The sequence below is a fragment of the Dreissena polymorpha genome, chromosome 13 (assembly GCF_020536995.1).
Source record: "Dreissena polymorpha isolate Duluth1 chromosome 13, UMN_Dpol_1.0, whole genome shotgun sequence".
Taxonomy (NCBI): domain Eukaryota; kingdom Metazoa; phylum Mollusca; class Bivalvia; order Myida; family Dreissenidae; genus Dreissena; species Dreissena polymorpha.
This window is the reverse complement of record NC_068367.1, coordinates 38,181,832-38,244,061: the sequence shown is the minus strand read 5'-3', so window position 1 is coordinate 38,244,061 and position 62,230 is coordinate 38,181,832. Positions and strand designations below refer to the sequence as shown.

The following is a 62,230-nucleotide window of genomic DNA, read 5'->3' as shown; positions in this document are numbered from 1 at the left end:
TATACATAACCGCCTTTCACAAAAATCATACTAGTTAAACATGTTGTGCGTCAGTTTAATTTTTACTACTTTAATCGTTTATCGAAATAAAAAGCTGAAATTGATATTTGAGTGGTAATAAATCCGTTAATATACATTTAAATGGATATTCTTACTAAACGATTAGATTTAGAAACTTTACTGTGCATGCTTTTTAGAACATTCAATTTACTAAGGAGGTCTTTGGAACACAAAAACATACAAATGTAACTTATACCTAACGTAATTCGTCCTTTTATTTAAAAAAAAATCACCTACTGTTATGTTGGAAACTGATTCTCCGCCCTGTCCTTTACTTATTATGTTCAACTGACTCGCTGGATTCAAACTTTTGGGAGGTTTATTAGTAAATATATATATATATATATAAATGGTATTTATGTTAATGTTGATGATGCCGAAGACGACGACGACGACGACGACGACGACGATGATGATGATGATGACGATGATGATGATGATGATGATGATGATGATGATGATGATGATGATGATGATGATGACGACGATGATGATGATGATGATGATGATGATGATGATGATGATGATGATGATGATGATGATGATGATGATGATGATGATGATGATGATGATGATGATGATGATGATGATGATGATGTGATGATGATGTGTAATATAAACCATCGTCGGAGTTGTATAACCTGTACTAGAAAATGGTAGCAGTCGTGCGAGCCTAATTGGTGTTCGTCGTTCGAAGCCCGAAGAAAAGATACGCTTTGAAACAGTTAAATGCCACCAACATGAGTACAACGTGGTTAGGCACTACGATGCGAAGGTTAGACATTTACTCGGCCAAATGTATTGTATCAAATTATTTCTCCATCAAGACCACACACATCTAATGCTGTGAAATTTATACACGGCATTCAGACCTAGATTAGGTCAACGTTGTTTCGTCAACGTATACATCGGGTATATGGGCAAGCCAGAGAGACTTGCATGAGCACCGACAAATTTATTGAACATTATGAACCAACTCATAATGATGTTAAATGATCGACGAGGTGGATTATTTTGTGAAATCTATTATAAACATTTCATCGTACCTCCGAGAGGAGTTTATTGTAAACGTAAATAAGACAATTACAGTATGTAAAAATGATGCAAACGATGCTATGCTTATTTCAGCGAGTATGTAACATGACATTGACATTGGCAAACTAATATATATATATATCATTATAAAAAGCGCATTAACGCAACTTTAAGGTTTAATTTACACAGAATAAAACTATATAGAACATTTAGAAAGGATTATATACATACTATTTCATTCGTGTCAATATTTATCTTTGCCATATGTATTTAAATATCGATAGTGATCTGATATCGGATTTGGGTAAAAAACACATTTCAAAACGTATCCTAAATCAGAGCGCATTTAAAAAAGAAATTCAATACTTGCTGAAATAATAAACGTTTGTATATTGAAAATTTAAACCAAAACCAAGAACAGCAAAATGTAATACTGGATAAATAATATTGTATCATAAAATGCCTTTTTATTTTGAACTTAATTTTGACAATATGTTAACTCATTAGAATCGTTATGTTACAGTTTGGTATTAATACGGTTTGAAACTTGTGGACTTCTTTCCCCCGAACTGTAAACTTCAGAGGTCGAATTTCGAGTTTGATTTCGAACGGAACGGCGTACATTTTTCGTGATCGTCCAAAACAATGCTTTCGTGGCATCCCTGAATTTCCGATTAAACGCGCAGTAGAGGACGAAATTCATCGCCGAGTTCGTGTAGAGAAGCAAATTGGACACGTATATCAACGTCACGTTCCCCTGGGAGTTCACGAATTCCGTCCACGTCTTTCCCTTTCCGAAGAGGGCGTGCGAAATGGGATCGTCCGAGAACGCCGAAGGGATGGTGCAAAAGAAGAATACGATAACGATCACCACCAACATTCTAGTAAGCCTTCTTTGGTCACGACTGGCCGCCTGGGCTTGATTGCTCCTAAGCACAAGTCGGTCATGTTCAGCCTGTTTAAGCGTCCAAATTAGCACCGAGTTTGTTAGAATTAGAGTAATGTTGGGGATAAAGTTGATAATGACCGAATGAAACCAGCTAAGGTATAAAAATGTATTGCTTTCCCTGAAATCCGTTCCGTTAGGGTAGTATATGTTGTCTTGTTCTTGTATCTGGAAACAAAAAACACGAGGTATGTTAATGAGCGTTGCTAAGGCTACGATGACGGAAATCGATATCAAAGCTTTCTTGCGTGATGGTTTGGGTTGTAGCGGTCGAACTACGAAGGTCAGTCGCTCGATTGTGATGAAGACGATGAGCCAGACGCTTGCGTTAAAGCATATGTTGCCAATGACGAAGAAAATGTACGCGTTGAAGAAAGCGATGTAATAGCTTCTGGAAATGGAATACGATATCAAGTGTACCAAAGACAGCAGCAGAAATGTCAAGTCTGAAACGGCTAATGCCAACAGATACACGTAAGGTGATTCACTCAGCTCCTTCTGAGCAAGGACTAAAATGTTTATGATATTTAAGGCTGAACCTAAACTGCAGATCAGCTTGCCAGCAAATAGATAAGCAAAAAGAGACGCATCCGAATTTTCTTGTACAGGAGCGTTAATGTCTGTGTTGTTCAGATTGGTGACGCTAGCGATATTATCTACCTCCAAACCGTCCATGGTGTTGGTTTAAAGCACTCTCCCCTGAAATATAAAACATGGGTGAGATAATGCCAGTTTTAAAATTACAATAATTAAAACTGTATAATGTTTTATGGGAACAATTTTGCTATCAGTGTTAAGATATGCATGTAATTCCGTTTGATCCGATGCCAAGTTGCTGCCTGTTTTAAGTAGGAATTGTAACATAGATCGGATGCACATTTGAAGGTCGATGTACATTTATAATAGCGTAACTCGGTTTGACGTTTTTGGTCTATCAGGCGGCAAACAAAAATGCCATTACGGCATTAGTTTGTTGACGCGAAATACTTTCGCATTCCTCCAGCAATTGAATTTTGACTTCAAATATGTCGTCACCATAAAGTGTGAATGTGTAAGACTCTTTTTTTAAACCAATCCACATATTCGTGGGTTATTTGCTCTAGAACACAGTCGTCAAAACGGCGTGGACGTATCAGTCATGATAATGAGAAAACTCTAGTTCGTAATTTGAAATAATAATTGTCTTGCATATGGACAGTTTGAAATGAACAGTGTTGTTTGGGGCAATTCATTTTTGTTCAAAGTTGTAAGTATCCATTATATGTTGAATGACACATATGTACGAGCAGTTTGAAGTAATAAAATTCTAGTCGGTCGATATTTGATTTACGTCAATATCGCGTCATTTTGTTTTGTAAAATCGAGTTATTGAGTAATATTTAGTTATGGAGCAAAACATTAACATACGATGTGTTGGAAAATAATTTCTGTCAGTTTGAAATATTAATTGACAACTCGGCTAATTGCTCCGACCACCATTTTACGTGAACGAGAGATTAGAAAAGCCAGACAAACGGTAGTAGACGACGCAAATTTTGAGATAATATATAGAATTTAAAAAGACGGTTTATCGAACAACAAATAATCAGAAAATATATTAATTCCCGAAATTCACATACATTTTATCTAAAAATGTGAATCCCGCTATTACAGGGCTGACATAATGTAATATATATTTATTGTGATGTTACTTTAATTTAATTTCACCAACACGAACAATTTCAATGGTAATACTTAAATTTGAACATCATCTTGCATGTATAGTAAATTTACAATATTAATTACGCATGAATAGAATTGCGTGATGGTAATATGTTCGAACGGTAAAGAGGAACTATGCACAGAACATTAAATTGAAATATGGCTGTTGCTAAAGCAACTAGTTAATTTGACTTTTTCAGCATAAAATAGTTTTAGTCTGTGGCATCTTCCCATCAAATAAAGTGTTTTCGAATATATTATACTAATTTTACTTAACAAAGTCGGACTAAATGGATGTGTCAAAAATCGAAATCTGATTGGTTGACAGCGGTCTTATCGAATCCTAATATTGATACGACATATTATCATTAAGTGATATTATGGGCATCTAACAATATATAGGTGTATATCGCAACCGTTGATTTTTTTAGGGGGGGGGGATGTTTTCACTTCATATACACTTATATTTGTTAATGCAGCATCAGCATACTATAACAATATCCCGGAAAGACAAAAATAATCCATTTGAATATCAACCGTACTTTCGTTTTGACAACTGACGACAGAAATGATTTGATGTACAATGTGAGTCTCAATGTAGTTTTCATGCCGATTCATTCATACGGCACAAAGACATAATTTTGTTTTACGGATCATTTCGGCTTAGAGGACATGTAAATTATCGAAAATAATATATATTTTTTATAAACAACTGGTAACGTAGATAATTGCTCAGTTACCACATTTTAACTAATTCTTTTGACCTGTTTATTCTTTTCAGCTCAATTCAACAGTGATAAATGCCCATAATATCACTTTAAGATATATGTTATAATATGTGAAAAATTGCATGTAGGATTTTAATTACTAGTACTTAAGATGATGTGATGTGAACAAATTTTAATAAACTGTCTTGTCTTGTCTTATCATATGATTGACAGCTGGTAAATGGCCAATTGCCCTGGAGACGAATATACGTGCTATGTAAATTTAGGTAATACTGTCCTTGGTGAGTGACGCATATTTGAAGCATGTTTCAACTGTATAGATTTTTTGGCGATAATATTTGTTGTTAGATTCAAGCCAGAATTGCCTTGCGAGGCCATTCATGTTTGCGTTATGTGCTGCGATTAACAATCATCTTGCGAGGCAATTCATGATTGCGTTATGTGCTGCGATTAACAATCATCTTGCGAGGCAATTCATGATTGCGTTATGTGCTGCGATTAACAATCATCTTGCGAGGCAATTCATGATTGCGTTATGTGCTGCGATTAACAATCATCTTGCGAGGCAATTCATGATTGCGTTATGTGCTGCGATTAACAATCATCTTGCGAGGCAATTCCTGATTGCGTTATGTGCTGCGATTAACAATCATCTTGCGAGGCAATTCCTGATTGCGTTATGTGCTGCGATTAACAATCATCTTGCGAGGCAATTCCTGATTGCGTTATGTGCTGCGATTAACAATCATCTTGCGAGGCAATTCATGATTGCGTTATGTGCTGCGATTAACAATCATCTTGCGAGGCAATTCATGATTGCGTTATGTGCTGCGATTAACAATCACGCAGCATTATGTTTGCCCTGCATCCGTCCTACCTTAGTATATCATATCTGTGTGGTTGAACATGCTTAAATTACTACTTTAGCTATTCGATTGCTCTGTTTAATAGACGTATATTTATTGGAACTCTCTCATCGTTTCCGATTTTGATTAAGGAATCATAGTGTGTCTAACTGCATATTATCTGTGAGTTGAAAAAGATTTTACACAAAAAGTACTTGCATTATTTTGCAAGGTAATATATGTAAAAACCTTGGTTTAATTGATATCTATTTGCTGATAATAAAAGGAGACGAAAATTGTTAAGTGAAACTGTGTTTTATTTATAGCTCTTTGCTGTAGCATTCGCTTTGTTTATGCTAAACATCGGTAGATTACTTTATCTATCGACTGGCCACTTCAAAGAACAAAATCAGATAAAAATAAACTTGTAGTTAATTAAGGTAATTAATTAGTGAGTACATGATGACAGAAAACCTCCAGCCGCAGGATGGTCATTTAATGTTGTGCAACACTGTTAACATTATGATGTACATTTTTTTCATTTTCTTACTTTTGTTAGGTTTAAGTATGTCGTTCGGAAAATATGTGTAACTATAATGTTTTATACTTTTTCTGCGAGGTTTCAAAGAGGGGTTTTAGGCAACAATGATAAGGACCCATGTCATGTTGTTGCCAGCATCAGTGAAGGAAATTAGCAACATCAAATACATCAACCAAAGATCTATAAATTAACATATTTGCATAATTATATCGGTTTCAATTATCAAGATAGTTGGGTTTGATTCTTCATTTAATGCAATTGATAAGTACATCGCAACGGTTGGGTTCTTTTCATTTAAACGTATTTAACTGTTGTGTAAGTGTTGTTTAACTTTTATCTGGCAAAAGCTTGTGAGTCTTTTACAAGTGGCTTATTAAGTAACGTCGTCGTCGTGTTTTACCATTCGCAATTGTAGCACGGTTGTTTGTATAATTTTCAAAACGAAAGATTTCAGTGCGTTTTTTTTTTCGAAAGGTCATTTACATAAAGACCCTTTATTTTATATTTTTATAAAAAATATGGTGTTTTTGATTAAACTGTTCAATCTAATTGGTTCTGATTATCAACAATTAAAACAATGAACATTTATATCGTAGGGTTATTATAGTTTTATGTATTTTTTCCAAATAAATGTTCTTGTCTCACTTGTAAGCCTCCGATCATTTGTGGAGTATTTTGAATAAATGTTTATTCAAAATATATATTCTGTCAATATAATAGTAGATTGTGATGAACATATATTTATTATTTCACTTTTTAATGGTAGGCAAACACAAAACAAAACATTTATTTTGAAATTCTTTAATATTTGAGAATCAGTATTTTAATTGTCGCGACTGCATTTTCATGTATTGTATTTCAATATTACAAGAATAGTGAATACCTTACCTGATTTTAAAACACACTACATTTGAAATATCCTTAAAAATGTCCACATGTCACATATTAATATCGTTGCAAATAAATATGCAATTAAATATGATAGTTGACCTCAATTCACGTATTTATAGTGCGTAATTGAACGTTCATTACTTTAGCAGAAAATGACACTTAAGTTTACCAGTATAACCGATCCTATCAATTTAAAGTGAATTAGTTTCACTCCCATGCGCACACCGATACTTATGTTAATGGATGGGCGCAAAGTGCTGGCACTAAATGTATCTGCCAATACATGTTAACGTAACACCCCTCAGTGGTGGTTGAAATACGTGGTGTTATTGTTGATGTGTTATCGTTGATGTGTTATTGTTGTTAATTTACGTATTCTTGCAATTGATTGTGTATATTTATATTTGTATTCTTGAATGACCATTTATGTTATGTTATGTTATGTTTAAAAAATGTCAATACCGCCTTGTTGTTAATTTACGTATTCTTGCAATTGATTGTGTTTATTTATATTTGTATTCTTAAATGACCATTTATGTTATGTTATGTAATGTAATGTTGTTATACCTATTTACGTGACAGAAAATAATGTGTATAGTTGTGTATGACGACGATGTACTTATGTATAAGTCTGAATAAACTGTCTGTCTGTCTCTTGTTGCTGTTGTTTACAATTGCAAAACGTTTGTTTCCGATTATCCGACCTAATATGTAATTATTCCAACTCGAGAACATCTTATTTGGTTTGGCAAATGTTTGTATATAATATACTGTTAATTGATCAAATATTGTTTTTGAGTTTTTGTGTTGTCTTCAAGTCATACCATCTGAATTCTATACTTAATTTTTTGAGTCCATTTTAGGATTGATTGAACGCAATAAAACGACATTTTCAGAATTTTGCAAAGGTAAAACATGCTAATTAATATGTTTTTGTAAGGCTATTAAGAGTATTGTTAAAGTAGAACCAATGTAAACATGAACAATTACAATTACACAAATGTACCTTAATAACATACATTTTGTGGACAACACCACCGTGATTAATTTTTTCTCTCGATGGCCTCGCAGTGTTTGTACTGCATTCATGCCATGTTCATCAAGAACCAATCGCCAACTGTTCTGTCATTAATTGCTGCAGTGATGCACGCAAGGTTACCGGTACATGAATCTGACATTTTCTTAAGAATGCTAATTCATTTATCCTATATATATATATATATATATATATATACAATGCTTATTTTGGTCAGATACAGTCTAATTAAATTACACATTTTTGGATAGCATCATGCACCATTTTTGCTCACATATGACTAATTATTTTGTCATTTATCGGTTCAGTCATCACCTTAAGGTTACTGCATAATAATACACCTTTGATCTGCTTCGTTTCTTTGCGTTAAATTTCCTCAATTTAGCGAATTTGATTTGTCTCTTGAAGAGTCCGCATGGTAAAGTTAATGTCAATGGTGTCGACTTGCCGATTTAGTTAATATGTATCAATTACGAAAGAAATAAACGTCAAAATAGTGCCGTATATCATTCTGGAAATGATTGTTGATTGTTTCTAAAGCAAAATCAATTTATAAATGTGAAACATATATATAGCATCCTAGCGCGCTAATCGCGTAGGTCGTGTCGCATGTGATGTTTAAAACAGAGGTGTATTCCGTGTGTAAACGTTTAAAAATATAAAACGTTGATATGAATGTGGAAAAGATTCAGTGTTTGAGTATGTTTTGAATAAGAGCCTGAGATTGCACAATAGTTATTTTTGTATAATTACCGTGCTGATAATTACTGTTATAAATATAATCTTCATCAAGTAAATAAGTAATACAAGAATATACAGTCAAATGCAATAAGTGCATATACGCCCATTTAGTAGCATAAATTGTTGCGTTAGAGTGTCTCTATATTCGCGTCGTATAATGATATATCTTTCGTAACCTATGCGCACACACAATATTGCTATGTTGATACTTTTCATATCACAATATGCTCTCAATAACAATACTGTGACTTTCAGTTCCGAGTCCCTTATGCTACTGCTGCTGCGTGACATTATGTACTAGTTACAGACTTGGTTATTCAATTTACAATGTAAATACAGTTCTTTTGTTACAGGGCAAACACACATTTGTGTCTTATTTTGAGAAAGCTGGTCATAATGCATGTGCGTAAAGTGTCGTCCCAGATTAGCCTGTGCAGTCCGCACAGGCTAATCAGGACGACACTTTCCGCTTAAACTAGATTTTCGGTAAAAAGGGACTTCCTTTAAACGGAAATTACCATTTAAGCGGAAAGTGTCGTCCCTGATTAGCCTGTGCGGACTGCACAGGCTAATCTGGGACGACACTGTACGCACATGCATTATGACGAGCTTTCTCAGAACAAGACACATTTATTAAAATGAATAATAATGTCATTTAGAGTATCTTCTGCATATCGATACACATAATTTGAATAAACAAGTATAAACATTACAATATAAATCAAATGTATTAATATTGAACATTAAAACATACATGCATGATTGTGTATGGTACTTAAGAATAATTTACTTTCGTCTGTGTAGTCATTATATATAGGGATATTGTTGCATATTTATTTAAATATCTTGCCTGCTTGGATGATAATAATGACAACAAAAAGATAATTCAATTTGAAAGCTTTACTATCGCTCAATGGCTTAATAGATATGATTTAAAAAAATGAGTCAACAAACATGTTCACTCATATAATAAGTTTAAGCATTTGAACGATTACATGAGTTAGCATTGGTTTAGCTTCAGTACATTCAGGTATGCAGAATTGTTAAGCAAGCAAACGTACATGCCGATAAAAGACAACTTACTTGACGATAAATGCTCTATCACATGTAAGAAAAAAATGATATTCACCTACACGCGTAAACTACGAACCCGCCAGAAGATATTTCGCCAGTTCGCATGTCTACCACACGGCTTACATTCATCAATTATAAACGGCAGTAGGCCAAATGTCAACTCTATAAAAGATGTTCACTGGGCAGATGACTTACTAGACCAGGAGTTAAGCGGTGCCACCATGATGGCAAATGACTAAATATAATAAGTAACAAATTAAAAATTATATTTCTCACAGGATATCAAACTTATAATGTGGCGGGGGACAATACTGGGATCAGGGTGTTCGTCTTTCAATTTAGGTGCTGTAAATCGAAAGAAAATTTTATAAATATGTTGTGGCCTTAGATAAAAAGTTTAATTATGTACTGTATGTGAACATGCATCGTTTTAAAAATAGCATGGATTTTGATGCGTGTTTTTATATTAAAAAGTCGAGCTAAAAGGACCATAAAAGGGACCATGACTTGAGTAGTTTTAAAATGTAGGATAGTTGAAATTACACATGTACAATTTCATATAAAATGGAACAATGCAGAAAATGTTCTATGTTTGTGACGAGTTTTTGTCTCCGGATAGACGTGCATGGGGTATCCAGAACGAACCGGCGATATTTTGTTATAGCGGGATGGGGATAAACAATTTCTCCGATAATGCATGCAGGTTTGATTTTATTCTGCACTTAAGTATTAAGTTTCGACAAGTTTTCCAAAGACGTGATCGCAAGCAAATCGCATAGAATGCTTGTAAATAAGTATATTATCCATTTCAGAAATGACGCAAAACACGCAAATAAAGATATGAGCGATAAGTATATTGTGTTTTCAGTGAAGTTAAACGAATATCATAATGTGAATACCTTTTTATATAAAGTATATTATGCTTTCATGTGTTTTCATGTCTAAGCTAGACGTCGGTCTAAAAGACAAGATTGTCCTAAGATTGCGCCATTTGTCGCAAAATCATACACTGTGAAGATAGATATTGGGCTAAAGATACTGGCCAACTTTCACGTTGTGGGACTTTCTGCGTGCTACTGACGCTAGAGTTAAATTAATTGTATGATCAAATATGAGAAACACATATAACTCTACAGAGCTTTTTAAAGAGGCTTATAGGTTACATTACGTGCATACATTAATGCATTTATTTTATACCTGGACCTAAGCCTACGCAACAAGGAAATGCAAAGTTGACCACAGGGCGTGGTATATTAAACACAATATTTTGAACAATATTCATTCATGTGTCATCATGGTGGCACCGCCTAACTGCTGGCCCTATACGCCATCTGCCGGTAAAAACCTGTCATAGATTTAGTGATATGTCCCCTACTGCCGTTTATGATTGTTGAATGATTGAATGTAACACGTGTGGAAGACATGCGAAGTTGTTACGAGCCAAATATCTGCAGGCGGGCGTGTGGTGAATTTGCATGAATGTGGATATCCAGTACAATAAAAAACGCGACACAATATGTACGCAGTGATACTATCGCTGATAGGATTGTTCTGATACAAAAACGATTCAAAGAAGAAGATATCGCAAATTTTATGAAACTTTGCGCTGGTAATTCGTCATAAGTGTAGTATCGATGTCATTAACCCATTTATGCCTAGTGGACTCTCCCATTCTTCTAAATTGGATCAATTTATTTCCAAACTTACGGATATCTAGAATATTTATTTTTATATTTAGAATAAATCTTACAGAAATTCATTTAAGCAAACAGCGCAGACCCTGATGAGACGCCGCATCTGGGTCTACGCTGTTTGCCAAGGCCAATTTTTCTAGGCGCTAGGCATAAATGGGTTAAAAACATGATTCGATCAAAGAAATGATCAATACTGCATTTGATCTGTATGGCGTCTTGTGTCCTACTCGTACTATAACATCGTTCATCAACTAAAAGACTTATGCGTAATTAACATGCATGCACATACCTTTAATAAAATTATAAATGTGTTATGCTTATATGATAATCTTTGATATTTCGTATAATTTATCATTTATCTTAGATTAAGTACTTGTTTCATAAATGAACAAATGATTTCGTTAAAACAATTATAATAAACGCGTACGTTTTTAAAACATTACAGGACCAGCTAGTTTGGGCATATACGCATTATTGTATGTTATTTCGTTTGTATTTGTATTGACGTTGAAAATAACATTCTTTCTTGTTTCGCATTCAACATATTTAATAGATATCAAGTTTTCTTATTGAAATTAGATAAGATAATCGATAAATCAGCTCAATATCGAAGACGGTGTGCATTAATATCAGCATATCGATTGGCGATTTATATTTCTTATCTGTTTCTTCCTAAAAAAATCTATATATAATTCAAAGTAATGACATAAATGGATAAACTGTTTTCTGTTATTTTAATTCTCTGAATAAGAAGGATATATGTTTGAAATGACCACTGACTTAGTTTTAATTCGAGAAAGTTGGTGGCAATGTGCTCCATTCATGAAAAGTTTCAACGTTTCTCTCTAGAATGGTAATGGTTATGTTTTTTATATACTAATAATTTTAATTTTAGGATAAAATAAAAGTATTTGTTTTCTTTAAAATAAATTTGTATTGAGGTACGTTAATAATTAATGCTTTTTACACTTAACTACGTTATCGTTTCTTTTTGTGTAGGTGATATACCGGTAGTAAGGGACACTTGTTCGCTGCTTTAAACTTGTACTGTGGCCATTTTTAAAGGTACACGTACAATTGTTTACATACGATTTAAAGTATGTATGAGTCGCGTTATGAGAAAACTGGGCATAATGCAATGCGTAAAGAGTCTTCCCAGATTAGCCTGTGCAGTCTGCACATGCTTATCAGGGACGACATTTTCCGCTTTATGTTTTTATTTCGTTTTAAGGTAGTCTCTTCTACACGAAAATCCAGTTTAGGCGGAAAGTGTCGTCCCTGATTAGCCTGTGCGGACAGCACAGGCTAATCTGGGACGACACTTTACGCACATGCATTATGCGCAGTTTTCTCAGAACGCGACTCAAATGTTGTTTATTAAACCCAGGAATACTAGTATTAAGCTTTCTATTGTGAAACATTTGCTTATTATTACTCCCTTTTAATAAATATGTGCCGTGTTCCGTGAAAAGGGGGTTTAATGCATGAGCGTAAAGTGTCGTCCCGAATTAGCCTGTGCAGTCCGCACAGGCTAATCAAGGGCGACACTTCCCGCCTAAACTTGATTTTTGCTAAGAGACTTTATTGAAACGAAAATTATCACAGCGGAAAGTGTCGACCACGATTAGCCTGTGCGGACTGCACAGGCTTATCTGGGACGACACTTTATGCACATGCATTAAACCCCATTTTCACAGAGAACGTCCCATAATGTTTCTTTTCGTATAGGTACGCTACTGGCAATTTATACTGAAAATATATATTTATACCGCATTACAGATATGATGACTACAATTTCACCTATTTGATAAGGTATATCCTATTTACGTATTTAATTGTGTCTTGACCGTGCAAGATTAAAAATATATACATATGCTATTGCTTAGCTTGATTTTACTCAAACTCGAATATGATCATGTTATTAACTACCCTAAATGTTGTCAGTTTTATGATTACTTTTTATATAAGTAAATAGCAGGAGTATTATAAAAGTTAACAGTAGGCTATTTTATATATAGTGCAATTCGAATTAAGCATTTATTTACTAAGAAATATCTTATTTATTTCCATCGAAGTTGAAAAATTGTGCTTTGAATGTTTGTTATTATTTCATTAGTCTGTCCACTGAGTTTGTTTTGGTAAATTAATTCCTGATAACTATAAGCTGTTGAAGCGAATTGACCACTCGCCAGCTGTCAATCAAACTCACATAATAATCAATCAGATTTCGTTTATTGCGGCCACATGGTCCGACAAACAAAGACTGTCGGAGTAAAGGAATAAGCGTTTTATGAAAACACAACTTAGTGGGCGGAGCGATCGCGTATTTGGCGACTGGTCAATTGTAATATGGATATACGATGAACAAGATAGTTATTAGATAAATGGTCGATTCGAAAGCAATAAGCATCCTCTTTTTGGTATTTGTTATCGTAAACATCAAAATAACGAGATAGACGATTAACAATACGCAACCATCGTGTTTGAAATCGTAATTATTCAATTATCTTTTCAGTTAAGAACTGAAGGCACGTTAAACAATGGCGTATACTGTTTTATGTAAAGCTCATTCAAAATCGGCATCTTCAATTTGTTTCACACACGGGACATTTCTGTGTATTAAATGTCTGCTTGAAAAGGTTGAAGAGAAAGAAGATTGTATCAAATATGATATGACTGACATCGCAGACGAAAAATACCAAACAAAGCTGAAGTTTTTCACAATGCAACACCATGCTTTGAAGAAACAAGAAACATTAAATTACAGAATCAAAGAGGTTAATAAGGAACGAGAATATTTGGTTAAACAAGTGGAAGAGGCACAAGAAACGCTTATTAAAGATATAAAGGACAAAGCTGGCAATATTTTGACGGCAATAAGCAATGAAGGTGCTACAATTGAATCGAAATACCAAGTTTTCGTGAAAGAAATCGATGAAAAGTTAAAACCTTTAGAAGCGGATATTAAACGCATGGAATCTGCAGACTCAGATATTGCTAAAATTCGGAGATCGATAGAGATTTTGGAGAAAGAATTGACACAAAAATACGTAGTTTTTGGCACAGTTACAGCCGACTTTGAAACAAACAAAAAACTAACAGAAACATTTAAAGGCCTTGATTCTCTTGGTACCTTCGTTTTGACAGAGATGGAAGAATACGAACCGATTGGCGGTGAAGACAACAAGGCATTTGCAAACGATGAAAGTGAAAAGAGAGATGTGATGAAGACTAAGAAAACAGATGGAATTGACATCAAAGATGAAGGTGAAAAGAGAGATGTGAAGAAAACTAGGAAAACAGAGGGAATTGACATCAAAGATGAAGTTGAAAAAAGAGATGTGAGGAAAACTAGGAAAACAGAGGGAATTGACATGAAAGATGAAGGTGAAAATAAAGACGTACGGAAAACAGACAAAACGGAGGTAATTTACCGCAGAGAGACCCTGCTCGCTTCTGAAATGTACGATTCCGATATTCGGACATCAAATCCCCAACCTGCTAAACACAGCGATAATCTTGAGAAAGAAGTTAACATGGCAACAATTAAAAGTGAAGAAGAACAACACCAGCCGCCTTCACCGCAAATATCTCAATTGCAAAGCGAAGATACATCTTCAGCAACGTCGAAATGCTGCTGCTGTAATTAAATAATGGACAACACAAAACTAACATGATCGATAAATTGTGATTTTGTAAATTTGAACGAGTGATCATTTTAAAAACTTGAAAGCTCATACCAATATTGCTCGATTCCTTTTCTTTTATAAAGTTGCCTTTTCAAGTTGTGGTAAATTGACAAAATAAAAAAAGATTCGCAAATTTTCGTTGCAGTTATGATATTTGTGAGGAAACAGTAATACTGAACATTTACCATGCTCTAAAATATCCATTTTAATGATGTGCCCCGCACATTGTTGTTGTTCAACAGTTTACAATATGTATATCATTTACATGTAACATTCATAATACTTACCTGTTTACTTTATTTCCTGAGCTAAACATTTTCCAATTTATCTCCACTATTTTGTTGATAGCAACAACTCACAAATTTTTACCTCACGAGCATATTGTATAATCAATCATTTAGGCAAAATGTACAGTGAATTCTGTTAAGTTTTCCAATGATTTTGTCGTTTCATGTTTAAACACTTGTTGTTTGATGAAGATTCTTCCCGTGTTATTAATATTATTCGCTCAAGTATTTCATAAAACTAATAATTATAAAGATAACTCCTCAGTGTTTATTGTAAAGCACTGTATTTTACCCTTTTAAATCCAATTTTATTGTCAGAAAGTTTATTGTTGTCAACATGTGTTCCACCATTTTGTCTTGAATGCTGGGCCGTAGGTTAAGTTCTACTGTATTTGTGTCGTCTGAAATATTGTAACTTTCGAGAAAGATGAAAAGATCGTTCTCTTTTATGAATTCGGTAGGTTTTAATGTCAAAAATTGATTATTTAAGTAATTTTGATAGATTTTTATCGATTTCCAATATGGCGACAGTTTTTGTCCGCTTCCTCCCGGTATCCATGGAACGCGTTCCATAAATGGGTTATTTTGTTGGTCATTATTTGGACGTTTTTTGGGGTGGGACAAAAACGGGTTTTAAGTGGGTTTTATTTGGTCTTTGTCCAGTTTGGGGTTTTTGCCCATCTATGGGTATAAAAGGAGCGGTTTTCACGAATCAAAAACACTTAAAACTTTCATAACTTTAAACACTTGTCGCATAACATCTTAAGCAAAATATTAAAATAACGGAAACGATCATTGTTAAAGTACGTTTTATTGATAAATCTGAATAAGAATAAGAAACATATTTAATTTAGATGAAATTCCTTTCCGCTTTTCGCTACTATTTTATATATTTAATAAGCATGTGTCATTGCACTTAATTTATTAGTGGACTGTACCCTTTTTAAAAGACGACGTGGACACTCAAATCATTAAACCACATTTTTATTTGTTAATATTATATGCCAAGAACTGTAACAGTTGAATTTTGACGCTATATTACAAGCCATTAAATGACAGAGAAATAAAAAGTAAAGCGTCAAACTGACTTGTTTTTCATTAATACTGACGTTACTAACCAACAATTACAAGCCCTATAGAGATGGGCGCTACATTATGCATGTTTTGACGATTTAAAAACCAAATTTTTTTAAAGCGTTGAAAAGCGAAACGATTAAATAATAAGGAGCGTTCTGTTCTTGTCGTTATATTTTGTGATACTACGAGGATTTCTTATATGAAGTATAAAATACATCGCGCATTGTATGAGCACGGATGGCCGAGTGGTCTACGCGATAGACTTTTACTCCAGGGGTCAGTGGTTCGAGCCCAGTTGAGGGTTACTTCTTTTTCTTTCTTTAATTATATTCTTGTCTTTTTTACTGGAGCTTTTTAAATCCAATGTTTACATTTATCAATATAAAGCATTTAGTGACAAACTTCAATATCTGTCAAAATCTGTGTAAAGGTTGCATATATATATAACAATAAAAAAGATGCAAATAAGCTGAAAATTAACTTAGCTTCAGAACGGATATAATTATAAAACCTCAAAGTTCAATGATAATGATCTACAATGCATCAGAGTGGGCATACATTAGCTGTAATAGTGAGCTTTTAAGTTTATAAATGAACTGCACTAATGTCATATCTCGACATCTTTGTACAGCACCATGTCATATCATTTTTTCAGCAACATGTTGAATGTAAAATCGAATTTTTCCACCAAGACGATTTTTTTTCAAGAAACCCTGAAAGAAAAATATGTTACTCGGGGACATTGGTTAATCTAATTGTCGGTGCAAAAACTTTTTCACTGGCATACCTTTAAAGAAATGTGTAAATAAAGTGCTAAATATGAGACAAATCCCTGCATCGTCGATTTTAAATAATATTTCAATTAATCCTGAATATAAATAACCGGGATTTTTCTAACATAGATGGTAATACCTCCTTTGCATATGCAAAAATATATTTAAATTCAAAAATGCCTTTAAACAATTATAGAACTGGATTTACTTACCCTACCGAAATTCATCGAAATCTATCGGCAACTTCTCCTAGCACATCCAACTTCTCACAGCATACGTCAATGACGTACACCGATTGCTTGCTTACTAAACAAGTACACACACATATTGGATTTCTCCCAATTGAGATGTAGATGTCAAGGAAATTGCGCTAAGAACAATAAGCAAATTCTCATTTTAAAGTGGTGGTCAACCAGATTGACGAAAAAAGAAAAGTTCTAAAATACCGAATTTTTTACAATTATTAGTTTATATTGATTAAAATACATGTACCACGACTGGTACATTACATTACTTAAAAAATGTTTTTAAGTTTCCATATTTTCAGTATATTCGGTAATACAATTTTATTGAGTATGACTACCAGGTAATTTGGAGAGTTCTGTTGGTGTCGTTGTATTTTGTGGAACTACGAGTATTGCTTATATAAAAAATATATAATACAACGTGCATTGTATGAGCATGGAAGGCCGATAGGTCTTAATGGGAGACTTTTTACTCCAGGACCCCAGGGGTCAGTGGTTCGAGCCCTGTTCAGGGTAACTTTTTACATTTTATTTTTTATTTTTTACTGGAGATTTTAAGATCCAATGTTTAAATTTATCAATATGAAGCATTTCATGACGGTATTTTAGAACTTTTCTTTTTTCGTCAATCTGGTTGACCGCCCCTTTAAACTACAATACGGTGACATATCTATTCCACCGTATCTACGTATTATGTTTACAAGATGTATATTTGCATATTGATTTTAAACGTGGACATATATGTGCCGCGCTCTGTGAAAGGGGGTTTAATGCACGAGCGAAAAGTGTCGTCCCAGATTAGCCTGAGCTGTCCGCACAGGCAAGTCAGGGACGACACTTTCCGCCTCAACTCGATTTTACTAGGAAGAGACTTTCTTTGAAGAAAAAATATCATTAAAGCGGAAAGTGTCGTCCCTGATAAGCCTGTGCGGACTGCGGACATAACATTCTCATTTAAAAACGTTATGGTTTTGGGAAAAAGACAATCACACACACAGAAGGGAGCATCATTTAGGGGTGAAAAACAATCAAGTTCACTGTGGAATTGCCCTGTAATAATTTATAACCTACAAATAACGCAAAACATGCAACGAAAAAGACTTAAAAATATTTGAGATTTGCAAAGCAAAGTCTTTTAGGCTGACCGTACTGAGTAATAACAGCCAATGTTCTTAACGTTTGTCTTTTGGAACACTGAGTTACCAAATTCGACAACAGTTTCCGTTCCGTAAGAATATAGCAGTACGCCATTCTGCTGGAAGAACTCGAAAACTCGTATCTTCGATCTTCTTGAAGTATTTCATCTCTCAACATGCTATAGCGACTTTAACTTGTAACTCAGTAAGGTAGTGATGTCATCTTAATCGAGATGATAAATATCTTTAAGTGCAATATTTCGAATCCTTCAACTTTGTTTGCCACATTTGAATTTGGCGATTGTCTAGGTCATTAACTGCGACTGATTGCACCGATTATGTCCAAAGAAAATTGACCGTTCTTGGCCATTCTCAACAGCCACGACACATCGCTCGTTGTATTTTCTTTCATTTCTTTTTCTTTGCGATCGTTCACGTCAATATCCACGACACAAGGCCGCGTGTTTTTCTTTTTTATCATTTGTTCTTACAATTATCCATGACAAAACTGCAACTGCTAACATGTGTTTTCTTTCCTATACCTTGTTCATGTCAATAGTCTACGTGCATATACCTGCTTTTTTGTTTTTTTATTGTTATTCTTTGATATTGTCCATGTTAAATACCGCGACATATGACCTTGTTTTTTTTCTATGCTTTGGTTTTGACCATGGTCTAGTCAAAAAGAGAAACATATGGAATCGTTTTTTTTCTCTTTTGTATTATTTGTTCGAAGCAATTTTAACGTCTATAACCGAGACACATTGCGTCAAGCAATAATCCACGGCCGTTAATCACGGGCGCCTACTCTTTTTGTAGATGCTTTATTTCAACGAGCCAATGCTACTTCCGAGGTGGCGCTAAGGGCAGGATGTTTTAAATATACACGGATAATTCTACAGGGTGAGTAGGTTTTATATGTTTTGTTTTCAACAGATTTCGCGTTATTTCAACAATCGGGCAATGTAGTTCGATTCGCGGAAGATACATTCATCAACAATTGTACATAAACATATAATCTCAACCCATTTGAAAACGCGAGTAACTTTATAAATTTTGACATGGTGGGGGTTTTCAATAAAATAAATCATTTTTGTCTATGCGACGAGCGAATTAAACCAAATTAAATCGCTAACGATATCAAAAGATTACTTAAACATAAACAGGTTGCTGCGTTCATTACAAAATTGGCTTCTTGCCTGTGTAATAGATAATTTTGCATCCCTTCAAAAGAGATGGAGCCCATGCCAAGGAGGTTGCGCTAAGAACCAGAGTTGGCCTCAATGCACGATGTATGATTTAACAGTCGTATCACAATAAGATCATCATATGAACTAAATTTGACAGATAATGTTTCCTTTTTTATACGATTTTTTTCCAACGCAAATTTATAAACTCAAATGTATACAGAACATATACGCGTTCTGTAAAAAATGAGATTTAAATATTTAAATACATAAGGAACCAACTCAGTTAGGAAGAAAAGATATCTGAATAAAACAGAATGTACGATATACACAACAAAGCTTATACCAAATAAATCAAATAACTAAATAGCCAACATTTAAAAACTAGTACAACAGATTTGTTCAAACACTGAGGTAATTCACGAGAACAGAGGTTACTTCTACTTGGAACGATGAGTTTTGTCTCGTAATGCGAATTGTTATTTCAATTAAAGGCGCTATGAAACGAATCCTCATTATGCTAATATGATATTTCTTTCCATTTACAGTTTAAAAAGCATAGGTCGGTCTTATTCGTTAATCATTTTTATTCGTTGAAATATGCCTTTGAGTGAATAATTATTTGGATTATCGTTTCAATCAGAAGTAATATCTTTTATCGGGAATAATATTATTATATATACAAGTGTGTTGTGCATGAACTATTTTGACAATGTTGGGTCTGAAGTAATTTTATTTATTGAATATAACACATTTTGAATATAAATCATTCAATCTGTGTTATTTAAGAAGCTGAATTCTTAACGGAGTTGATGTCATATATAATTAAATATTTACATATTATATTTTATAGAACATCTGATTATTCTGTATAAATGAGTGATTACGTATTTACGCTAAAACATAAAAAATCACATAAATAAGGAAAACTTTTTATCAAATTTAAGATATAATTGTTAAAAAACTGTGTTACCATGTATCGTGCATGGAAGCCACCTCCTGGTCTTAACGATACCTCCTTGGCGTCGGCTCCAACTCTTTTAGAAGCATGCACAATTATCTATTACATCGGCAAGAAGTCAATTTGTTTGTGAATGCAGCGACTTGTATGTGTTTAAAGAAATCGTTTGATGTCGTTAACGATTAAATTGTGTGGAAATTAGCTTGCCACACAGGCAAAAAAAATCGATTTGCTTTTTAAAATTCCACCATGGTAAAACTTATTAAGGTCCTCACGTTTTCAAATGGTTTGTGGTTATATGTTTTTGTACATTTGTGGAAGAATTATTCTTCGATGAATCGTTCTAGATCGCCCGATTAAAAAAAACCTTAATATGTTGAAAAAAACATATAAAACCTACTCATCCTGTAAAATTGTACGTGTATATTCAGAACGTCCGGTCATGCGCACCATCCCTAAAATAGCATTTGCTCTTTTATGTATGCTTCTAAACAAACTCAGTTAGGAAGAAAAGTATCACCCGTGATTAACGGTCGTGTTATCGCGACAAATGTTCATGATTTGTTTCTGTTCTATCAAATGTTATTTTGTGTGTTCTTTTTCCAATGTCTACGTTAATAACTGCGATTGTCAAGGTGAATGTCGGCTTACGCGAAGACAATGCATTCTCATCCGCGACATCCATCCTCCTATAGGCCCATCAACATGATTTTAATGTCGACGGGCAAACCTTGTGCGCATGCGCCGTGTTTGATAGCCTCGCTCTCGCGCGGCACGCGCTATGACGTCACTTCCGTTTCCGATGTCTTCATTCTCGCTCGCTTCGTCGTCTGCTTCGTAGGATAGATTTCGGGCACGGAATCTGTAAATATGACGAAAACAAAAGTATTGTGAATGTTTAAAATTAAATTGGATCGAGATGGACCTTTTTAAGGAAAGTAATTGTTGGCTGTGTTCACATATGTAAAACATGTAGTACTTACTTCAGAACAATTATAACAGACGACAATGTTTTATTTCAAACCATAGACTATCATCATCATCGGCATCTGATTTGAAATCACCATAAACACCAACCGAAATATTACACATGTTACAGGCACTTCTAGTTGCGTTCGTTTGAATCATTAACATCCTCCTCCTCCTCCTCCTCCTCCTCCTCCTCCTCCTCCTCCTCCTCCTCCTCCTCCTCCTCCTCCTCCTCCTCCTCCTCCTCCTCCTCCTCCTCCTCCTCCTCCTCCTCCTCCTCCTCCTCCTCCTCATCATCATCATCATCATCATCATCATCATCATCACCATCACCATCATCATCATCACCATCATCATCATCATCATCATCATCATCATCATCATCATCATCATCATCATCATCATCATCATCATCATCATTATCATCATCATTATCATCATCATTATCATCATCATCTTCCTCCTCCTCATCATCAACAACAACAACATCGTCATCATCATCACCATTATCAACACAACAAACACCATCGTTTTCATCGTCCTCATCATTAAAAACATAATCATTAGCAAGAGAGGCTTTACCAGTTATACTTAGTCTAAGTTTGTTTTATCAGGAACAGCAAAATCAGCTATAAAAGCATCGGAAAAAAATTAAACCTACCTAGCCTCCGCGCGAGTTTGACGTGTCTGGTTCCGGATACGGGCTCTCACCTCCTCCGGCACAACTCTGGTGGTGCGCACAAACCGTGCAGATTCGCGACCTGAAAATTGGAGTCGAGTTTGCAATTACAATGCGGAGGCTAACAACAATAGACCTAACAACGATATTTTTCTGGCGTGGAACGAATACAGGATTTCGGTTTACGGGCTGCGGAATATTTAACCATTACCAGCCGTTCAAAAAACAACAACATCAAACTGTACGACACCTTTCAGAGTAACGTGTCTTTGACAAGGAAGCATAGTTTATCAACCATATTGATGCGAAGGTATGTACCTTAGACCTTTTTCTTTCTTATATATAAGTGACAAACAACTTGTGATACTTGCATATTTTTCACCGAAGCAAGTGGTGTTCGCTTGGTGCAGACGGCGCTTTGCTCTTAAATGATATCGTGAATTTAAAGAAACAAACTGCTCAACAGGACTTAATAATTCATAGGAATATTTTTAATACGGTAACATGTGCTACATAATAACGTACTTCAAATTTATTTTACGTGATTGAAAATGTCGAGTCTTCGAAAATGTTATAAGGACGGTAGGGGAAGGGGCGAGGTAATAGTTAATAAATTCGCATCTGCAGAGTGTGCATTAAACCATTCAGAAAGGTAAAACATAAGCCAGACAAAACCATTTGTTCCCGCTAACAACTCTACATGTAAATCAATAACGCAATTAAGATCGATAGGACATTAAGAATAAATGAGAACATTCAATAACATGGAGAAATTTTCCCAATAGCTATTTAAAATTTCCCTTTTAATTATTATTTTTTGGTTATTTTCAAGTTTATTTAACGCATACGATCAAATGACTCAAATATAGTTATTTCTACAGATCCCACTTTTTGCTAAAGTCGTGTGTTCCTAGTCATGTCTGTATAACATTTTACCACGCATTTTTCAATTTTTGGTGGATTTTGTAAGACACTAATCAGATTGCATATAATTTTCATATTAATGTTCTGATCAGTTATATAAGATTTTACCATAAATTTTGTCACTAGAGTGTTAACATGATAAATGTTTACGACGGACGACGCACGACAAAGGACGATCAAAAGGTGATCAGATTAGCTCATCATAAGCACGACGTGCTCAAATGAGCATGAACGAATCAAACATTAACGCATTTTAGGGCCTCTACTTAACCAACGGAAAAAAATTAATGTACCAAATTCTCGATTCCGCCCAACGCTTGCGACCAAGTTTCTGTTGAAAGCGTCTGAGTGATTCTCGGAATGCAGGCTTTCATGTGACGTTGAGGAACTTCCGGCTCTGTCCAGGTCAGGACGCCAGTATGGTCTGCGCTCAGCATTCTTAAATTATATATGAACGTCAGGGCGCACGATTATACATATATTAAAGCAACTTTTACAGGTGGACATATAGTAACATTTATTATTTAAATATTCGAAAGATAAAGCATTTCAAATATAACCTTGATAAAATAGCTTTTTTATTCAGAAAAAAGGTAAAATGTTCAGATTTAAAATGGGTCATTTTCGAGTGTGGTTAATTTAAATACCATCTCAGGATCAACATTTAAGCTTAATCTAAGTGCAAACGTGTTTCAATACATGCAAGCTATAAGAGTAACTATTATTATCTATCTAAACATGCCAAACATATTGTGTATCAAAAAATAAGATGGCACCTGAAAATAAAGGAAACCGTAAAACACCTTTAAGTGATATTTGAATATCTTGTAAGTACCTCAACTGCAGGGCCCTGAGATCCCGAGGGTCCTGGCAGCGTTTGTAATGACGTCATCACCCGTGACGTCGTCACAGTTCCTTGTCGTGACGTTGAGGGTTGATCATAGGCACTCGTGCCTTGGTTTGACCGCTTCACACATTTCATCCGAGTAGTATTTGAGCGCGATGACCGAACGCTTCCAAATGATATGGAAAAAGATCTCGTGCGCATGCGAGCGGCGCAATTCATATCGGAAGCATTCCTGCGCACCAAACGCTTTATTTTCGGCTGGTTCCTTGGTCGACTTTCGGTATTTGCGACGTAATTTCCTCGCGTATGAAACTGGCTCGGTATGGCCCGATTTCTGAGGACCATTGATTCGTGTTCGACATTTCGAGTTGGGCGTCTGTCGTTCATCCTGTGCAGCATGCGTTGAGTTGTGGTCCCTGAATAAAAGCGATGTATTTAATGAAATTAACATCGGACCTGTGTTACCGGAACATTAAATTATGTATTTACCCGAAAACAAAACATTAAGTGATACAACTTAGGAATTAGAAAACCTGATTTCAAATGAACGCAGCAGAAAAAAATAGATTTTTTAAATTATAAAAGAGATATATCTATAACATCTAACCAAGTGTCTCAAAGTGTAATTACTATGATATTTTCAATATTGCATGCCTCATTAACCTTGAACTTTGACATGTGGATGCTCTTCTTTTCTTCATGATCAATAAGCTTGATAGTTTATATGTATCTTGTCCTGAGAAAACTGGGCTTTATACATGTGCGTAAAGTGTCGTCCCAGATTAGCCTGTGCGGACTGCACAGGCTAATCTGGGACGACACTTTACGCACATGAAATAAGCCAATTTTTCTCAGAACAAGACACATATGATGTTTTTAAGATATAGTATTTTATAGATATTGTGTAGACAAGGTATTGATGCCACAAGCTTCTGTGGCCTTGACCTTTCACTGAATATCGAAAGGCTGCTGTCAAATTTTATACATATATGTCACAGAATTATAAGAAGAAACGTGTGCTGAACTGCGCTATACTTATATAATGTTCTCATTTTGGATAACATACATCTGGTTCCGGAAATGACCTCATCGCAGACCATCGATGAAATAACATGTAGATAGATAGATAGATAGATAGATGGATGGATGGATGGATGGATGGATGGATGGATGGATGGATGGATGGATGGATGGATGGATGGATGGATGGATGGATGGATGGATGATGGATGGATGGCGGATGGATGGATGGATTGGATGATGGATGGATGGATGGATGGATGGATGGATGGATGGATGGATGGATGGATGGATGGATGGATGGATGGATGGATGGATGGATGGATGGATGGATGGATGGATGGATGGATGGATGGATGGATGGATGGATGGATGGATGGGGATGGATGGATGGATGGATGGATGGATGGATGGATGGATGGATGGATGGATGGATGGATGGATGGATGGATGGATGGATGGATGGATGGATGGATGGATGGTTGGTTGGGTGGTGGTGGGGGGTGGGTGGTGGGTGGGTGGGTGGGTGGGTGGGTGGGTGGGTGGGGTGGGTGGGTGGGTGGGTGGGATGGATGGATGGATGGATGGATGGATGGATGGATGGATGGATGGATGGATGGATGGATGGATGGATGGATGGCTGGATGGATGGATGGATGGATGGATGGATGGATGGATGGCTGGATGGATGGATGGATGGATGGATGGATGGATGGATGGATGGATGGATGGATGGATGGATGGATGGATGGATGGATGGATGGATGGATGGATGGATGGATGGATGGATGGCTGGATGGATGGATGGATGGATGGCTGGATGGCTGGAGGATGGCTGGCTGGCTGGCTGGATAGCTCGATAGATCGATAGATAGATAGATAGATAGATAGATAGATAGATAGATAGATAGATAGATAGATAGATAGATAGATAGATTTATTACAATATTGTGCAAATAACATGGTAACAATAATGGTAACAACACTACAATTAAAATATAGTATATCGATTTTTAAATATAAATATATTGTTTACATATAAACAATTTATAAAAATAATTAATAAATAAATGTCTTATAATGTACCATATTAGTCACATCAATATCAAGGATAACACAAGAAAGGGGAATACGCCCCTTATTTCCATTGTGGTCCTCAATAGTGGTCTGACGAAGAGAGGTTTAAAATAATTTTACACTTAAATGAAACGTGATCGATATGGAGCAAAAAGCACATATAAATTTTTTTCATTAAAATAAATTAGATTAAAGCGGGTATATACGATTTTTTTATATGTGTTTAATTTTAATATATTGATAAAATATGTTACAATAACACAAAATAGGCAAGAAAAATTAAACATTAAAGCCGAATTTCATAAAATGCAGCAAAGACAATTTAGCGCCCCGAGCCGATAGTGACGTACATATTTTCCTACAATAACCGAAGCATTCGTCTTTGTATTATAAACCGTTAAACAACGAGGGGTGTTCCAGAAGTTCGCGGATTTTCGCTATAACTTATTAGTTTGCTGGTAAAAGTCAATGAAATTTACATATTATACAAACCAATTATCACGGACTTAATATATAAGCTAAAAATGCATGAATTCCATAAAGCGCTTTTGAAACGCGTTGCCATAGAGACCTCAGTAACGACATGCGGCGCACGCGTGTATTTTATTATAAGTATGAGCGTTACGCGAATTTAAATTTGGTTTAAATGTCGTTGAAAAACAGAATTTACGGCAAATTTCACGTTACAGCGCCTAAGTCCTCCTTACAGCCCGGATTTGGCCCCTATGGACTTCCGCGTCCTACCGGAAGTTAAATCACAGTTGCGCGGTATTCGCTTTGCAAGTAAACAGGAACTTACAGTTGCAGCAAAGCGAATCGTGTTGTCTTTTGACGCTGACTGGTATAGAGACACTTTTGACAAGTGGATTTCCCGACACATAAAGTGCATTCGCGTTGGAGGTGATTATGTGGAAAAGATTTGACAGTTGTTAACTTCATAACGTCATTGACGTTGAACAGAAACGTTACACGTGCGTCGGTGTGCGCATTGTGCACATGTTTAAATCTCTGATATATATTTATTGTTTTATGTATTTCCATGATATTTTGAGAGTAGATTTGGAAAGGACGAAATATTCTTAACATGCTATTTGTTTGTCCATTTATGTTACCAAATGAAATTTATAGCGAAAATCCACGAACTTCTGGAACACCCCTCGTAAGTTTAGATGCACATCGTACATGTATGGTATACATGCTGGCGAATTCGGCTGTACAGCCGTTTTCAATTTCAGAATTAAATATCTGGCTTATTTCGCATTTTTCGACACATGTTCTTCTTAACTTTTATTTTAATTTATATTGAAATATATATATAATAAGTTGTTTACACAGTTTATATAAATTCATAAACATTTGACAAAATCGTATATACCCGCTTTAAGATGAAAGACTTAAATGACTATAATGCTACTTAAAACTGACAGGAACACAAGACAACTTGGCCCAATATTTACCTACGAAATCATATCACAGTATTGCAAAACATGTTGTAAAAATTAAACTAAAGATGTTTATAACTTTACAAATTAAAATATTGATCCCTAGTTGCTTTTTTAAACTGGGCAAGGCTAGACAGATTCCTTATATTAGTAGGAAGAGAATTCCATAGGTGAGACCCAACATAAGAAAATGTCTTAGATCCAAAACCCTTAGCAGGTGGGTGCTGGAAAGATCCCTTTTCTCTGGATCTTGTATTGTACGAATGGACAGTTTCTAAAGGTTTAAAATATTGACTCATATAATCAGGACCTAGACCTTTCCTTGATTTATAAACATGGCACAATGTAATTTGCTCAACTCTTTTATTAACAGGTAACCAACCGAGGGATTAAAAGTGACTGTGTTCAATGTGTGACCTATTTCCTAAATTAAGAGCAAATCTAATCAGTTTATTTTGAGTGACCTGTAGCTTGTTCTTCCAGAATTTGGTCAGTCCATAATACAAAGAGCAACAAACATTATCAAAATGACATTGGATCAGAGAAAGTACCAAAAGTCTTTTAGTATGGACTGTAAGATAATCTGACTTTCTATACATGAATTTTAACCCTTTGCATGCTGGATAATTTGTCGTCTGCAAAAATATCGTCTGCTGAATTTCTAAAATTAGCATTTTCTTTGATTTTTTTGAAGAATATTACCAGATTAGTAAACAGTTTGGATCCTGATGAGACGCCGCGTTCTGTTGCGTCTCATCTGGATCCATACTGTTTGCAAAGGCCTTTAAAATTCGGTTCCAGCACTGAAAGGGTTAACCTTGCATTAGCCTTATTGATTATAGAACTGTCCATAGCTTCACCTGTAAGATTCTGATCCAATGTGGCACCAATATATTTCACTGAATAAGTAGATTTGATACTTTGCCCACTGCAAGTAATATTAAGCTCGCTGTTTGATTTGACGTTTGGCTTGGAACATGTAGTTATAGATTTTCTTTTTGCGAGCAGTTTGATATCAGTTGACAAAAACATAAGTTATGAAAACTCACAGTGTTGCTGGACCGGAAGTGGCTGTCGAGGCTGCGTGTCGGGCCGTCTGATGCTTAGTCGGCTGCGCAGACGGTTACGGGGACGTGTATCTATTTCTCTACAGGTATAATAAAAGGTTTCGAATTAATTGTATTAATGTATTAATTGTATTTTTTTTTATCAAAGTTATTTTTTGTGGTAGATAATTTATATGCAAATATTAGTTTTCGATAAGACGGGGATGTCTTTAAATGTCTTTTTCTTGATCATGCCAAAAAAGTGTATGCATAGTAAGATCACATATATAAGCTACACAGATGGTTATTATGTACAGCTAAATATATAAACTACCCTAAAACGTAAGAAAAAATGTCTCACGTTTAAAACAATATAAATATTGATTGTGAAACATATATATATACTACATTATTTAAATGTGTAATATCTGTTTTATTGTTGTTACACGCACTGCGAAGATAATTTCGAGATTCTGACATCGCTTGATAATTCTTTTGGCATTTTTATTTTATTTAGTGTATTGCTGCTACAATACATGTATACTGCGAACATAATTTCGTGATTGTACAATGGCTGGATTTTTTTCGGGCAATTGAAATGATAACTACATTTACAACTTTGTATGCTGAAATAATCAAAATGACCTCGTTTCGGGTTGGTCATTTCATAGTTTGTTTTATCTTTTATTTTGTGGAAAGAAAACTCAGCAACTGTATGGCATTATAGCAGATGGTAATAGTATATAAAATATAGCGTATTCTGGGAAATCGGAGTTGAATGCATGTGCGTAAAGTGTCAACACAGATAAGCATGTGCAGTCCACACAGGCTAATCAGGGACGACACTTCCTGCAAACACTGTTTTTTCGCTAAAAAGGGATTTGATCTAAACGAAAAATGCCATAAACGTGGAAAGTGTTGTCCGTGAATAGCCTGTGCAGACTGCACAGGCTAATGTTGAACGACAATGTATGTGAAGGCAATAAACCCAGCTTTTACTTAAGAGATGCTCAAATATAGCGTCAGCGGCTACCTACCGGGCTTGTCCTCTCGTAACAACGCCTGCATAATGCCCCTCAAGATGGCGTTCTGCTAGTCTGCTCGGTACCCAGGCGGGACGAGTCATTTGTCAAAAACTTTGAGCGAAATATGTTTAAATAAGCGATTAAAACAACAAATCTTTCGATTTTTTGTTTTATTACAGCGCTGGTGTGCACGGTTACTGTTTACAGCTTCCGTGACGTTGTTATAGTGACAACGTCATAATGCGCACAATACGACGTCACGTGGTCAAAAGCGGCCAATGAAATCGATCGTTTTTAACGAATGACGCTCCGGAATATAACGGACCTATATTCTTACTCGGAAACATTCGTATTAGATAAGAATTTACGTACGACACGCACGGAAACAAGCTGCATAATCATTGATGCAAAAGCACCATCAGTTGAAGAGAAAGTAGCTGTATCATTAAACGACGACGACGGCAATAATAATAATAATAATAATAATAATAATAATAATAATAATAATAATAATAATAATAATAATAATATAACAAAAATAAAAATAAAAATAACACCAAAAACATACTACTACTACTACTACTACTACTACTACTACTACTACTACTACTACTACTACTACTACTACTACTACTAATAATAATAATAATAATAATAATAATAATAAAACAAAAAATGCTACTACTACTGCTGCTACTACTACTACTACTACTACTACTACTACTACTACTACTACTACTACTACTACTACTACTACTACTACTACTACTACTACTACTACTACTTCTACTACTAATAATAATAATAATAATTAATATATTGATAACACACATTTTATTATCATAAGTAATAGTTAGTAATTAGTAATAATCATTAGAAAACGTATTAGCCATTGTAGAAGAAGAAGAAGAAGAAGAAACAAGGCAACGGGGAAACACATTTTGTAAATAATTGAACATGTTGGCTTGCTGCGGTTACATTATACTGACATTATCACACAAAATACGTTTTCTACTTCTTATTCTATAATGCTTGCTTGAAACAAATAGAACATTTTCAAAAGATTTCGTTATCAACTACTTAAAGTTGTTATCAGTTTAAACTGCCCCTTCAGCTCCTTGAGAGAGATCCCAAATGTATGAAAAACCAGATGTACTCAGACTATCTAGGGGACCTTTGATACCAACGAAACTAACAGACTGACAGATTGTGAACGCTTATATTCCGTTGTTCGCGTGGAGTTTGATTTGATAAAAGAACTCCGACAACGCCCCCCACATAACCCTGCCAGCGCAAAACGATACAAATAAGTCGCGCTCTGGGATATCAGGTCTTAATGCGTTTGCGTAACGTTACGTCCCAGATTAGCCTGTGTAGTCCGCGTAGGCTTATCAGGGACGACACTTTCCTTATAAACTGGATTTTTGCGAAGAAGATACTTCCCTTGAATGAAAAATACCATTAAAGCGGAAAGTGTGTCTTGTTCTGAGAAAACTTGGCTTATTTCATGTGCGTAAAGTGTCGTCCCAGATTAGCCTGTGCAGTCCGCACAGGCTAATCAGGGACGACACTTTCCGCTTTTATGGTATTTTTAGTTTCAAGGAAGTCCCTCCTTACCAAAAATCAAGTTTAGGCGGAAAGTTTCGTCCCTGATTAGCCTGTGCGGACTGCACAGGCTAATCTGGGACGACACTTTACGCACATGTATTAAGCCCAGTTTTCACAGAACACGACACAAGTGTGCGGACTGCACTCTTTAATCTCGGACGGCTATTTGTGCACATGGATTAAAGTTTCCCATTAACGAGTCTCCGATTAATGTTTGATTATTAATAAAAATTCACTGTTTTTGTAACCCAGCTAGAAAAATCACCGACCATCATGGCGATCGAACCCGGGAGCTCCCGGTTCCAAATCAGACAGACACTCTACTGCGTCGCTATAAAAGCTAGCTCATATAGCAAGGCAGTATAAGTTCTCCGTATACCGAACCCTGCTACATTTCAGTCATATTACATTTTTTGAAGACTTTTTGCAATAAATTGTGTCATTTCACCTGTATTTTTTTCTATACGTTATCAGTCTCGGGATTTTGATAATTATCATTGGTTTTACATCGCAGCGTCGTTGTTTGTTTATTCCATGTTACTTTCCAAAAGAAATATATTTTCGGTACAGCAAAAAACTAACCAAATTTCAGTTTGCGTAAATTTTGGTTAAACAATAGCCGTTCAGACTAAGACCTATAAAGAATTGTGAAGCTCTGACGATTGCTCTATAATCCGAAATACAAATACCATCACTCGTAATAAATGTGTACATATTCATAGTTATAGAACATACAATGCGCAATCATTTCAACACAAATTTGCTAAGACGCAGAGCAAAGTCCATAGTCGAGCAGGAATAATGGCGTATGTGACGTCTTGTTTGTATTGTGTGTTCTTTTTTATAACTTTCAGACTATAAAATAAAAATATGGTGTAGCCGGGAGTCTATGTACCGGTATACACAATATTTAACGGCGTATTAAGTCTTACAGTGCTGGAACCGAATTTTGAAGGCTTTGTAAACAGTTTGGATCCAGATGAGACGCCACAGTGGCGTCTCATCAGGATCCAAACTGTTTGCTATTCTGATAGTATTCTTTGAAAAAAATATAATAAAATGCTAATTTTAGAAATTCAGCAGACGACATTTTAGCAGACGAAAAATTTCCCAGCATGCAAAGGGTTAAGTATGTTTATACTGCCCGATAACTTATTTGGGTCGTGCTCTGTGAAAAGGAGTGACAACTTTCTCTTTTATGATATTTTTTGTTTAAAGAAAGTCTCTTCTTCGCAATAAAAAAAGTTCAGGCGGAAAGTGTCGTCCCTGATTAGCCTGTGCGGACTCCAGAGGCTAATCTGGGTCGACACTTAACGCTCATGCATTAAACCCCATTTTCACAGAGCGCGGCTCATTTGTAAAATACAGATAGCAAAGAACACATATTAACACAAAGGGTAAAAGTTGAATAGCCGCACTTGTCATCTCAAACTATTCTCTAACGAGTGTTTCAATGAAATGCGTAAAGTGGAATTCCTAACTGAACAGGTTTCTTGTTCTCCAGCAATATAAAGCCGACTCAGAGTAATAAAAAATTAAATAAAATGCATTGATTTTGGCCAATTTTTTTAATAATTTAAAACTCCGTTTTTTGTCTCCTCAGCTGCTTTCTGCACAAGTCGTATTACAGTAATGTGAATGGGATCGAAAATGCGTATAAATAAGTGCTTGCATTTAAAAGTAACGTTTAAAGTAATAAACTTTAACGTAATATTGCACTTTGGACGAATCCATAAAATCACAATCCGCTGGACATTTGATCAATTAAAGTCGTTCGCTTATCAGTTCGGAAGTTACCGGCTGTGTCGCTGTCTTATTGGTTTTATTTTGGTTATCTTGCAAAGTCCCGATCGTCACATATGTCTATTGACACCAAATTTCGCGACATCTGGCTACTTTCTCATATCTTAGTGAACGATTTGTGATGCTATATAAACTATACGAGTGACTCTTTCGGTACATATTCGAGTTTAAGACTTAGTTGTAAACGCGTTTGTGATAACCATTCGATGGATACGGGTCTAACAGCATTTTTAACAGGTATTTCTTGGTGCTTTAAAAACGTAAGTTCTTTCAAGATCTAAGTTGTTTTTAACTTAATAATACTTCAACTTTACAAACTTCAAGTTCAATATAACGACTTTTAACGATTCGTTTGTTTGCTTTAACAATGCACTTCAATGGGCAGGCTCTGAAATTTTATGAAATGATTCACGCTAATTTTATATTTTAATATTCAAGTGTTCAGCGATCATGTTTAAATATGTTAAAGGTAAAATGTGGAATAAACTTAACGTAAAAGGCGCTAATAAGAACTGGAAGTCAGCAAAATCACCATGCATATTAAAATGAACAGATATCATACCGCGCAAACTATGAATTATTACCAAAAATTAACAACAGAAAAATGGTTTGATAGGCATTTATTTTGTGGAATATTGAAACGTTTAAAGCCCAAGAATGTATGTAGTGCCATAATAATGTTTTATTTAGATAGCGTTAAACTATCGTTTTGATGGCGCAATTCTACTTCCACCATATCTCGAATAGAAAGATAAAATAAAACCCTTCCGGACTTGTTATCAATTGTTTTGACGAACAGTTTTAGTGTCAAAATATACGTCTCGATCTCATAGTATTGTATTAAATAATTATAATCTATTTTCGCATGACGAGTTTAGTATAAATATTTTTACCTTTAGAAAACATTTTTAACCTTTCAATTGTGTGTACGTAGGAATATTTACAAAATATCACAACGAAAATATACATTTTTTTTGTATTTGTGTTTGCTTCACGAAAATTAAAATGGTTATTCATGACTTTGAAAATTGTGTAACGTTTTATCAAAGATCTATATATAAACACTGTTTACTTATTGATCTTTGGTGTGTTTCGTTTTTACGCATTTTCCATAACAAATTGCGTAAGAAATACACTTATTGTATGTTTTATATACTAGACTATTTATACGGACAATTCATATAATTGAAACTTCTATTTTATTGCATTTACTCTAGCATATATTTAATACAAGCAGTAATAAACGTATCGATTTTATTGAGTTATTAGCATGAAATAACGATACCTAACGTCATTTAAACAAAATAAAAGCCAAAAATAAAACCCAGCTTAAACATCCATTGCAAAACAATGACTCATCGCATAAGATAATCTTGAAACCAATAAATGGGTATAACCGATAATCAGCAAATATATGAACGCTTTAAGAATATTATAGAACTATAATGCATGTGTATGAATGGACATAACATATTAAAGATTATCACAAAGCACGTAATGGTGGTTTAAAGTACTAAAAAAAACTGACGTTGTACTTAATAAATAAACTTTATTTCATTCACTTCGCTGTATTTCAAACTTGTTTTTTACTTGTTAAAATAAAACAAATAATTGCGACTTTTGACAGCGAAACAAACAGCCAGAAGTCGTGAAACGACGATAAGTGTTGATAAAAATGTTAGTTTAGGGCTCCTAATCCACTTGCCACGGTGATAAATTATCTGAACATATCTCGAGAATTCGAACTTAACGATATAATTGTCGATCGTTTTAAAAGAAACGTATATCGTTGCAGGCAGCTGTTTCTGAAGCCATATTGTAATAATTCCCATCTTTGTTTAAAATATTGAGTATTGCTGATATACACGCGACCATGTTAATACGGATTAATGAGTAACACTCGCCAAGTTGACGGATATATACCGGTATATACGTACTGTTTTAGGGAAAGGAATACATTGTATATGCGATTGTGCCTTAAGGACTTTGGTAAAAACCATATATTAAAACTTTATGATTAACAAGTTTGCGATGCCTTCATACTTGGAGTTATACTATTTCGGAAGTAAGCCCAATATTCGGATTATATAAAAAAACATACTACAGTATATCAATGTTTAAATGTGTTTTACGTCACATTACACGAAATATAATTTGGGCTTATCACCATATGATGGATCCCAATACGTATTAGGCTGATACGAATTTTCGATCGTATTAAAAAACAAACAATTTATTTCGACGCACTGCAGTTTTTAGTTATATTTAAATAAATATATCGGTATGTTCACAAAAAATGATCAAAAAACATTAAAAAGTAATTTTTAAGTCATGTAAATGTTCATATGTTCTCCATACAAATTTCAACGTGTTATGTTTTCTCTAAACTGTTAGTTTGTGTTTTTCTTATACTTAAGAAAGAACATCAAAGTGAAGAGTAAAATCGGGATAGTTCTAAAATCCGGATTATGGCGGCATCACCTTTCATGACGTTTAATGTTGACGTTAATGATGTTAATATTACGTGCCGAGTGACGCTCGCCATTTGTAACAAGGCGTATCATGTCAGTTTTGTTCATTCGGCTCGCGTTATCAAGGCACTAAAAAACTACAAAGGTTGCAAATCATAATAAGATTATGGAAGCAGCTATGTCGATGATTATGAGGAGGGGAGGAGGAGAATAAGGATACATTTGATAATTTTGATGAGGAGGGGAAGAAGGATAGTGATCATCCTGATGAGAATATGGGATATCAACATCAGTTGCAATGACGATGGTGTTGAGGAGGAGAATGGGGAGGAAAGGATGAAGGTGATGACGGTGATAAGAAGAGTTAGAAGAAAAATGGTGATGATTATGCTCCTGCTGCTTCTGCTGCTTCTGCCGCTGCTGCTACTGATGATGATGACGATGACGATGATGACAATGATGACGACGATGATAATGATGGTGGTGGTAATGATGACGATTAAGATGATGATAATGATAAGCATGATGATGATGATGTTATTAACGATGAGGAGATGGAGGAGGAGGAAGATGGCGGTGATTAAAAGAAGGAGTTGGAGAAAATGAGGAAATAAAGGATTCTGGTAAAAATGACAATGTTGACGACAAGGACTGAAGAGAGTGTGAGATCTTTGAGAGGAGTTCGAGGAAATGAAATCTTTAAAGCATCAATGTTACCTTATATCAACTTGTCAATGTAGTGAGTTCAAATTTTAGGAAAATAACAATTGCAATGACTGATAGAGAACATGATATGCATGGTTTGTGTGTGCCTGAGTTGCTACATAATATCCGTACACATTTCCCTCAAATATTGTTTTTGGATAGAGGTTTTTATGAAAAGGACATGCGAAACTATTTTTGGATACCGCTCGCCATTTGTAACAAGGCGTACTATGACGGTTTTGTTCATTCGGCTCGCGGTATACACATACGAGAAGCATCGATTGAGCTCAACCCTGGCGAATAGAAAATACAGAACATACAAAAGATACAAAATATCGACAAAGGCGTGTGGAGACAACTTGGGACACATCTATATCATGGTAAAAATATTTGTAAGTTGATAAATTAACCGGAGGCTGTTCAAGACATATGAGCCTTCCTCTGTGAAAAGGGGATTTAATGCATGTGCGTAAAGGGTCGTCACAGATAAGCCTTTATAGTCCGCACAGGCTGATCAGGGCCGACACTTTCCACCTAAACTAGATCTTTGCTAAGAAGAGACTTTCTTTAAACAGAAAATATCATAAAAGCGGAAAGTGGCGACCCTGATTAGCCTGTGCTAACTGCAAAGGCTAATTTGGGAACACACTTTACGCACATGCATTAAACCCCTTTTTCACAGAGCACGGTCCATATATTGGACGCTCGATCAAAACTCGTGGTCAATTCATGCTTGAGACTCGTATCAATGCGATTAAGAATCGTAGATGACGCTTGAATTAAAACAAAAAAGACACATCGTGGTTGTCGCATTATCAAGACTAGGTAGGGGTATGCTCAAACGTTTTGGCTCATAATTGGCGCGTATTGGAAGGCTAAAGTCTCATGCTTGAGACGGAAACCAGACTCGTGACGGAATTACATGCCAACGACTGAACAGATGTTCCGAATATTCGATTATATTTTAAAGGGGTCTTTTCACGTTTTGGTATATTGACTAAATTAAAAAAATGGTTTCAGATTCGTAAATTTTCGTTGTAGTTATGATATTTGCTAGGAAACAGTAATACTGAATATTTACCAATCTCTAAAAATCAAAATCCAGTATATGCATCTTGTTTCGATTTAAAAACCTGAACATTATAAGCGTTGCAACGCGAAACGATTAAATAATTTGGAGAGTTCGAATGGTGTCGTTATATTTTGTGATATTACGAGGATTGCTTATATAAAGTATAAAATACATCACTAATTGTATGAGTATGAATGGCTGAGTCGTCTAGGCGACATACTTTATCTTATTCTGTCTTTTTCACTGGAGCTTTTTAGATCCAATGTTTACATTTATCAATATAAAGTATTTAATGACAAACTTCAATACATGCCAAAAACTGTGAAAAGGCCCCTTTAATACTGTCGTTTGTTGTTTCTTTGAGCTAAAACAAACAAACAAACAAACACGCAAGGTATAACTCCATTACCATTTCGTTTTTCGCGTGAGCTCACACTAATGTTACAGACCATATTTTGCAAATCAGTATGTGCTTAGAAGCCTTAGGTACGGTATGGAAAGACAACCACTGCCTGTTGCAGCAGACTACAAATGCTATATAGAGCGTCTGCTAGGAAAGATAACCACCACATTTGCCTGTTTATAGTTCACCACTGGTACACTGCAGAGGGTTTATATGACTGATAGTGTTTAACAGCTTGTAAGACGAGATTGGCCAGTCTAGTGTTTATCATTGAAATCTGTACATATTGGCTGCTTTCAGGGAAAACGGGGCTTAATGCATGTCAAATAAGATTAGCCGGTGCATACTGATTAGCCTGTGCAATGCGCACAAGCTAATCAAGGACGACATTTTACAACAGCGAACACCTACAGTGCCTTCAGCGCTTTGATTTACCAAGTGGTAAGAATCATGTTCAATCCATAATTCCAATTGAATTCTATCACCGATGTCACCTTGCAGGGGAAAGGAAAGATTGAGTCGCTTATGTCATTCAGCCTTTAATGCTAACAGAGGTTTAAATACGTGTACAGGCGCATTTTATTTTGTATAACGATTAATGAATGTTAAAATGTTGTTTTACGATATATATCATTGTAAACTTATTGTTTGTGGCATTCTTCGCCTTATGGTTTCTTATTCAATATGGTTGTAGTTCATACACATTTGAAACAAGATAATAACTCTTCCTCCTTTAAATTAGTACCATCTTTGCGTCCAGAGAACGATATACTATCTCGTTGTCCAGAGAAAGAGATACTATCTCGATGTCCAGAGAAAGAGATATTATTTCGATGTCAAAAGAAAGAGATACTATATCGATGTCAAGAGAACGAAATACTCTCTCGTTGTCCAGAGAAAGTGATACTATCTCGATGTCAAGAAAACGAGATACTATCTCGTTGTCCAGATAAAGAGATACTATCTCGATGTCCAGAGAACGAAATACTATCTCGTTGTCCAGAGAAAGAGATACTAGCTCGATGTCAAGAGAACGAGATACTATCTCGCTGTCAAGAGAACGAGGTACTATTATGTCGTCCAAATAACGATATAATATCTCGTCGTTAGGAGAACGAGATCTTATCTCGTCGTTCATAGAAGGAGAAACTCGTTATTGTTCAAGACATAGCCAACCTATGTCTCCGAGGACCTGAAAATAAACGAGTATATCAATTTTCAATCTACCGACAAGTCAAACAATGCGCCCACTAAAATCAATTTCGTCATTTATTCTATCACCCCCCCCCCCCCCTCGAAAAAATATCAATGACTTTTTTAGAGGCATGTTCATTCAAAAATTGTATTTAATTATCATATAATCATAATGAGATAAAAGCATTTTAATCGTGCCTTTAGTACGGCACTGAAATTGTGAGTCGTTTGCAAATTGAACAAATTGCTTCATATTCTCGAGAGATAATGGTCAGATATCAATACAAATAATGCAAAACTATGTATATTAAAAGCATTGACCAATATTTGGTCATATTAATTAATATATGACCCACTGGTGCTTTTGCGCTGTGAACCATTATAAAGTGAAAATTTACGAATTATATGATACGTATTTTATAAAAAATATAATTTTATTATAATATTTTTTATATTTTGCCGTAACAAAACCAAATAATAGTATATAGTAAAGAGTGTTTTTAGATGTATGGTATGTTTGCTAGTAAAACAACACACGTTCATTTACCCTCTTCCTTTATACGAAGTTAAGTGAGGGTGGGGATGAGGGGTACTTAAATCACCATGGACGTTTGCCGCTCCTGTCTCTTGGTTTATACTTAAACACAACTTTTTATCGCACAACATTCAAACTTGCAGACCTTGTTCCTTAACCCTTTGCATGCTGGGTAATTTGTCGTCTGCTAAAATGTCGTATGCAGAAGTTCTAAAATTAGCATTTTCTTCGATTTTTTTCAAAGAATAGTATCAGAATAGCAAACAGTTTGGATCCTGATGAGACGCCACGTTCTGTGGCGTCTCATCTGGATCCAAACTGTTTGCAAAGGCCTTCAAAATTCGGTTCCCGCACTGAAAGGGTTAATATATGAAGGTGCGCATGTGCGATTTTTATCATTCTACGTTAATCATAACAAACGTTTACAACCTTTTGAACTTTGAATTTGTGTAGCATTATTATTGCTATTATAAACTTTATTTAACAGATTTATGCCATCTCTGAAACTACTAGATCCAGCCAGACGCGTTATATTTGGAATGTAATATTGTTTATTTGTCTTTGACTTACTAATTTCATCAAATCATGGCGAAGGAGGTCACTTAACGTAAAAAGACTTTAACCCTTTCAGTGCGTGAACCGAATTTTGAAGGCCTTTGCAAACAGTTTGGATCCAGATGAGACGCCACAAAACGTGGCGTCTCATCAGGATCCAAACTGTTTGCTATTCTGATAGTATTGTTTGAAAAAAAAATCGAAGAAAATGCTAATTTTAGAAATTCTGCAGACGACATTTTAGCAGACGACAAATTTCCCAGCATGCAAAGGGTTAATTGCATAATAACTTAAATCTTCAAACTCTTATACGCAGAAACCAAAAGGGTCAAATATTAATATTGTTTATGTAACTTGTATTGTGACTCTTTGCACACTTGGTTCAATATACCCTTGAATTCAAAACTGGCCACGCCCTAGGCTCCAATTTTTCATTCTTACTACTTTCTACATATTACTATATTCAGCAGTGTCCACGCGGATGTAAGCCTGGGTTGTTTTATAGACAAGGACACGAACGTCAACGGGCGGTTTAGTAAACAATAAATTAAGCTAATAAGTAATGTGCTAGTACGGTATTTCGAATATTTCGAACTAAATAATATGCAATGAAATTAGAACTATATTTTAAAGTTTGTGCTCCGGTTCGGGACTTTTTTGATGCGTTATTTATTAGTAGTAATAAGACGTTTTCTTTTCATTTCTTTTATTACAATGCTATGCTATAATTACGATTACAGTATATCTGCAAATGGCGTGCAGATATCATATTACACTGCTACAGCGGCAGTTAGAAGTACTGCGAGCGTTATATGGAACGTAACTAACACGCGAGCGTCATGCGTCATATGCGGGTAAAGAAAATTACTACGCCTTGGCGAATTAAATCATGATTGAACCATCCATACAAATCCAAATTTGAGAATCGTGCCCTGGAATAAAACAAAATACTACTACTACTACTACTACTACTACTACTACTACTACTACTACAACTACTACTACTACTACTACTACTACTACTACTACTACTACTACTACTACTACTACTACTACTACTACTACGAACTACTACTACTACTACTACTACTACTACTACTACTACTACTACTACTACTACTACTACTACTACTACTACTACTACTACTACTTCTACTGCTACTAATACTACTACTACTACTACTACTACTACTACTACTACTACTACTACTACTACTACTACTACTACTACTACTACTACTTCTACTTCTACTACTACTACTACTACTACCACTACTACTGCTACTACTTCTACTACTACTACTACTACTACTACTACTACTACTACTACTACTACTACTACTACTACTACTACTACTACTACTACTACTACTACTACTACTACTACTACTACTACTACTACTACTACTACTACTTCTACTACTACTACTACTACTACTACTACTACTACTACTACTACTACTACTACTACTACTACTACTACTACTACTACTTCTACTACTACTTCTAGTACTACTTCTACTGCAACTACTACTACTACTTCTTCTACTACCACCACTACAACTACTTCTACTACTACAACTTCTTAAACTAATACTAATACTCTTACTACTATTACTAATACTATTTCTTCTTCTACTTAAACGTTTTCTTCTTACTGTTCTCCCATTTCTACTAGTTCTACTACCACTACTTCAAGTTATACTACTACTATTAGTTACACGACTGTTGCTAGAAATAAAACTATCTTTCCTAAGCAATCCGCCTGTCCAATCCCACCTCCTTCGCATGCTTCTTGTCAAGTGGGAAATTCTAGTTCGGTATTATTGGTACTTAAAGTTAAGTATTACACATAACAACGAAAAATCTCTTTGAAAAGTCTTAGCAATATTAGAGGGCATTGCTAGTTCTGTTTAAAGATAAGTTTTTAAAATATGTGCAATAAAGGATAAAACTAACAAATAGCAATAACTAAAAAAATATTTGTTGTCTAGCGCGTTCCATAGATGAGATATTTACTCCTATGATTGTTCGTGTTGATAACTAGTATAGCTTTTATGTGTGAAATATGAAGTTCCAAGTTAATACCTCTAATAGTTTTTAGTGTGTGCTATGAAACATCTACGTTAGAAGCTTTTAAAATTGTGTTAGGTATATCCTGGACAAGGAACTCGACGACATGATAGCAAGACGGACAAACTGATTCCGGTATAATCATCTTCCACATTAAAACTGTGATGTGCTGGGAGAAATATTATGAAATGTTAAGTTTGGTTAAGGATCGAAGATTTTTAAAACAATAACTGTATATTTTAAATAACAAGTAAAACAATTTAACAAAGACCTATAGAATACATGTTATAGGTCTTTGAATTTAACAACGCTACCGTGCAAGTATACACGAAATTCGCTGCCAGATGATTGTTCAAGGAAGTTAATTATAAACTGCACAAATTAGCCATAGGGTTTGGTATATTAAACACGAGTTTTTAAAATAAAAAAATCAGTCATTAATAATCATGGTGACACCGCTTAACGCCTGCCAATCTCCGCCATATGCCATGTGAAACCCGTCATAGACTTAGTGACATGTCGCCTACTGCGGTTTACAGTGGCTGTTGACATGCGCACTTGTTACAAGCGCAATATCTGTAGGTTACGCATGCGCAATTAATTTCCTTCTATATTACATATAAAATAGTTGAAGTTCGATATCAATTTTTACCATGCTCAAGCGCATACCAACTATATCATCATACATCATTGGAAAGTTATATGCATAATCTTTTGAAAAAAATGCATGTCATTAAATTCTATACGCGCTAACTCAAAATATTTACCTTAGAATAGGCTAACCGATTTTGACAGCTGTGCAGACAACCATTTTGGGCTCAAAAAGTATGACCTACTTTCAAAGCCAGGAACCATAAACACAAAAAGTAGAGCACAAAAATGGCTTATTTTCTTATTGCTTACAAATATACCTTCAAGTTGATACCAAAACTAACCATTTGCAATGAATTTTACAAATCCTAGGCAGCATGCACTCAACAATGTGTGCTAAGTATCAAACTGTAACCCTAAAAACAGGAGTTCCGGTTTGGGGTTATGTGACCTGTAGGCGAGTATGTGGCCACTACGCAAATTAGTTGATATCCACAACAATAACAAACGCGATTATTCCCGTTTTCTGAAATTATTTGAACTATTTGATTCTAAAATTGGAATAGAGGATTGATTGTAAAGTCATTTACCTTTTGTGTGCATGTATAGTTGCTTTCTTAGCAATTTTTCATACCGTCATGTACTGAAGCTAAACCAATGCTAACTCATATAATCGTGCGGGTGCTTAAATTAATTCCGTGAGTGAACACGTCAGTATACTGCTTTTTCGATTTCAGTGAACATACAAGTTTTAAGTGAGACTCTCTGAATTTTAAGGTCAAGTAAGACGTGGTGGTTTTTAACAGTAAAATATGTGTGTAAGGCATCGAACAAATCCAAAAAAGTATTTTATATTGTGTGTTTGTCATGCATACTTAAAAACTTCGAAAGGGATACAATAAAGTAATGAAGCTTGAAATAAATTTCGATGAAAGGATGGAAGAGCAGAAAATGGAAGTGAATATAGTAACTTTATTGTTCTAACCAATAAATTAAAGTTGCTATTGTTTGCATTGAGGGAAGAGTGTAGTGTGTACTAAATTATTGTTTATGACTCCTGATAAAGCTTCAATTGTGTCATCACTCTAATCTACAGCACTATTTCAGTTGCAAATGATATTTCAATTATCCCATATATCGTATAATATTTAAATTTGAATACCTTTTGTAAGTCATAATAATCCCGGAAACTAGTGGATTAGATAAATATGAAACACTTTTCATTAATATACTGACAGCAAAAATCGAAAATTTCTTAGCTGGTCACAAAATTGCAGCTCCCGCTAAGAAAATTCGCTGCGAGTTGAGACGAGATAAAGAGCGAATATTAACCCATTTATGCCTAGTGGACTTTCCCATTCTTCTAAATAGAATCAATTTATTTCCAAAATTAGGGATGCCTTGTATATTTATTTCTTTATTTAGAATATTTCTTACAGAAATTCCTTTTAGCACACAGTTATTTTTCGCCGTTGTATACCCTTTATTACGTCTGTGTATTTTTTAAATGACGCTAACTTTCCAGCCATATCAGTTAAAGGTGATTAGCGTTTATTTCGTATTTAAATTCGCTTTATATCTCGACTTTACTCGGTGCAAATTTTCTTAGTGGAGCCCTAATTAGGTCATCTCGCTAAGAAATGTTGCACCGAGTTAAGTCGAGATATAGAGCGAATATTACTTAGCAATAAAAGTCAGTAACTTTCTTTCTAATATGGCTGGAAAGTAGACGGAATAAAACTTAAAAATACAAGTAATGAAGGGTATAAAACGACGAAAAATACCTGCCTCGGCATGGACGTCGCCATCTTGTTTGTCTCGTGATTACCCCCTCTGTGATATGGCTGGAACGTGAGCGGCATTTAAACCATCGATACTAGTAATAAAGGGTATTTAACGGCGAAAAATACCCGTCTCGGCATGGGCGTCGCCATCTTGTTTGTCTCGTGATTACCCTCTCTGTGATATGGCTGGAACGTGAGCGGCATTTCAACCATCTATACTAGTAATAAAGGGTATTTAACGGCGAAAAATACCCGTCTCGGCATGGGCGTCGCCATCTTGCTTGTCACGTTATTACCCACACTCCGTTTTATTGGTAAACTTACAAGTGATGTTCAGGTAAATGTAATAGCTTTCAATTACGTACAGCAATTCTTACTTGAATGACTTATTTAAGTCAATATTACTATTTTATTGCATATTTATTTAGATCGATAAAAATATGTTGACATATGGGCATTTGTAATGATATTCCAACTTTAATAGGTTTTAGGAACGGGCAAGATGTTTTTATTATTCTTCCGAACTTAACTAATTACATGCAATTACAGACAGTTCGATTAAAACTATCAACTTATAAACACACTCTAGTATGTTTTAACATAGAACACCATTTTTACTTTGATACGAAAATAAAATAAAGGATATCAAAATCAATAATATTTGAAAAAGAAATACAAACGCACTCAAACCTTTGTTTTTGAAAAATAAGGAGAAACACTTGAACTCATATTGGCGATGATAGTTAGCAAAACAACACAAAAAACGGAAATTTTACTTAAAAAATACGTGTCGCTTTTTTTACATTTAATCCTTTGGCAAATAGTAGTAAAACAACAGGTTTAAATTAAAATAAGAAACCAACCGACCGGTTATACTTATATTATTATCAAATGTTTCAAATAAAGCCATTAAACTCAACTGTCTTGTTGATAATTAAATGTATGCATGTATTTTATGTTACCAATGCCATTCACTGATAGTGGAAACAGCATGAAATGGGCCCTTTATTTATTGCGTCAATACATGTTTTAAACCCCGAGAAAAAACCCATTAACGTTAAACATTAATTCTTTTCTATATCGTTAACCCTAACGATAGTCGAACAAATGAAAAAAAGTTTATCATTATGGAAACATTGCTGTGCAACATTAACCGATCATTCCGCGGCTGAAGGTTTTGTTTCATTATGTATTCATTAATTAATTATGCTACCTTATTTTTTCTTTGAAATAGCCCGCCGATGGATATTGTAACATATCGCGGATGAGCATACATCGGTTGTTTTTGATGTTGAAATTCTAATCAGATAAACAGCTGTGCTTAATAATTAATGCTGTCTTTAATTATTATTACTATTAAATTGATGGTGAAAATCTAGAAAAAAATGTTATTTATTTCAAATTTACTCCGTATATAAAATAATGTACACGTGTAAATATTACTATTACCATTGTTCATGTTACTGTTTTAACATCACTATAAAAAAATTAATATTACATGATGTCAGCACAGGCTAATCAGGGACGACACTGTCCGCCTAAACTTGATATTTGCTAGGAAGAGACATTCTTGAAACGAAAAATATCATAAAAGCGGAAAAAGTCGTCCCTGATTAGCCGTGCGGACTGCACAGGCTAATCTGAGACGGGCACTTTACGCACATGCATTAAACCCCCTTTTCACAGAGCACGGCCTTATTATATGTCTTTACAACAAGTAATACACATCTCAAAACAAATGTCAGTAATAGAGCACTTTATTTGTAATATATTCACTAAAAATAAAATAACAGGGTTTGCATAAAGAAACGTTTAAGGAGATATATAGATTATGTAAAGGTTACTTTTTTTTAAGTTTTATCGGTAATTAATTTGCACACATTTTTGATATCGTATTCAATAATGAAATACATTGAATGTTTCAAGTCATTGAGGGAAACTATTATTCGATGCAAAAACGGTAAATCGACAGTATGTCATTGTTGTTTTCCGTTGTAAGAAAGACGCCGTTGGGTAACACGTTTATGTGCTGAAATTTCCCATCATTTGGTCCCAACAACTTTCTACAATACTGCCCATCTGGATACAACTGATGAATGGACGGCGGATTCACGTCACAAACGTAAATATAACCATGGCGATCGCAGGCTGTACTCACAGGTCTACATATTTCTCGACAAGCGGCTACGAAGTGAATCTTTTCGCCGGAGTTTGACATTTTAATTATTTCGCCTGTGGATCCCTTAACTCCATAGCATGTAACGAACATATTGGAATCATGGTCCAAGTAAATGGATAAAGGTTTTCTGAAAGCTGTTCTCAAATATCGAGTTCGCTTTGTTTCACTCTCTAAACGTTTTTCTAGGACGGCGACGTCATTTCCAGAAGTGTAAACGAGATTACCATTGGCGTAACAAACACCCCTGCAGTCTGATTTGGTCTGAATTTGCTCCATACAGTCGCCAAACACACCATTGGCAATGTTTACATACTGAATGGTATTCGTTTCTGGAAATGTCACAGCGATACCATAGCCAGGTATATGTGCTATGTTGTGAGGACTTGCGCGAAACTGCACGTCACATTCTTGCTGAAAAGTATTTGTGCATAATAGAAGTTTCTTATTTATTTGATCACAAAGCACAATAGCTCCATCGTCTAAGAACGCGCTAGACGTAATGTTCCTTGGGAATAAATCACTTTTTAGGCGTGCTTGGTTGATCAATTTCAACGGACAAGTTTCAATATTCTCTAGCGTACATTCAGCTATATTACTTGAAGATAAAACAAATCGCGGCGTATCGATATTACCAATAGAAGCTATTGAACTATGACCACCTCTAGACGTCCTTACATTCTTTCTGGGAATATAAGACTGTTGCGACAATGATTTGTTACGGGCAAGCATCTTACTGGACCTACTCCAATTTCGCGGGGATTGCGATGGCGTGTGTTCTTCTTTCTGGTTTTCATCCGCAGACTCAAAGTTTGCTTGTGAAATATGGCTTGTTTCCTGTTTTGGTTCAACGTCGGACGTATCTAAATCATTTGCCGAATTAACAGTGTTATTATTGATTTGGATAGTCCCATCAGCTGTCGTTTTAACCAAAGATGACGCATTTCCTGTTCCTGCAGTCGAACTCATTGATCTACGTTTAGACGTCAGCAAATTTGACGAACGTCTAAAGACACTCGCTCTAGCTGTTGCCATGTCATCATTCGAGGAAACTGTGGACGATAAAGAATCATCTGAAAATATTTCTGGAGTTGGTAAATGTGCTGAGTTAGGTACTAGAGTTGAAATCTTGTCTATATTTATACGTCCAAGTTTAATACTTTTTAAAGACGAAGCGTTATGTTTCGTGTAACCTAAAATATGGTCCAATTGGAGAGATTTATTCATAAGCAAAGTCGGTTGTACATTTTGAGCATACTTCTCGGTTTTCTTTTCGCGTTCAAGGCGTTGTTCCAATTCATCAAGAATTTGAACTGTGTGCCCATACTGGTTGAAATCAACAGGAATCACAGATTTCTTCTTCAGTTTATCAACGTCATTTAACAAGTTGTGTAAAATAAGCATAGCATCGTTTGCGTCATTTTGACACTTCGTAATTTCATGATTGATGTTCACAATAAGCTCCTCTCTGAGGTAAGATAAAATGTCTACAACCGATTTCACAAATGAATCTACCTCGTCGATCATTTGACGTCTTTTCTTTTCTAAATTTGCCTTAGTTTGTTCATAATTATCAATTAAGTGTTCGGTGTTCATGCAAGTGACTCTGGCTTGCCCATGTACCCGATGTTGACGTTGACGAAATACCGTTGATTTCACATAGGCCTGAATTTCGTGTATATACTTAGCATCATTTGTTGTGTGTTTTCTTGATGGAGACCTAACTAATTCGACTGAACACATTTGACAGAGAAATTGCTTTGTATTGGCATCATAGTGGGTGGCAACGTTGTAGTCATGTTTATGACATTTTACAGATCCAACGTGTATCTCTTCTTCGGACTCTTTGCCACGAACAATAATTAGGCCCGAAGCGCTGCTTCCGCATCCCATTGTCTAGGACAGATTATTAAACTTCGACGACGGGTTATTTCACACTAAGTATCCAGACACATGTCCAAAGTAAATGCACGTTTGCACAAACCGTGGTATAATTTACGCACAATTGTATTTTGGCCAAAGAAGATCTGTCATTTTCAGGTTAATTCAAATATATCAGTGCAAATCTTTACTGAATGATTTCTGTAACCATGATGTGGTCCGAAATCCATCTATCTCATTTTTACTTAACTCCATCAAAAGTATTGTTTTTCACTTTTAAATTCATTTTCTGATTATTAAGATGCGAGTACTATAAACATCCCTTAGCGTTCTTAAATATTGCTTAAATTTAATTAATTGCAGCAGCATGAAATGATGTTCATAACCGTACACGGTATGTTTATTCAGTGGGTTAAACATTCAGTGCTTGATTTATTGACATAAAACACCTTTCAAGCTTTTCCAAAGCTTCATTGCAGGCCTTTGAAAAGACGCATCTATATGTACTATTTATTTGCAGATATCGTTTAAATAATCTACATTGAATGACATCTTTGTATCGATCAAAGCTTTTGACGTTGGACATGAATCGGGAAGGCAATATAATATTAATAATTATAATTGTATTTAATCTTCCTTCTCCTCCTTCTCCTTCTCTTCCTCCTAATCATCATCATCATCATCATCATCATCATCATCATCATCATCATCATCATCATCATCATCATCATCATCATCATCATCATCATCATCATCATCATCATCATCATCATCATCATCATCATCATCATCATCATCATCATCATCATCATCATCATCATCATCATCATCATCATCATCATCTCATCATCATCATCATCATCATCATCATCATCATCATCATCATCATCATCATCATCATCATCATCATCATCATCATCATCATCATCATCATCATCATCATCATAATCATCACCATCATCATTATCATCATCATCATTATCATCATCAGCAGCAGCAGCACCACCACCACCACCACCACAATCGTCGTCGTCGTCATCATCATTATCATTGTCATGAGTATCAGCATCAGCAGCAGCAGTACCATCAGCATCAGTAGCAGCAGTACCATAATCAGCATCGTCGTAGTCAATAAATATAATGATGAAAGTAAAAGTCTGAAGGCTAATCTTTCAGTATGAATTTCCCTTGTTATTGTCTGTTAAAGGATGTATTATGATTTAAGCATTTGTTGCAACGCTTTATTTCGATTTAAGATCGAAGTGATCACCATTATACCAACTGAATTACACTCAAAATGTAGAAATAGCATGATTTTTTTGCAGAAATGTGTACATGTAGGAACCTGTAAAAAGTGAAAAAAATGTAGTAGAAACGCTGAAGAACCATTTATTGTGGACTTTAAAGAAGTTGTAATTTTCTGGCATAACCGTCATTGTTAACATTGGGCACTTGTGAACTCAGTCTGGTATAATATTGACCATTTTAATCAGTGGCATGTATGCTGGACTTTCTATTTAGAACATAGGCTTCGTTTTCGTGACGGTTCAGGTTTACTGAATGTCAGTGTACTAAAACTATCATGCCACTACCTGCGTTATCAACCAGGAAGATTCTGTGTACAGTCACGTCTTTTACGAAAATGGCCATAAACGTGTATAAACAACATTTGTCGCTTTTGTATTATCACGGTAAATTCATTTTGTTTAAAGTTACATATTAATTTAAAGAAGCCGATACGTCATTGCTATTATTTTAGTGTTTTAGTACGCTGCATCCTTCAGCTAGGACGTGAGCTTGTCCATTTACGAGACAAACGAAAACGACTCATTAGCAATAACAAGAAATGTTTTAATTTATCATGACGAGCTTGTGATAGAAGAAGAACGCGGTCAGTCGTAGGAACCAGAAATGCGAGAACGATAAATGTGTTAAAACAAGAAAAAGTAGATGTGTTGAAACTTGGACGATCAGCAATAGATAGAAAAAGCGCCACCGTCAGTCGAAATATGCCGAGTTTGCATTATGGTCAAATGTCTGAGATAAAACTTCTGTATTTACAGAGTGTTTACAGTATTGAGTTTATTTTTGTTTTGAATCTCGTTTAATTTTACTAAAATAAAAGCTCCTTTAATAAGAGAATACCATTTAGAGAAGACATAAATGACCGAACAAGAACGGTTCAATTTCATATTTTCCCCAGGGGGGAAGGGGGCATTGGGGTTTAACAAAGCTGATATAATTGTTTCGTATGATTATAACAGTCATTTGTAAACGAATGTATAAGACATTCGACGAAATTCGGCTAACAACATAAGGGCGAACGAGCACAAAAATAAAACTGGTTCATTCCATTCCAATATTCATGCAAACAAGGCAAAGAATTAAAAAAAAAATTGTCTAAATATTCGTGTAACATTTATGCGGTTGCAACACACTTTTTTTTATTAGTTCGGTTAACAAATTTAAGGTCCGATTTATTCGACTAACATCTGATTAATGAGTCGTGTCCTAGTTAAAACATTGCACGATGTACTTAATGTGAGCAGATTTGGTCACAAACAATAGGTGGCCTAGATTTTTGTCCATATACTATAGTCTATGTTATGCTATAGTTATTCCATCTGACAGTCTGTCTTGGAATATTGTTTTTTCTTACCAAAACTTCTAAGAACATATAAACACATTCTGGTTTCTAAAATTTTACATGTAACGCATTTTAACTAGTTTCTGAACGCGGGGCACGTGGGCGGTTTTTAATCGGTACCACCAAGGAAAGCAACTTCTACAAAGGCTCGAAAACGCCTTGCGCGAATTAGATCCCCTGTCATGATTACGAGCTTTTTCACTTTTTCGACGTAATGCTTTCCATCAGATGTCAAATCGTATGACCAATGTATGTTCAGTGCAAAGTGATTTTGACATTACATGTTTCACATGTAAAGAAATCGGAATAAAACTTGACATATTATATTAGCGAGGGCTCTACGTTCCGTTCATCTTTTAATATGGAATTTAGTATATAAAAACACTGCTCTTGATCAATTAAGTTATTTAAACTAACTCTGAATATATCGATAAGCATCTCCATTTTAACCCTTTGCATGCTGGGAAATTTGTCGTCTGCTCAAATGTCGTCTGCAGAATTTCTAAAATTAGCATTTTCTTCGATTTTTTTCAAAGAATACTATCAGAATAGCAAACAGTTTGGATCCTGATGAGACGCCACGTTCTGTGGCGTCTCATCTGGATCCAAACTGTTTGCAAAGGCCTTTAAAATTCAGCTCCAGCGCTTTAAGGGTTAAAGCACGGATCACATACGAATACCGTATACCCAAAGCGGAACTAATCCTATCCAATATATTAAACAGCCCAATCATCTTGTAATCATTTGCCTGTTAATTTACACTAAGCTCCGACGCGATACTATATTTCCCCAAGAAACAGGTCATGTAGAAATCCAATGAATGACCATATTTGTGATCTTTTACAGGATAGCAATTAAAACTCATAAAATCACAGAAGGACGGACGGGCGGGAGGTCGGTTTTCGGGCGGGCGGGCTGGCGGGTTTCGAGCAGGCGGGCGGGCGGGCGGGCGGGCGGACGGGTGGGCGGGCGGTCGGCTCGGGGGGGGGGGCGGGCGGAAGGACGAATGAGCTGCCCGAAGTCAATATCGCGTTCGCTATTAAAATCGGATTTTCGTTAAATTCATTTTGTTTATTTTAGAGTTCTTAAAATGCATGGGCGTATAAACACACGAAGTAAAGCCCTAAAATACGCGTTGAATAATCATGACAACACCGTTTATCAGCTTCAAGATTGGCACGCTATAATAAAGAGATTCTTTATAGCCCGACACAGATGTTGACTATAACGTTATGCCATATTTAATTGGATATTTAAGAACACTTTTGCATCCGAGTGTAATGTAGCGTGTTATGAACTGAATCTACGATACAAATTTTCATTTTTATTTCAATTTACTAGATGCGCGCGCATCTTTACCGGCCACTTTTCAAAATAACGGACCTGTGTAGTTTATATACGCAAAGGAGAAACACATTTATGTGAGGTATAATATATTAGGATAATACACGTTGTCGATGGCATGATCAACTTTAACTTTAATAATATTTTTATTGCATTTTCTTTTTGTAAATGCATTCATACAAATATACATATGTTGCATAGTGCATAGAGTAGATATACTACAAATTGATGTTATCGAATGTATAGAAAAAAGCAAAAGGGTTGGGTCACAAGTTTTAACAACATTAGATGATGACCCTTCCCAGTATTCTGATTCGGTAAAAAGGGACATTCAAAGTGCACATCGTGAGTGTAATATAAACAATTCAGTAAGCAAATAAATAGACTTTAGCTGACGACAAAATCATTTGGGAAAATGTATTAACAAAAGGTAATTTCATTCACTTTTTTACATTCCAAATGGTTAAGAGAAAAAACTAAGTATAAAGAGAATGTTATAATATTACAATTTACTAAACTAAAAATATGTAAACACAAAAGAAGTGAAAAAATAAATAAAAAATAATAGGGCATGATCATTTGCGGGCGATCGAAAAATCCTTTCCTGTCCGAGTGCGTCCGCAGATGATCATGTCCGAGAAAATGTGTATTTTCGCTATTATTGCATAAAAAATCACAAATACCAAACAAAATTAAAATAACATTGAAAACAATATAAGACATATTCATTCGACATCGACAAAATAATTCGATTATTTCATATGACGTCATACAGTTCGAGGTTGTGTTTTACATATGCCTCACTCGGTCATCATCAGAAATGACGAGGCTTTACCTTCGGATAGACAGTTTTCGATTTAAAATGTGTTTAAACGGTGGATTGATGCAAAGCTGAAATGCAGCCGGGCAAATGAAGAAATGAGGAATTATTGTGGAATTTACTGATCGTGACGGAAAAATATATCGTCAGAATAAGTCATTGTTTTCATAGCTGTTTCTTTCGTACATGTCTATCTTATTTCGTTCCAACTAAAAAATAAATCATACGGCCAACATATTGTCACTGATGTATTTTAGGCATACAGCAGGAACGTTGAAGGTACATAAACACTTACATTAAAGGCATAGTCTTTTGAAAGTGTTGAGTAAATAACCTTAACTTCATTGACGTTTCCAAGCAGTTTGTAATCCGAAAACAATCACATGCTAGTAACATGGTGCTTTTCAGCGCACGTGACTTCCGGTAGTGGGGCTAGTTTTTACATATTCCTTTTTAAGCTCAATATAGAATCCTGTCATAGCAGTCCCGCCAATCAGAAAACTCTATATTAGCCTCACTCTGTAAAAACGGGGTTAAATGCATGCATGTAAATGGGCATCTTTGTTTAACCTGTTGGGTCGGCATAAGCTGATCAAGGGCAATGTTTTCCACCTGTTCTGGATTTTCGTAAAGGGCCCCATACACCAAGCACGTTCTTACACAGTTCGACCACGTTTTGAAGAAAATGCAGAACGGGATGTGAACTTGCTTGGACGTGTAGTTTTGGTCAGAAAAAAATCTAAAATATGATTGAAAGACGTTCATACACAGTTCGCGCTACGTGCAGCTCGTTCCTATCCCGTCATATCCCGTTGCCAGTCCGTCTTTATCCAGTTCAAATCGGGTCAATTTTCCCATTGTCCGCGTTGGTATACCGTTTCCAGTCAGACCGAGCCCGTCCTCAGCCAGTTCGATTACGTTCGTACGCAGTTCTTCTTTATTCGTTGTGCAGTGGTAACTCGTTCAAAGGCAGTTCTCATTCCGTCCTACTACGTTCTTAGTACGTTTAGGACGTAGTTGCAGCCATTTTCTGCACGGCGATTATAAAACCGACTACGTTCCTCCCAGTTCTCATTTATGTTTCACGCTTTGAGCCGACCAGACGTACATTTGTAATGCCTCCAAGAAATAAGTCCGCCAAATTTCTCACCCAACAAGTTCTGTGTCGTCTCCGCCTTCTTTCTCGGCCCAACAAAACAGTATATTGCTGCTCTGCTTCTAGCATAAATTGCACGAAGCCAACATTAACAAAATTAAGAACTTCAAGATTGTCCATGTTTCAACTTAATATCACAAATGATGAATTTTGAGACAACGACCTCTATTTATATGCACCTTGTCTGAACGTATTGTATTTACGGTTTGAACGTTGTAAAAACTGCATTAAACGAGTACAACGTACTTGGAACCTACTGCGAACTCCTTAAAACGAGTACAACGTACTAAGAACGTACTGAGAACTCGTAGAACGTGTTGAAAACGTTGTAAGAACTTATCTTTTAGTTTCTACTTATTTTCACGAAACAAGATCGTACTTGAGACGTAGTGCGAACGGGGTCGGTCTGTCTGAGAACGGATTGGACGGACCAGAAACGGACTCGATCTGTGTGGCATCGTACAGGTAATATCGGTCCGATCGCACTACGTTCTGGCACGTTCCTAACTTGACCTTAATACGACCTATCCGTTCTTAGTACATGTACGTCCATTCCGTTTCCAGTACGTTGTCATTACGTTTAATTGTAAAACGGGATGATCGGAAGGAAATTTTGAGTAGGCTCAAAGTTTTGAAACACCTCTCCCGTTCAACCCCGTTCCAGGGCGTCCACAAAATCGAAGACAGTTCGTAACACGTTGCTACTACGATCACTCCGTTCTCACACAGTTCGAGCCCGTTAAGTCACATTTTTTCAGAACGTACTTCGAACGGAGCCGGTATATTGGGAGTATAAAGAAGAGTTTTTATTTAAAAGAAAAAAACTGAAAGCGGAAAGTGTTGTCTCTGATTAGCCAGTACGGACTGCACAGGCTAATCAATTACGACTCTTTACGCACATGCATTTAACCCCGTTTTCAAAGAGCGGGGATCATACCTGTCTTTGTGGTCAATCTTTCTGTCCGTCTCTTATTTATATATGCATTATTTTGTGTGTGTTGGTTGAGACCTTCTTTCCCTCTTTATTCTTATTTTTTTTTCAATATGATATACGCACCACAATATAAGACAAATATATGTTGGCGCATGTTTTAAAAAATTAAAGAAAATGAATGTGGATGTAAATTGTTGAATTTATGTGATATACTATTATGCCAACCTTCGAAGAAGGGGGATACATTGCTGTGTATGTGCCCGTCGGTTATTCGGTCGGTAGGTCAGTTGGCCGTTCGCTCTTACCAGGTACATAGTTCGACGTCATAATTGCCTCTCACTTTGGTCGATGGAAAGCAATACTGTGATTCAGGCATATTCAACAGTTCAATCCTTAAATAGTTTGCGTTACGTGGTTTACTGCTTTAAAAACCATTAATATGGTTTTTGTTATACCCTGTGTGATCGTTGATATATCATTTCTTAAAATTTCCAATACGCGTGAGATATGAGATGTTATAAATTTTATTTGCAAAAAGAGTAGAAAACTTTGTTAATACACTTACCAAACAAAAAGCGCACCGATTTGAAAAAATATGTATTTCCTCATAACAAAACTTTTATATTTTCTGGAATTTAACAATTACATTTATAACAGATTCATCTTTATTCGTCGATATGGTAAATTTGTGAATGTCGTATGCAATAATTTTTGAAAATATCACAAGCAAATCTTCTATTCGGTAAAGCGGCTGAAAATATTCAACACCATACGTCTATAGATAAGCCACATCTGATACGACTTTGTATTTTATGCTAAATGCTACGGGCAGTAAATGCACAGTATAAACAGATTCATCCGGTCAGTGTTGTCCATGTGTCCGTATGTTAATCAGGAATAATAGATTTTGGAAGCTTTTGTATAGAAGTAAATTAGTAACGAAACCAATGCTTTTAAATCTTTTCTGGTTTGATATGTCAGTGTCTTGATCTATATCAATAAAAAAAATGAAAAAAACCTCTGAAGAATGTATATTAAACAAACAAAAACGTTTAAATGTTTATATTAAGAAATAAAATACACTTAAATACACCCCGTAGTAGTGACAAATACAGACTTCACAGCCATTGATGTCGTTCTTGTTTTTTGGAGGGTTGCCACAGTCTAACTGGCACTGCAGGATGGGAAGCTGCTAAAGAATACAACATCCCTGATAATTATCAGAATATTTAAACATGTACAAGTATTCATGTTAATAATGTCGGAATCGTAACAACAAACACGTTCGTTTTTCTATAACTTGTTCATTATATATATAAAAAATATACTGGATATGTGTTGGTTTCGATAGATTATCGAGAAATCAGAAACAAATCATCTTTTCGCTTTGATCACGCGTTAATTAAAATCGATAATGTAACGAAATGTCATACTTTTTCTTACGCTTGCTTACATTTTATAAAGGGTTAAACTGGAGAATTTCGCGAGAATAAAGAGTCATGAAGTAATAATAAGACGTCATTTTTAAAAATAAAGTGTTTTTTTTTATATTATTTAATACAGTAAGAAACACACTGAAATTTCCCATAAACCTCAGGAAAGCCCGTTTACGGTTGCTATCTACGAACTGTGAACGTTGTTTTAAATACTTTAAATTGCCGCTACAACAGAAAACAATTATCAAAAGAAGAATCATACGTTCAATACAACAATATAAATAGCACGATATGTTCAATTCGATGTTTGTTCCCATGACTTCAATCAATATAAGCTTACCTGGGCACTCGTTGTTACACAAATCAGAGCAGCAGCAAATCGATGAACAGTTTGAGCCTAATGCATAGCAGCAAACATCCAAATGGAATTATATAGCAAATGTGTCATATTTAAATACGTTGCCAACTCAAACCTGCCATTGGAAAACAGAGTCAAATGTTTGATCATTATCATTCCGTCAAAAATAGTTTAACATATAGTTGTTAAATACTAAAAACAAAATTTGTAAATTATAATTATCGCATGTGTACAAATCCACATATACAATCATTTGTCTATGAAATAGAGTTAGAATAGTTAAGAAGGTTTCCCTATATGAAATTGATTGAAACTAGCACATTATGTATCGATATATTTAGGCGATATCATAAGTAATTGATAGATGCAAGCTACTTTAAACTTATAACGCAGCATTTTAAATATTAAATTTACCTGCATTGTTCATGGGCATTTTGACGTCTACAAAATATTTATAAAATGGAACATAAATATATATATTTTAACAGTTTAGTGATGTAGAATGTAGCAATAAAATGTTTATTTAAATAAAAAATACCATTGCATATTCAAATTGCTTGCATGTGTTGTCATAGAAATCATTGTACCCAAACAAAGTTATGTTTTATAACGTGTCACGAACACATACATGTATCTTGTGTGTAAATAAAAATCCGGATTAACCGTTTCATGCCCACAAGATGTTTTCCAGAGACCAATGTTATTGATCGCAATCTGTTCAAGTTTACAAATCTGAAAAATATATGACATTATCATACTTGATATCTCTTACGTACTGAAACATCCTGAACATATTGAAAATATATAGATATTGTTATACAGTCTGTCAACCAGTAGTTCCGATTATCATCAGTTAAAATGAATTTGTATTTAATTTCGCATAATGCCCCCATAAAAACAAAATGATAAGTGTCTAAGGTATACATTAGGTAAAGGAATACATAACAAAGTTTTAGCAAGAAAGCGTTTGTAGTATGCTTATATGGGGGATAAATGCAGCAAAAAGTTAACCGGAACTGATTGAATGAGTTACGTTTTGAAATGTTCATATGGATATAGAAGACTTTATTATGTTCAAGTAAACTTTTTGCTGCTTGAAAACAAATGCCATGACAATGTTTTGGAATACTTATTCTGCAAGTTGAATGGATTTTAATAATATTCCGAAGGGTAAACTTTAATTGGCTATTTTTGACAAAAACTGCATATGCCGTCTGGCCTAACCTGTTATCATACAAAATAAATGTTACCCTTTTATTTTTAAATCTTCTCACATTGACACTAAATCCCGAAATAAATTATTGTGGTCGAAAGAATTAACGTTTTTTGCCGGGTAATTCTAAACTGGTTGACTGACTGTATAGATAAATAACGAAATTTCAGAAAAGTATTAGAAGAAAAAACCTTGTGAACATCAGCTTGTCTTCGATAAAAGGCAACTGGCAAATACAGACAAAATTATAAAACTTCGGACGGGTTAATGCACATTTACATTTCAACATAAAACAAGCATGCCTGATTACTAGGGTCTAATTCAGTCATTCTTCATACTGTGTTGAGGGCAGCTGAAACACAGGGGTCCTCTAGTGCCGATTGTGGGATCAGGGTAGGCTGAGGAGAAAAATGTGTTGCTATGATAATCAGTTGTTTTCCGAACAAACATAACACAAACATTAATGCATTTGAATTGGTTCTGGAGTTTTATTGTCAAGCGTTAGAATTAACAATCAAATATCGCCTCTATAAAGCAAAAAAGGAACGTACGTGCCTCCTTTAAAATCACATTGCTTTTGTCTTTCCATTGAAGATCAAACACATGTTTTAGTCTGCAAGGAATATATTTGTTTTTGTCAATTATTTGTACTTCAATATTGTACGTCATGTAGACATATGCGTCTATAAATTTTCTGTCTCACACAAATTGAACACTGCATAGTTGTATTGTACAAAATATTTCAGCTGACACTTTTATCACAACCTACGGATAGCCCCGCAGGCTTCCATTGCAGCATTGTGAGCATACTACTGATGTCACTGGATCATCGATAACGTTGTAACAAGACAGATCTGATGTATGTCGCCTGGTATGCATCACTGAAAAAGCTCTGGAGAAATTGTACCTATTTATATAGTATATTACAATACACATTTTTTTCTAAGATGGTATATGGAAATGTACAATGTTTAGTAGGAACAACATAGTATTCAAAGGAAAAATAATCGCTTACATTTAAAAAAACACGAGGATTGTAAATACATGTATATTAGGAACTATAAGCATCATTTATAGGCATTATTTTAAACAAGGCCATTTTGTTTACATAATATTATTTGAAACAATGATACTTCTATGTTTCCGCACTTGGTCACTCGACTGCATGTTGGTGGTAATACTGTATCGTCACATTGTAAGCAATATTGTCCATCTGTTAAAACAAAGATCCCTTCAAAATCACAATAGCGATCTTTGTATGTGTCTTCGTCGTCATATAAATACTTAATTTAACTTCTTACCAGAAGAATTGAGCTAAGTTGTTGGCACAGTTGTTGTTGATGTTGTTGGCGTAGTAATGCGCGTGGTCATTGGCGACTTGTTGGGCGTGTTTGTTTGCGTAGAAGTTGAGGCGGTGATTGGCGTAGTGGTGGTCTCGGTAGTAGGTGTACTACTTTGCGTGGTCGTTATTCTAGATGTGTAAGTAATGGTTGGCCCTGACCTACCTGGTTGATAACCATATTCTGATGCTCTGTAACTTTCTGTGTTTGTGTATATATATAATATATATATCGAAATTATGTTGTGCGAGTAGTAGTGACGCCGGAAGTACCTGTCTAAGCTGCTTAGGAATCCTCTCACTGAACTATGTTCTCAATCAGAACCGTCGGATTTTGTAAGAGACAGATAGCCAAATACGATATAAGTGATCAACCTAAACGTTATGGATGTGTTTTGTCTCGCCTTCTTTGGCTAGAAACATGTGGAATGTGTTTAATCAGCCAATGTTTACAAAGCAGTGTTTTTGTTTTTGTGCACTTTTCATTCGCAAGTGTTACAGGATTTGTATGTTCATTAGTTTTGGAGAATTTCTCAGATGCAGATTTTTTAATCACCCGCAAACACAAACACATATTGACAAACTTTATATGAATTTTAATTACTTCCTTTATATTGACAGTATTTTCGGTAATTTCCGCAAATTTATCGTTCGCTAATATTAAGAAAAAAATGGATATTCAATCAAGTCAGGCATTTGGCTCGTAGAGTGACTGAACCAGACAGCCATTTTGTTCCGAAAAATACACATACTAAACTAATGTAAATAAAACATCAAAAAGACAAAACATGCCTGATTTTTTAGCTTTATTTGTGTTTACATAATATTTTAATATTTCTTGGGTATATTTGTGCTTTTACGCATATTATTAATTTTCTATTAATTTGTCAAAATAAAACTATTCCAAGTGTTATTTGCACATGAACCACAATTGAGGTAAACAAAGACGTTCCGCTCTGTAATAACATGATCTAAAATATGCATGTACTCTCTATATGAAACTTAAGTTTACATGATGGGCTATCGGCTGTAATAATAGGATGAAAAACGGTAATTATTTTCAGGCATACTAAACTTCATTGAGGTTGCTGTTAGTTAATACTTAATTATACACCACCAAATTTTATAAACAAACTTACATAATACGGATGTCAAAAATAGAATCAACAAAAACTACTTACAAGAATCAGCACACACAATGCAAAATCAAATCAAACATCTTTTGATTATGAAAATCGTCTTTATTTTTATTAGTATGCTTCCCAAAAATACTGAAATAAGCAAACAACAGCAACAAAAAGAAAATAACACGTCTATAAAATAATCCAAGAAGGAAAAGGCGATTATTTTTTTTGTAGAAATTTAAACCATATGTCTAATATTGTCAAACATTTGCCATTATATTCATTTCCTTTGAGAGGTGCGAGATCTCAGACAATAACGAACGCGAATTTGATGAAACTCTAAATGCGTCATCGCTATAACGTGGACCCGCGCATATCGTTATGTCGTTTCGTTAGTAAATATTTAGTGAGTTATTTCGCCATGATCAATAGAATGATATTGTCTGATTATGTGTTTTGTTGCTGCCAGATATTATATTTGATTAAATAGGATATTAACTTAAAAGCGAATAACAGTTTAGAACATTCCCTACCAAGGGCTCATACGAATAATGTCAGTTTAAGTTCCGGTTCGATCATCTTTCATAGCTTATTTGCCTTTCTTCTTTTAGTGTCTACTCAACAAAAATGCGGGATTCATTTCAATTCTGAATCGACAAAGCATAATAACCACAATAACGACGCGAACTTGGTTTTACCCGATTGGAACTATTTGACCATACGCTAATATGTTTAGTTTTACAACGGATATGTTTACTGGATAAAACAAATCTATCGAATGTCTTTGAATGAGTTGCCAACCCCAGCAAGCAATCAACAAACTTAACTAGAAGTAGAATTATCATTCAAATAATCAGTATCCTCCTCCTCCTCTTCCCACTCTTCTTCCTTCTTCACCTCTTCCTCATCATTATCATCATTATAATCAATATCATCATTTTCATTATCATCACTACTACCATAGAAATTATCAATATCATTAAAATCAGAACTACCCTCCTCCTCATAATCATAATCACTATCATAAGTGTCATCATAATCATCATCATCATCAAAATCGTAATCATCACCATCATCTTCTTTTTCATCTACATCATTATCATAATCATCATAAGCAAAGTTATAAAATTCAACAACATCAACACTATCATTAACAATAACAAACACAACATGTTGTCCTAAACGTTCGCAAGTTTTAACTGTTTTAACAAATGTCTTCGCCTCTGGCTCTTCTAGAATTTGTAAGTATTGTTCCAGCGGGTATTCAAATTGAGAGTCATTTTCAAAATTACTACAACCAAATGTTAGTTTACATTTCACAGGATGGCCAAA

The 62,230-nt window shown here is 35.1% G+C and overlaps 4 protein-coding genes across 9 annotated transcripts in view; 1 reads left to right on the top strand and 3 right to left on the bottom strand.

Moving 5' to 3' along the window:
• Window positions 1-1,542: 1,542 nt before the first annotated feature.
• Window positions 1,543-9,722, bottom strand: LOC127856024 (FMRFamide receptor-like). The gene is made up of 2 exons (XM_052392002.1): window positions 9,608-9,722; window positions 1,543-2,740 (listed from the first exon to the last, which is right to left on the bottom strand). Exon 2 carries the CDS (start codon window positions 2,714-2,716, stop codon window positions 1,613-1,615), a length of 1,104 nt encoding a protein of 367 aa, XP_052247962.1. The 5' UTR covers window positions 2,717-2,740; window positions 9,608-9,722; the 3' UTR covers window positions 1,543-1,612.
• Window positions 9,723-11,955: 2,233 nt separating this feature from the next.
• Window positions 11,956-15,849, top strand: LOC127856023 (uncharacterized). 6 transcript variants are annotated; one of them, XM_052391996.1, is made up of 4 exons: window positions 11,956-12,145; window positions 12,292-12,357; window positions 13,072-13,104; window positions 13,808-15,849. In XM_052391996.1, the coding sequence occupies exon 4, from the start codon at window positions 13,833-13,835 to the stop codon at window positions 14,940-14,942; it is 1,110 nt and encodes a 369-aa protein (XP_052247956.1). In that variant the 5' UTR covers window positions 11,956-12,145; window positions 12,292-12,357; window positions 13,072-13,104; window positions 13,808-13,832; the 3' UTR covers window positions 14,943-15,849. The 6 variants fall into 6 exon arrangements, with proteins under 6 accessions (XP_052247956.1, XP_052247955.1, XP_052247961.1 ...); XM_052391995.1 differs by having other exon boundaries at window positions 13,021-13,104; XM_052392001.1 differs by lacking the exon at window positions 12,292-12,357.
• Window positions 15,850-20,759: 4,910 nt separating this feature from the next.
• On the bottom strand, window positions 20,760-30,053 carry LOC127856025 (uncharacterized). Its single transcript, XM_052392003.1, has 6 exons — window positions 29,689-30,053; window positions 28,655-28,752; window positions 24,055-24,482; window positions 23,513-23,657; window positions 22,278-22,377; window positions 20,760-21,509 (listed from the first exon to the last, which is right to left on the bottom strand). Exons 1-6 carry the CDS (start codon window positions 29,775-29,777, stop codon window positions 21,359-21,361), a joined length of 1,011 nt encoding a protein of 336 aa, XP_052247963.1. The 5' UTR covers window positions 29,778-30,053; the 3' UTR covers window positions 20,760-21,358.
• Window positions 30,054-61,123: 31,070 nt separating this feature from the next.
• LOC127856012 (uncharacterized) overlaps window positions 61,124-62,230 on the bottom strand; it is a 10,049-nt gene continuing 8,942 nt past the window's right edge. The window contains exon 5 of the mRNA XM_052391977.1: window positions 61,124-62,230. This exon is cut by the window's right edge and continues 3,680 nt beyond it. Coding sequence (XP_052247937.1) covers window positions 61,721-62,230 — 510 coding nt within the window. The 3' untranslated portion in view covers window positions 61,124-61,720.

Coding starts and splice junctions, on each gene's coding strand:
- LOC127856023 (XM_052391998.1), top strand. CDS start 13,833: ATGGCGTATACTGTTTTATGTAAAGCTCATTCAAAATCGGCATCTTCA.
- LOC127856025 (XM_052392003.1), bottom strand. CDS start 29,777: ATGACTCGTCCCGCCTGGGTACCGAGCAGACTAGCAGAACGCCATCTT. Junction 24,483..28,654: donor ACTTCCGGTCCAGCAACACT/GTGAGTTTTCAT, acceptor GCTTTTATTCAG/GGACCACAACTCAACGCATG. Junction 23,658..24,054: donor CTCAGGGCCCTGCAGTTGAG/GTACTTACAAGA, acceptor ATATAATTTAAG/AATGCTGAGCGCAGACCATA.
- LOC127856024 (XM_052392002.1), bottom strand. CDS start 2,716: ATGGACGGTTTGGAGGTAGATAATATCGCTAGCGTCACCAATCTGAAC.